Source organism: Sapajus apella, unplaced genomic scaffold, assembly GCF_009761245.1.
Source record: "Sapajus apella isolate SASKATOON/1434 unplaced genomic scaffold, GSC_monkey_1.0 scaffold126, whole genome shotgun sequence".
Lineage (NCBI taxonomy): Eukaryota > Metazoa > Chordata > Mammalia > Primates > Cebidae > Sapajus > Sapajus apella.
Window position 1 is genome coordinate 1,535,741 of NW_022437066.1, and position 65,229 is coordinate 1,600,969.

General features: G+C 63.3%; 1 protein-coding gene across 1 annotated transcript; it reads left to right on the forward strand.

Annotated features, from left to right (window-relative positions):
* The first annotated feature begins 11,761 nt into the window (after positions 1-11,761).
* Positions 11,762-60,741, forward strand: NOTCH1 (notch receptor 1). The gene is given in 35 exon segments (XM_032261734.1): positions 11,762-12,080; positions 13,678-13,756; positions 32,064-32,326; positions 32,900-33,238; positions 36,234-36,356; positions 36,927-37,160; positions 37,463-37,618; positions 37,816-38,001; positions 38,345-38,458; positions 39,353-39,466; positions 39,747-39,980; positions 40,062-40,172; positions 40,758-40,950; positions 41,897-42,042; positions 42,296-42,409; positions 44,111-44,230; positions 44,559-44,711; positions 45,400-45,628; positions 46,228-46,429; positions 47,005-47,158; positions 47,250-47,434; positions 47,914-48,046; positions 48,379-48,636; positions 48,713-48,825; positions 49,457-50,028; positions 50,222-50,653; positions 51,973-52,121; positions 52,834-53,050; positions 53,221-53,308; positions 53,388-53,553; positions 54,451-54,746; positions 55,984-56,131; positions 56,246-56,343; positions 57,673-58,473; positions 58,475-60,741. Coding segments are annotated over 35 exon segments (7,653 nt in total). The 5' UTR covers positions 11,762-12,019; the 3' UTR covers positions 59,147-60,741.
* The last annotated feature ends 4,488 nt before the right edge of the window (positions 60,742-65,229 follow it).

Sequence of the window (65,229 nt, forward strand, 5' to 3'; positions counted from 1 at the left end):
ACCCCAAATCATCTCTCTCAAGTTCAGAGTTCCACAGATCCCTAGAAAGGACACGATGCTGCCTGTCTCTTTGCAAAAGCATAGCAAGAGTGACCTTTACTCCAGTTCTCAACAAGTCCCTCATCCTCATGTCCATCTGAGACCACCTCGATCTGCACTTCACTGTCCATATCACTATCAATGTTTTGGTTACAACCATTCAACAAGTCTCCAGAAAGTTCCAGACTTTTCCTCCTCTTCCTGTCTTCTTCTGAGCCCTCCAAACTGTTCCAACCTCGGTCCATTACTCAGTTGCCACACTGCTTCCACATTTTCAGGTATCTTTATAGCAGGGTCCCTCTCCCAGGACCAGTTTTCTGTATGAGCCCCTTCTCACACAGCTACAAGGAACGACCTGAGGATTGGGTAATTGGTGAAGAAAAGGGATTTAATCAGCTCACAGTCTCACAGGCTGTGCAAGAGGCATGGCTGAGGAGGCCTCAGGAAATCATGGCGAAAGGCAATGGGGAAGCAGGTGTGGTGTTCACCGGCCAGAGCTGCAGAGAGAGAGAGAGAAGGGGGAAGTCACCCACAATCGGAGCGCCTCCCAGCAGGCCCCTCCTTCGTGTGGGGATTACGATTCAGCCTGAGATTTGGGTGGGGACACAGAGCCAAACCAGATCAAGGAGCACAGAGGTGCGGGCTTCATGTAAAGCACGGCCCTCCCTGCTGTGGATTGTAGTCAATGGAATTTCTTCTTATGAATCTGCTTGTTTGCTTTTAGCATCAGGGAAAAAAATAGCTCTTTTCATGTGTATTAAAAACCTGTAACCGAGTGGTACACTTGCAGTCCTAGTGACCCTGGAGGCTGCGGCAGGGGATCGCTTGAGCCCAGGAATTCAAGTCCAGCCTGGGCACCATAGTGAGACCCCTTATCAGCGCCAGTTATTATTACGAGAAGACCCACTGATAAGTAAAGCACGTTCGTTCTTCCTAACCTGGCCTTGAGGTGAAAAAATGATGCTCCCCATGGAGCTGGATGAAAGAGTGGGGCCTATGGAGGCCCAGGTCACCCCTACCTGCTGACCACTGCTGTGGCCCCAGTCCTGGGGCTCTCTGCCTTGGTTTCCCCATGTGGGAGGCTCAGAGGCTGCCGCGGCTCAGCTGTGCTCAGGAGGATGGCGTCCACCATCAGCAGGCTATGCCCCCCCGGTCCTCTCTGTGTCTCTCCCCTCAGCTGCTCTCCAGCCCTGCCCGAGGGCTCCCCTCCCCTTGCCCTGCAGAGCTCTCAGGGTGACCGGCCTTCTTGCCGCTGCCGGGTCCAGGAGAGGCTGCCCACTCGGGAAAGGCCATTCCATGGGAGGGGTCAGTGGTGGAAAGGCCATTTCTTGGACTCTGGGCTCCAAGGAGCCGAGGCTCTTGCTGGGGATGAGGGTGGGTGCCCCCAAAGGCCACGTCGGCCAGCTCGCTCATGGGCCCCGCCTTCTCCAGGGAGCCTCTTGAGGACACAGGCTGAGTCTGCCTCACCCGGGGGTCTGGCTGAGGCTGCCTCGTGTGCAGCAGCATGTGGGGCTGGCCGGTCCCTGCAGGCAGATGGACCTGAGCTCCTCCCCTCTGTCCTGGGACGGAGCTCCACACCTCAGTCCTGTCCTTCAGGCTCTGGGGGGTCCCTCAGGAGGCTGTAGGGCAGGGGAGAAGAAGGGCCCAGAAATGCAATCGCACCACTGCTAAGTCCCGTTGCTGTCCTCCTAGGCCCGCCGCAGACAGGGCCACTCTGCCACCCTCGGATTCCGCTGGCACAGGCCTGCTTGGGTCTTTCTATGGGGATGAAGGGGGGTCTCAGAGGGTGTGGCCACTTGCCAAGGCCCAGGTGAAAGGACCCTGGACCACCCCAGCTTCTTTGAACCGGATGCTCTGGGGCACCTCCCTGTTAGGAGTGAAAATGCCACCCTTTGCATGACAGGATGAGCCAACTGCTTCCGCCAAGGGCTCGGGGGCAGCTTTCAGGGGATGCGCACACGTCTGTGCAGGCCTCACATTCCTCATGGTGGACACCCACCTGCTGGGCTAGAAAACAGTCTGCACAGGACAGGCTCTGCGCTACGATGTCCCGGCCGGGGTCCAGGCGGCTGGCTGCCCACCACCCTCCCCAACCCTCCGTCTGCTCTCCAGAATGTAGCCTTTCCTGGGGGATCCCAGTGACTGCCCAGCCCAGGAGCCTGGAGCCCCCACCCTCTGGCCCTCCCAGGGCAGCTCACACTCTGGCAGGGTCCGAGAGCTTTTGGCGACCTGGCCCCTCGTCCATCCAGGTTTAAGTTAACTTCTGTGACGATTCACTGTCGTTCTAAGTCTCACTTGCAAGCTGAAGATCACGCTCCCGCTTTGCCTCTGGTAATAATGCATTCCAAGCTGGGTGTGGTGGCTCACGCCTGTAATCCCAGCACTTTGGGAGGCTGAGGCAGGCGGATCACTTGAGGTCAGGAGTTCGAGACCAGCCTGGACAACGTGGTGAAACCCCGTCTCTACTAAAAATACAAAAATTAGCCGGGTGTGGTGGCACGTGCCTATAATCCCAGCTACTCGGGAGGCTGAGGCAGGAGAACCACTTGAACCCGGGAGGTGGAGTTTGTAGTGAACTCCATGATCACGAACTCCATGAACTCCAAGATCATGCCACTGCACTCCAGCCTGGGCAACAAGAGAGAAACTAAAAAAACAAAAATGCACTCCCACAGAGAGAACCTGGCGGGTTCTTGCCACCCTGAGTCGCGCTCAGAATGCCAGGGTGTAGATGTCAGCCCCGGGGGTGCCGCCCCTGACACAGGCTGGCTTCCAAGGAGCCTTGCCCATGAGGATTCAAGACAGCAAGCTTCGATCTCATCTTCTACAGAAAAGGCAGTGCAGCCTCCTTGGGAACGCGGCCTTCCAGCCCGCTACGCCTCGCCTGGCCTCCGGGAAGAGGCTGTGGCCCCAGACAGGCCTCGGGTTTCACCTGAATCCCAGGCGCTGGGACCCGCCCTTGCTTAGTTCCCACGCTGAAGCCAATTCAGGACATGTGTGACCCAGACGAACGCTTTCAGTGGTTTTGTCCTTTCCCTGGAGAAGGGGCTGGGACGAGGCAGGCAGGGCTTGCGGGCAGCCCAGGGCGCCAGAGTGCTCACTTTCCTCCGTGTGTTTTCCAGAAAGCCTCCAGCCCTGCCCCAGGCGTGGATTGGCTCCATCGCTATTCCGAGTTTCACTGTGTTCACTTTTGAGCAGAGATTTGCCCCGACCAGGGATGAGGACGTTGTCTGCCAGCCGCCGGCAGGCAGATGCGAAGGGCGGAGTCCTCAGCCAGGGAGAGGGCCAGGCCAGGCCACCTCTGCCGTGTAATTGACGGGTGTCAGGCCGCTCATTATGTGGTTTCACCTGAAGAGAGACCTGCCGTGGCCACCGCCAGCAAGTGTGTGCGCAGGCCGGTGCCCAGGGAGCCTCCGGGAGCCGCCGAGGCCCTCACTTCCCCGAGTCAATCCCGGCAACCTTGCGCAAAGCTTGGTTAATTCAAACACTGTCTTTGTCTGCATTCAAACACCTTTATCCCTGGTATTAATTTCCTGGCCAGAACAAATTACCATAAATTTGGTGGCTCCAAACCGCAGAAATGTGTGCTCTCTCAGTTTTGAAGGCCAGAAATCCAGAATCTGGGTGTCACAGGCCTGGGCCCCGCCCAAGGTTCTAGGGAGCACCCTTCCTGCCTCCTCCAGCTTCTGCTGGGCACGGGCAACCCCTGTGCTCCCGGCTCGGGGCTGCGCGTCTCCAGCCTCTGCCTGTCTTCCCAGCGCCTTCTCCCCACTCCAGCGTGGCCTTGTCTCGACTCGATGACATCTGCAAAGACCCATCTCCAAAGCAAGTCCCGTTTACAAATTCTGGGGGAATCCAGAGTGTCTTTTGGGGAAATGCAAGTCAACCCACTGCTCCCCATGAGTGACGAGTGAGAGGCCTGGAGCCTGCTCCTGGGGGAAGAAGGGGAGGGTGTGGACGGGGCTGGATCTGACCCATTGATGGAGGGACCAGCCCACAGGCCTGGCCCAGGCTGGAGGCACCAGCGAGCGCTGGCCATCGTGTCAATCCTGGGCCCCAGGGTCGGTCCACAGGGCCAGGATGGCCGGGGTGGGGTGTGCTCAGAGCCACTCAGCTGGAACCTTTTTCCCCAGATGGCTGCATGCAGGCCTCGCTGGTCACATCTCTCTCCGTCCTGACCACTGTCACCCAGAGCCTACGCTGCAGGGCAGGGGCTCAGCAAATACGTTCTGCGTCCAGGGAGGCCCACCTACCCCCCCAGGCACGTCCTGCTGCTGTTTGCATCTTCTCAAAACCTAAGTTGGTCAACTGTGCCCAGCATGGGGGTGGCTGGGTCTGCAGTCTAGGCTCAGCCAATGGGAGAGGCTGTCATGGCCCGTCCAGGGCTGCTGTGCTCAGCACACGTCAGTCAGGGGCCTGGGCCCCGCCTGTCCTCCGCAGCGGCTGTGGAAGCTCGGGCCCCACCAAGGCCTCTCCCCGGCCGCTCTCTGGCTCACAGAGCTCCCAGGCTCTGGGGGCTGTAGCCTGTGGGGGTGCTCCATGCAATCAGCATCTGCGTTCCTTCAGTCTTCCTCCCTTGAACGAATTCCAAGCCCCGCTGTTCTAAGGAGGACCAGACGTTACCCCAGTCACACTCAGGACCCCCACAGTGGGGCGAGGACAGATGCCCATGAGTGAGGGCTGCTGGCAGGGCGGGGAGAGAGGTGGCTGGTGTCAGATTCATTACAGCCGCCCATCTCCCCACCCCTGCCCGAGGGACTCTCCAGCCAGCCGCACATCACCAAGGAGTGGTGGCAGAAGGGAGCCCCCAACACGGACCCTCAGCCCTCGCCAGAAGAGTCCTGGGCTCCTCACCCCTTCCCAGCCCTTCCCTCGGTCCACGGGAACCAAAGAATGAGGAAACCAAGACGTTCTCTGAGGCCCCCCCAGAGAGGCTTCAAGGCTGAAAGGCTGGCCGGGCGCGGTGGCTCACGCCTGTCATCCCAGCACTTTGGGAGGCCAAGGAGGGCAGATCACCTGAGGTCGAGAGTTCAAGACCAGCCTGACCAATATAGTGAAACCCCGTCTCTACTAAAAATACGAAAATTAGCCGGGCATGGTGGCGGGCACCTGTAATCCCAGCTGCTCGGGAGGCTGAGGCAAGAGAATTGCTTGAAACTGGGAGAAAGTGGTTGCCGTGAGCGAGATCACGCCACTGCACTCCAGCCTGGCGACAGAACGAGACTCCGACTCAAAAAAAAAAAAAAAAATAGACTGAAAGGCCAGAAGATGCGCCCAGTAGTGGGTGCTCAGTGCCCAGACACGGTCGCCACTCCTGGGGCGGGCCCTGAATTCGGGTCCCTGAATGTGGGTCTGTGTGGCAGCCCCAGCACGGAGGGGAGGTGGCCCCGGGGTCCCCATGCCTGCTCCACCACTGCATGCCACTGGAAACAGGCAGCACAAGCCCCATGCAGCCTCCAGCCTCCCCGCGCTGCAAGTGAGTCTATCTCGTGATAGTTGGTCTGATTTATGTTGTGCAAAGACCCTCCCATGCCTGGAGGATCCCTCGGAGACGCACTCCAGGAGGCGCCGGGAACCCACGCTTCCAGCTGGGGCGGCGCAGACACTGCCACATGAAACGCTCAGACTTTTCTTGCTGATTTTTGAAAATTACTGCACCAAATGTTTACCAGCGAAATGCCAATCGTGATGATAAGAAGGCCGGGAAGGCCGCGAGAAAAGGGAAGAGGGCACAGCTGCACGCCCTTCTCGGGGTCCCAGAGGTGCCACTCTCCTGCTGCACGTTGAACTGGCATTTGCCACCAATAGGCCTGTTTTTATTTAAATGGCCCAGAGCAAGGCTCTGACTAAGCTAACATTCCCACGCTAACACTCAGCAGCGCCTCTGGTTTTTGGCAAATTTTTTCCTTCGCTGTCAAAGCAAAAATCAAGAAGAGCCCTGGTCTCACTTAAGGATTCCTGGGGATTTCTGCCCTTCCCCTGGAGACCCGAAAATAGCTCACAGATGTGCGGTACCTGCTAATGTTTGTGCTCCGTGTTATTTCGCCAACACAATTCCCTGTGCCCCCTGTAACCCAAACCCCGATTTCCAGGCCCATTTTCATTTCCAGAGGAGTCCGGGGGGGAGTGCGGGGGAGGACGGAAGTTCTCAGTTTGTTTAAATGTGTCTGGAGCAAACCAGAGGAAACCCAGGCGGCCTGAGAAACTCTCGCCTTGGGGCGTGGGGCCCTCCATCACCCCAGCGGTGAGGTCCAGGATGGCCCAGGCCCCACGCAGGGGACCGGGCACAGGCAGGGCCGGGCAGGGCGGGGGCTCGTGGCTCTGCTGGTGTAGAGGATTCTGCTTTGGGACATCAACTTCGTCCCTCTAAAATTGAAATGAACTTTTTTTTAAGGGGGTTTCCCAGCTATTCTTACACCCAGAAAGGAGGAAAGGAAAGAGGGAGGAAGGGAAGAAGAGAGGGAGGGAAGACGAGAAGAGAAGAGGAGGGGTCCGAGAAAGGGGGAAGCGGGGGAGGGGCCGCAGGTGCGGCTTTCCCAGTGACTCAGCCCTGGAGGAGGCTCGGATTTGTGCCGGAGCCCAAGGGGCGGAGCCTTGCAGTTTCGTCCCCCGAGGCTCTTAGTTTTTGGAGAAAGTTCTGAGCTGAGGTGGGCAGAGGGCCAGGAAGGTGGAAGTTCCCTCCCCACAGGCTCTGCAGGGGTCCTTGGGACTGGGGGTCCGGGGGTGGTGAGGGGGTATGGGAAGTGCAGATGGACCCGGATGCCAGGCTCTGCCACCCCACTCAGAGCCTCCGTGCCCCCTCCAAGAGCCAGGCACCATGACAGCCTCCCTGTCTGGTCCAGCCCCCGACAGCTCCCCTCGGCCCCTGCCTGGAAGTACCAGCCACGGTGCTAAGCCCCCGGCCACCCCCCGCCCATGTCTCTCCTCCTGGAAGCCCCCTGATTTGGGCAGGCCTGGCCAGCTTCCCAGTGCCCGCACCCCCCAAATGGCATGCCCACGAGGGTCCCCAGCTGGGCACCACCTCACCATCTCCCTGGGGCTCCCTGGAAGCAGCAAAAATGGGCCACTGGCCCCTGAGGGACCCAACTCCAGGCCCGGCTCCACCCAGGCTCTATGGGAGGCTGAGGGGACCTGGGAACCTGGAAAGGTCTGAGGGGGCCCCCTTCTCAGGGCTGGGAGAGCATACGCGTAGGCCCATCAACTGTCTTTCCCATTGAGCTCTGTGCTCTGAGTGGTCTTGGGGCATCCAGGGACAGGCAGATGGGTCTGAACCCTGAGCCACAGGGAAAGGACGGGCAGTGGCCTCCTCCTCCACCTGAGCTCTGCACTGCACCAGTTGCCCATGGCCAGGCTCCAGAACGACTGCACCAGGTCTGCCCGTGGCCAGCCCCGTGGCTTTGAAGCCCACCACAGCCAGGGCCTTCTTAGCTCACCTGCTCAGGAGGCCAGGCGCCGGCACCGGGACTTGCCCGGGCAACACTCTACCCCGGCCTCTGTGCAGAGGGAACCTCACGGGCAGCAAGGGGGCAGCTCCTGCGTGGAGACCGCTGGAGACGAGTGGACAGGGCCTTGGGCAGAGTCCCAGTCACAGCTGGGGGTCAGGGGCCAGGGAGGGCACCGGCGCCTGGCTGGAGGGCTGGTCACGGTGGCAGGCTCCCAGGGGCGGCCAGTTGACTCTGCACCCAGCAAGCCCCTGCCGGGTCTGTGCCCACGTTCCCTCCGCTTCTGCAGTCACAGGTCAGTCAGCAAACCTTCCAGAGCCTCTGGTGTGATCCTGGGCCCTGGCAGGGATGGGCTCTGCCTGACACACAGAGAGTGGGTAAGGAAGGCTTTGTGGGGCTCAGAAGGCCCAGAGCCTCCGGGTTGGCTGAGGAGTCTCTCAGGGACAAGAGGAAGGACATGGCTGCGGCAGAGGACGAGGCCTTGCACAAGTGAGGAGGGGGCTCCACGGCACAGACCGGGGGTGTGGGTCGTGAGGGCCCCGGTGAGGACAAGGGCGAGATGCCCAGCGCCTGCGGGTGCCCCTGGGCCTGGGTGGCCGTGGCTCTCTGTGTGCGGGAGGGGCTGGGAGCAGATTCCAGACCCCACCCTCCGCCTGGCGGCTGCATCTCCATCCTCAGAACAGGGGCCAGCCGGACTCCATTCTGGAGGAAGAACAGCAGGCACATCACAGCCAGACCGCCCAGAACAGGCGACCAGGTAGTGAGCCACATCTGGAAAAATGCCTAACCTTGAGGAAATGTCCCAAGTTCTTTTTAAGTGGAGAAAGGCAGATGGGACCTTAAAAGTCACTTGGTGAAGGGGAACCTGAGGCTTAGCGGCCAGCTAAGGCCCCGGGGTGCACCTGACGGTCAGGGGCTGCATGGAAGCGGAGGTGGAGGCTCAGTGGAGGCCGCCCCGGAGGCCGGACGGTCTCAGGCCTCTGGGCTCAAGCTTTGGAAGCAGGTCGGATGTTTTTAGCATCAGCTTCAAAAGGTGCTTTGGATGGGCCACTCCACCCCAGCCATGCCAAGCCACGGTCCCTGCACCAAGTCCAACCTGCTGCCTTGCACCGTGAACAGACCGTAAGTGGGGAGGGTGTCCCCCAACACCTCCTGGGGGTCCCACCTACCCTACTGGATGACAGCAGCTGAGGACCAAGGCCTGACTGGACCTTGGCATCCTCGTGAAGTCTCTGAGCCTCAACTTCCCTCCTGAAAAATGGGGAGCATCACACTACCCGCTTTCCCAACGCCATAGGGTCATGGGCACAAGAGCCAAAACGAATTCCTGCAGGAAGGAAGGGGGTCAGGGGCTCAGAACTGGGATTCTCAGCCCCGGCTTAGACTCTGCTGCAGAACTTTTGACAGAGACCTTTCAAATACACCCAGCCAGTAACTGCTGACCCCCTTCCACTCAGACCACAACTCTCTGGGGCTGAAGCCAGCCCTGGAGCGTTTTAAGGTCACCTGGATCTCCGTGCTGGATAGCACCTGGGGCGGAGCAGGTGGCAGGAGCTCAGTTGCTGTCCCCGCCTGCTGACCAGCTGTGCTCGCTGCTCCACGCACTTAGGGGCATGCTGTACTCTCAAAAGCACCCAAAGAGGCAGCACAGGAAGGGCCTGGCTGGGTCAATGATAGCAGGGCCTCCTTCACCCACCTGACAATGGCACCCCCATATCTCTGGCAGCAAACGAGGGGAAACTGACCCAGTTCTGTCTCTTGGGGTGCCACGCCTAAGCCACTCTCCCCTCAGCACCTGAAGGGGGGCTCTGAAGAAAGGGCTGCAGGACATGCCTGCCTCTCCCCTCCGCAAACCAGGCTCTGCGGCCCCATCCCATCTGCTTCCAGGCTCCCCGGCCAGCTTGGAAACAGCCCCTTCATTCAGGGGACACCTGCCCCTGGGTGGACTGGGAACCTTATCCCAGCTCCCACCACAAGCTGGGACAGGAAGCCCAACGTGAGTTCCCTGGGAGGCCTGGCTGCACTGCACCCCAATTCAGTTACTTGGGGTCCTAGCCCCCATCCTCCCATTGGGTTTCTGGAGTGGCTGGGGTACCCTGCACACAACCTGCCTTCTCTTGTTTCTCTTTAGCCCCTGAAATGCCTGCTGCCCAGGGCTGACCCGCAGGAGATGGTCTCCAGGACCCAGGCCATCAGAGGCGCTCCTGCTGGGTCAGGACCCCAGCTTTCCCCCACTGCCCGCACCCGCACCCGCTGTCCTGATAAAAGAGGAGTGGAGAGCCCAGACAGCCTGTGAATGAAAAAGCTTCTCATCCACTTGCCAGGGGCCCACCCCCTTCCCAGGCTGGACGGGAGGCGAGGCCCGACCCCTCATTCCTGGCTTCTCCTCGGCCCCAGCTGTCCATGGGGTACTCCTGGCTGTGGGTGCTGTGGCCGTTGGGAGCTGGGAGGCCGAGGCCTGTGCACCCGGCCGAATCATCTGTAATGTGGGCTCATGAGTGTGCCTGGCTGCCAGGTAGCCTGATGGGTGGCCCTTGAGTGGGCCACTCTCTTCCCTGCTGGCAGAGGATGGAGGCCCATGGTGGAGGTGCTGTCGGCACAGCTGGGGAAGACTAGGTGAGGCTCCCCAGCCAGGGCTCCCCTCCTCTCCTCCCCAGGTGAAAACTGGCAGAGATGCCAATGGGATGCCAACAGAGGCACACAGGCAGTCACGCAGATCAGCGCCAGGCCTAAGGCCTTTGGGCCTCCCCATGCCCCCATCCCCCGCCACTCGGAGCATAGGATAGAGTGGTGGGCAGTCCGGAGTCTGAGTCTGGGAGCTGACAGCTCCGCGCTTCCTTCTATGGAAAATCTGCTCCTCCAGGCTGCCGGGCTGCTGTTACATAAACATCTCTGCTGCCTCCAGGCGCCTCCTCTCCTGGGGCGCCGACCCCAAGATGTTACCCCAGGCTTGGAGAAGTGAGGCCAGCTTCTGGGAGGACGCAGGCGAGGGAGGCTCCCAGCAGCAGCTAAGGGGCGGGACAGGCCGCCTGCACCGGCTGTTCCCAGCGTGCTCCACACTTGGCAAGAGGTGTGTCAGGAAAGTCTCGCGGGGGTCAGGTGTGAGATTTGCCCCCCTTCTGTGCCTCCCTCTGCCACCATCCTCTGGGGTTTTTGCAGTCCTTCGCCCAGACCCCCAGAGTCCTCGGTCCCTCTCAACTGTTCGGTGGCCCCCACGGCAGGCATTGCCCTCCTACTCCAGGAGGGCCCCGGGACGCGCGCCTTCCGCCATCGCACTCCCTATCCTTGCTGGGATGGGGAGGGGGCGTTGTGTGTCCCTGGCACGAGGCCGTGAACTTTGAGCAGGGACTATGGCAGGCATTTTGGACTCCTGGCGCTTAACCAGGCTTGGCACCGGGTGCCCATGTCTGCCATCGTGGTGGAGAAATAACTCAGCCGGAAGGAGCACGTGGGAGGGGCCCCGCCGGCGCCAGCGGCAGATCCGCCCGACCGCTTGTGCTTTCTGGGGCCACCTTAGGCAGGAGGAGGACGAGGAGCGTGTAGATTCGGGTCCCCCGGGGCAGCGGGCGCTATCCCATCCGTCTGCCAGGCACCGGCCCCGGGCTGTTCCCTCGGGACGCCCTGAGTCTCTGCCCAGAGGCCGCGGCGACCCCATCCCTCACGGTCAAGTGCTCGGGCAATCGCGGCCCGCGGCGTCCGGCGATCGATCCCTTAGACGCCCAAAGCCGCGGCAGTGGGGCTCCTGGAGGGAGTGAAGTCACCGGGCTGGGGGCGCCCCCACGGCTGGGCGACCCCCCCAGAGCCCCCTGCCCGGACTCGGGGTCCCCCGACGTGGCCTCAGCTGCTCCCCGCCCGGCCCAGCGCAGGGTGGACGCGGCCTCGCCTTCCCCGCCGCGCCCGGGTCTCCGCTGCTTATTCACATGCAAATGATCGCCGCCAATTGTCGCCGAGCGCGGCGACCGCCGGAGCCGGATCCTTCCGCAGCCCGGGCTCAAACTTTTGGCCTCTGAAAACTTTTAGACGAGAAATAGTCCCTCGGCGCCCGCTCCCGACCCACGCCGCGCCGCCGGTGCCGCCACCCCGAGGGGCTCAGCTCTCGGGGGCGCAGAGCCGGACGGGGCACGTGGGTGGGAGGAGGCCGCGGGGGGCGCGCGGGAGGCCGGAGGGGGCGGGGCCGGGGCCGGGGGGCGGGGCCGGGCCGGGGCGGGGCCCGGTGCGGGGGCGGGGCCTGAGGCGGGGGCGGAGCGCACCTCGGTCCTGAGCCTCACTAGTGCCTCGGCCGCGGGAGGGAGCGCAGGGGCGCAGGGGCGCAGGGGCGCGGGGCGCAGGGCGCGGGCGCGAGCGCAGCGAAGGAACGAGGCGGGCGCGGAGCCCGGCCCGGGAGCCCGCGAGAGCACAGCGCCGCCTGCCAGCGTGAGAAAGAGGCCGGGAGCGGCCGCCGCAGCCCGCGGGACCGTCCGCCGCGCGTGTGCGCCCCCGCCCCGCCGGCCAGCGCAGGAGGCCGCCGTCCGGGCACAGTGGGCAGCCGGGGGGCAGGCATGCCGCCGCTCCTGGCACCCCTGCTCTGCCTCGCGCTGCTGCCCGCGCTCGCCGCACGAGGTAGGCACCCGCCCACCCGCGAGCCCCCACTTTCCTCGCGCTTCGGAAACTTCGGTGGCGCTCGGCGCGCGCCTCCCGTAGCTGGGAGCGGGCGGCGGGTAGGCCGGCGTGGGGAGGGAGGAGCGGGCGGCCCGGGCGTGGGGTCCTGGCGTCCTCGTCGTGGGGAGTACCGAGCCTTCCCTCGTCCCCGCGTTGGGGCGGACGCGCGCCGCCGGTGCCTGGAGCCGGGTGGGGAGGCCAGCGTGGGGTGCGGGGGCCCCGGAGTCCCTACCCTGGGCCGCCCTGCACCCGCCGCTCGTGGGGCTTGCCGCCGGGCGGCCGGGCGGGCGCGCTGCCTACTGCTTTTCGATTTGAATCGAGTCGGTTTTGGTTTCCTGTTGCCTCTCCGGGCCATTTATCTTCTTTCTTCCTCGCCTTTGGCCCACGCCGGGCGGATGTTGGGGCGCGGAATGTGGGCTCCGCGGCGCCGCGTTCGACTCTGCTGACCCCCGCGGTCCGCTCGTCCCCGGCTCGCGGCCGCTCCCCCCGCCGGGGCCCCCCAGCGCCCCTCAGCCGGGCCCTAGGTTTGGGGGAGGAGTTGCGCCCGGCGCCGCTGCGCCCGGTGGGACTTCACTTTCCTTCTGCTTTGCGTAGTTGAAGTTTGGAAATCTTGGGGGCGGAGAGCGGGACGTGGGTGGGGGGCGCTCACAACTCTCCCCGCCGCACGTCGAGGGGGGTCTCTGGGGAATCGAGTGATTAATCCGCTCTTTCTCGGAGAGTTGGAGGTGAAAATATTCCGTCCTCTTCCAGAAAGTGCGGCTCTGTCACACCCCTTCCCCGTTTCTCAGCCCCCGTGAGATGGGAGGGGGGCCTGGAGTTATTGACTCTTATCGAGATGGGGTCGGATTCCTTCCGAACGGGACATCTTCATCCCCCTCCCGTGGGCATAGGGGGCGGCCCCTGGAGGTGCGCGCCCGCGGGAGCAGGTATTGGGTGTCGGCGGAGGCGGGGCCGGGTCCTCGGGGTGCAGTCCCCATGCCCCTGGAGGCGGCCCCGACTCCACAATGGGCCGCTCTGATTCCGAGGCCGCGGCCGGCGCTTTGTTGGCGGGCGGGGCGGCGGGCGAGCAGCTGTCGCATTTTCCCACGGGCGGGCGGGAGCTGAGTGTGGCCACCCCCCGCCCCCCCGCCCCGTCCAGCTCTGCCCCTTGCAGAACGGGTTTAAACAGAGGCAATCTTGGCGGCTGGATGGGGGCCCCTGCCCTGCCGGACCCTCCGGGGTGGGGGGCAACGTTTAGGAGAGGACCCCGCCCTGTCTCCGCTTCTCCCCCGCTGCACCTCAGGCCGCCCCACCCCGCTTCAAGCAGGAGGTGTTCTCCGCTGCTCCCCTTCCCCCCAGATCTGACTTACAGAACTCTGGGCAGAATGTTGATGCCCCTTTGGTTTCATGGAGGGTCTTACTGCGGACCCCTGCCCCAGCAACCCATGACACTGAGCAGAGTGCTTCTGGGGTGGAGGGTGGGCGGCGCCCCTTGGCGGGGTGCAGGTGCCACCTCCAGGGTAACAAGGGCCTTCGGTCGGGGTGCGGGCGAGACTGACCTCTCTTCTGCCCTGCCTAGGCCTGCGATGCTCCCAGCCCGGTGAGACCTGCCTGAATGGCGGGAAGTGTGAATCGGCCAATGGCACGGAGGCCTGCGTGTGAGTACCACCCCTGCGGGACCTGTTGCTTTGTGGAGGGCAGAGCCCCTGCTTTCTGCAGCGGCGCAGGGGACAGAACACTAGGCCATTGTCTTCTGGAGATGGCCCAGAGTCTGGGCGCGGTCACGTGCTGACTTTTATTGGACAAAGTCTGGCAATTACTTAATCACCAGCAATTATGCTGCATGTGGAGCTGGTCTGGCTGCTGGGGGCTTGGGCACTCCTCCGTGGGCCACCTCAGGCTCCTGGGGCACTAAGTGGGAGTCCCAGTACCCCAATTCTTCAAGTCCCCCAGAAACAGTTGATCTGCTTGCGGGGGAGCTCTGGACCATTTACAGAGAGGCCCAGCCCCCACCACGCTGCCAACTTGGGGCACCTTCTCTGGCCAGGTGATGCCTCCTGGGCTGGTGGTGATGCCTGCTGTGGACAGGTGGTGATGCCTGGGTGGGTGATGCCTCCTCTGGAAACAGGTGATACCCTCTCTGGGTGGCTGATGCCTCCTCTGGGTGGGTCATGCCCACTCTGGGTGGCTGATGCCCTCTGACTGGGTGATGCCTCTTTGAAGGAAATTGACTCTCCAAAATCCGACCGACCTTTGGGCTCTCTGTTTGCTCCTGCTGTCTCCTCTCGGCCTCAGGCTGGGGCTGGGGAAGAGAAGGTGGAACTCATGTTTTGGCACAGGATGTGGGGAAATTCTTGAGTCTGGTTTCTGCCCTGGCGTCTGCAAACTCTGTCCTCTAAACTCTGTGGCCCTTCTGGTCTTCCAGCCTCAGATGTAAAGTGGGCAGGAGTGGCTGGGAAGTCCTGGGGAAGCGGCTGCCTCCAGCCTGCCTGTGAGTGCCAGTCCCTCCGGCCTGCCTGTGAGTGCCAGCCGGCTGCAGGGAGCTGTGCTGCCGTGGCCGACGCCCTTCAACTTGAGTCCATCCCTGATGAGAATAATGAGGAGGTATTTGCTCGCTGGAAAAAGAGTCCTCCCTGCCCCACCAGGAGCTGCAGATGAAGTGGCTCCCCAGTCAGTCTGCGCGCCCTCATTCCAACTGCAGAAGGGCCCATTCCCTTGACAACCCCAGCCCGGCTCCTGCCTGCGAGAACTGCCCAGCCTGTGGGCAGCGGCCCCTGCCCTCCCCGCACTGAAGCCAATTAAGCAGGCCTGTGAGCAGTTTAATGGACAAAGCCGATTGTGTCTTTGTCAGACACTAATGAATGCGCACTACTTTTTTTTTTGCTTTTTGGGGCCCCCTTCTCCCCCTGCAGAAGCCGCATGGACGCTTGATGCCCTAAATCTTGTTTCCTTTCATTCAGAGCCCGACAGCTGGGATCCAGGGAAGTGCAGCCGCTATTGTTGGGGGCGGCGGATTAATGCCGTGTGATTAATTATGCGTGGCTTCCCAGAATGTATAACCCCCTGCCCTGCCACAGTGCGCCGGGCTCGGACTCTGCCTCTCATCCATGCGGGGCCCTGGGAGAAGGTTCTTGCTCCCGCAGGGGACTTTGGGAGGGTGGGAGGAGTGCCCTGCTGCGGAAACTGGGGGCTTGTTGCTGCTTCTCAGCGGCGCCGGGGAGGAGGCACGGCCTGGCCCACTGGGGTCTGGGACTGAGGTCTCCCCCCCGCCAAAGGGCTGTGCTTTGAGGTACAGATTGCTGCAGTTCCCTAGGGTCTGGGCTGAGACCCTGCCACAGAGCCACAGACACCAGTGTCGTGGGCTCACTCTCCCACTCCCCAAACCTGGGATGCTGGTGAGCTGTTTCCAGCCCAAGCCAGGCCACTGACCAGGGCTTTGGTGCCTGGCCTTGTCCCCGCCGTGGGGGCCTGGCGCCCCCTCCTTCTTGGCGGGAAGCCTGCTTCATTTTGGCCTGACAGGCAGCCGGGCTCAGCCCACAGAGGCCCCATTGTGCACACCCCACTAGTCCAGTGAGAAGACGGGGCGGAAGCGCGTTTTCAGGCTCTTACCTCTGGGCTGCAGCGTTGGAGGCCACGGCCATGGCCACGGCCAGGCCCGGCGTGCGGAGGCTCAGGTCGGGGCCCACACTGCAAGTTGGGGGCATTGCAGCCGCTCCAGGGAAGGCCCTGGGCTCCCTCCCTGGGCTTGAGCCCCACCCAGCACAGTCCCCTCAGGCGCCCTGGCTTCCCGTTAATGCCCGTCCTTCTCAGAAGGCTCCAGGCAGGCGATCTGTCCTGGAGTTGGCCAGGGCACCTGCGGGAGGCTGGCTCTCCCAGCGAGAGGGGAGCCCCACGCTGTTTCTCGAAAGCGTCTGGGGTGCAGGCCCCTGGAGCCCCGCCAGTCTGCGTGCGAAGCCCCATGCCGTCCAGCTGTGACCCCGGAAATGGCTTTGGCTTTTGGTGCCAGTTGCTGCGTCCTCCGTGGAAGGGGCTTGGTGATGGTGGGGTCACGGCACCTGCCACATTAGTACTGAGTGAATCATTTCTTTCCACCCCAAAGAGAGGGACCCTCCATGGGAAGTTGCCAGTCAGGCGGTTACAGGGCTCGGGGTTGGAAAAAGTGTTTTTTTCTGTGCAAAATGCCTTCCCAGGAGGTCGGAGTGTCACTGTGGCCTGGACAGCTGGTGGCCAGGTAGAAAGCACCCAGCGGCACATGCTGGTTGGTGGAGGATGGCCGCTCTCTGGGCAGCTGCTGTGTGCAGTATGGCCATGGTGGCTGTGGTCAGAGATGGTGGCCTTTTGAGCAGGCCCAGGGGTCACTGTGGTTCTTGGCCCTTCCCAGGCCTCCTTGTCAGCTCCATTGGTGTGAGCAGGCGGTACTGAAGAGGGCTCCCCTGTTTTCCCTCTGTTTTGAGGATGGGTGGGAAGGGCTGCAGGGACCCTGTCCGTCTGGGTGAGCATGCACCGTGGTCTGAAAGGCTCTCCCATGGCTGCCTGGGGCTGGGCTGGGCGTCCAGGCAGAGGGTCGCTAAGATGTTGCCTGCTGATGGCAGAGTCAGAATTGCACAGGGCGTCTTCCAGGTGGGGAGAAACTGCAGGGGGAGGGGGAGGCGTCAGACCCAGCACTTCCCGGAGGATGGTGGGCTGTAGCTCTGGACAGCTTTGTGTCTGAGGCCTGGCCAGGTCCCCTGCTAGCTCCAGGACTTGGGTCATCAGGTCATGCAAGCCTCAGTTTCCCCAGGGTATCAGCCAGGCTGAAACACACTGAGTCTCTTGGTGGTGCCCGAGGATGGCATGAGGACCTCGTGGGAGGTCCCTGGTCAGCGCGCCTTCCCTCCCCGCCTTCCACCATCGGCTGATGGTGCTGGTCTCCAGAGCCTCTTCCCCAAGTGTTTCCGTGACTGATGAATGAATTTAGAGAGTCCTAAAGGTGCTGCCTGGTGGGTCGGGCCTGGCACTACCTGGAGAAGGACTGGCAGGCTCAGGGGAAGTCCAGCTCCCAGGATGGCTCCGGTTTGCTGCCTGGTGGGTCGGGCCTGGCACTACCTGGAGAAGGACTGGCAGGCTCGGGGGAAGTCCAGCTCCCAGGATGGCTCCGGTTTGCAGACACGTTTGAGCGCCTGCTGTGTGCTGCCTTCTGCTCCAGGCAAGGCCCCAGCTCCCGTGGGGTTCACTTCTCAGCAAGGGGTGAGAGAGGCACCTGGCTCACGTATGGGACATGTTGGAGGTGGGCTGGCCCCCAGAGGCCGGGTGTAGCTCCTGGCAGCCCCGTAAAGCTGTCTGGACCAGGCACAGGGAAGTAAGAGGAGGAGATTCAGAGCAGTCGCCGTGGGCCCCAGGGTCACGCAGCGGTGACAGAGCCCTGCCCCTCTCCTTCTCCTAAGCGAATGTCCCCAGCCGTGGCCCGTCACTTCCCGACTACTAGTGGGACTGGGGGGCGTGGCTTCCCTTTAATAGAGGAGGAAGGAGGCTGGGGCGGGAAGTGACTGGGCCCTGGGAGGCTGGGGAGGGGCGGGCTGTCTTCTGTCACCCGGTCTGGCTGTTTCCATTGACTCACTTGCCTTGTCTTGGGCGTGGCCAGGAGAGGAACAGGTTAATCCCCCTCCTCACGCTCAGGAGGCATCTGCTTATGCAGCTCCTGGTCTTCAAGGGCACCAGGGTTAGAAACACATGTTTAAAACATGCAGCGGGCCGGGCGCGGTGGCTCACGCCTGTAATCCCAGCACTTTGGGAGGCCGAGGCGGGTGGATCACGAGGTCAAGAGATCGAGACCATCCTGGTCAACATGGTGAAACCCCGTTTCTACTAAAAATACAAAACATTAGCTGGGCATGGTGGTGCGTGCCTGTAATCCCAGCGACTCAGAAGGCTGGGGCAGGAGAATTGCCTGAACCCAGGAGGCGGAGGTTGCGGTGAGCCGAGATGGCGCCATTGCACTCCAGCATGGGTAACATGAGTGAAACTCTGTCTCAAAAAAAAAAAAAAAAAACATGCAAACATGCAGCGTCCCAGGTGGGCAGATCACTTGAGGTCAGGAGTTCAAGACCAGCCTGGCCAACATGGCAAAACCCCGTCTCTACTAAAAGACACAAATACGCCAAGCGCAGTGGCCCATGCCTGTAATCCCAGCCACTTAGGAGGCTGAGGCAGTAGGCTCGTTTGCACCAAGGAGACGGAGGCTGCAGCGAGTCAAGATCACGCCACTGCACTCCAGCCTGGGCGACAGAACGAGACTCTGTCTCAAAAAAACAAAAATCAGAAAATAAAACCACATTGTCAAATAGAAAGTGTCACCTCCTGAGACTGGGGAGACGTCAGGAGCAGGAAGGCCCGGGGCGGAGACCTGGGTGGGAGCCTGGAGTGAGTGCTCTGGAGGAAGCGGCCTCCTTGGGGCAGGGCCTGCCCCTGAACAGCAGCCAGCACGTTTTCCATTGAAGAAAACAATCGTAGAAAAGAGAGAGAGAGACAGAAAGCAGCCTCCCTGGCAGGAAGAGGGCAGGGCAGGGCAGACAGTGGACACCGGGAAGGGCTTCCACAAGGCAGAGGCGGCTGCGGGGACCCCCAGACACGGGCAGACTGGAGACCCCACGGGAGCCGGGACTGGCCTCATTCCCCGTTCCCTGCACCTGTGATGGGCAGCGGTGGACACCAGGGTCCGCTGGGCAGTGCCAGGCCGGGCCAAGGGACTGCACCCTTTGCTGTGGGGAGGGGACCTTTCCTGTTTCATGTCTCGTCTATAAATAGTGCAAGGATGTGGGTTTGCAGAGTCGATGGGGCGTCTAGCTTGCCTTCCTCAGTAATGCAGTGATGACAGCCCCATGCTCAGGACGGCCGCTGTTACCCAGCCTCGTAAACCCCTGGCAGACAGCCGCCCACCCTCAGGTGTGGCCAGCGCCGTTTTCATCCCCAGCACGCAGGTGGGAGAGCTGCAGCTGCAAGGGCGTGGGGATCTGAGGCAGGCTGGCGTCAGCTTTCACCTTCATGTGCAAGTGTATCCAGAACTTTCCAGATGTTTCCCAGGGCTGAGGAGGAAATACCAGTAGCTTTAACTAGCTTGGGGCATCAACCTGTGGGCCGGGATGCATTTGATGACCATGAGTTTCCCAGGCAGTGCTGGGGCTTTCTCCCGTGGGGCCCAGAGCTCCAAGGCGAGGCAGAGTGGGGCTGGCTCTGATGTGCTGTGCTCCCCACACTGTCTCCTCCCTGGGCCTCAGTTTCCCTGTCTGTATGTGAGCCCTCTTCCAACTACAGCCAGCAGGAGCCTGGGTTGGGCTGAAGGCGTGGTGGTGGCTGCAGGCCCTGCGGCGTGGGCTCAGTGGGATAGGAGGGTGGACGGAAGCCCTTTCCCAAAGTTGCCTGATTCAGTTCTCCTTGAGGCCCTGCTCCTCCCCACCCTGCTCCCTGGGAGCAAAGGGAGCTAAGGACTAGATTTGGGGGCTGGTTATGCATATAGGGGTATCCTGGTAGATGAGTTACTCATATTACAAAAAAAAAATTTTTTTTGAGACGGAGTCTCACTCTGTCAGCCAGATTGGAGTGCAGTGGCATGATCTCGGCCCACAGCAGCCTCCACCTCCTGGGTTCAAGGGATTCTCCTGCCTCAGCTTTCTGAGTAGCTGGGACTATAGGCGCATGCCACCATGCCCAACTAATTTTTGTGTTTTTAGTAGGGTTAGGGTTTCACCGTATTGGTCAGGCTGGTCTCGAACTCCTGACCTCAGGTGATCCACCTGCCTCGGTCTCTCAAAGTGCTGGGATTACAAGCGTGAGCCACCGTGCCCGGTCACTTTTTTTTTTTTTTTTTTTTTTTTGAGCTAGGATCTCATTCTGTCACACAAGGCTAGAGTGAAGTGGTGAGATCACAGCTGACTGCAGCCTCAAACTCCTGGGCTCAAGCGATCCTCCTGCCTCAGCCCCCAGAGTAGCTGGGACCACAGGTGTGCACCACCATGCCTAGCTAATTTTTTTTTTTTTTTTTGTGACAAAGTCTTACTCTGTCACCAGGCTGAAGTGCAATGGTGCGATCTCCGCTCACTGCAACCTCCGCCTCCGGGTTCAAGCGATTCTCCAGCCTCAGCCTCCTGACTAGCTGGGATTACAGGCACGCGCCACCACATCCAGCTAATGTTTGTATTTTTAGTAGAGATGGGGTTTCACCATGTTGGCCAGAATGGTCTCGATCTCCTGACCTCATGGTCCGCCCACCTCGGCCTCCCAAAGTGCTGGGATTACAGGCGTGAACCACCACACCCAGCCTGCCTAGCTAACTTTTAAATTTTCTGCAGAGATGGGGTCTTGCTGTGTTGCCCAGGCTGAAGATGTGACTTTGGAACTGAAGTGTGCTATTCAGTGGCGTCTAGTACACCCAGTTCCAGACCTTTTTCACTGCACAAAACAGAAATGGCACCCAAATGCAGTCGCTCTTCCCTGTTGCCCCAGCCCCTGGCACCCACCCGTCCGCTTTCTGTCTCTGTGAATCTGCCTGTTTTCGGACATTGTGTATGAATGGGATTGTACAGCAGGTGGTCTTTGGCTTCTGGCTTCTTTCACTGAGTAGGATATGTTTAAGGTTCATCCGTGTCATGGCATGGACTAGAACTGCTTCTGAGGACTAGATGTCAGCCACTGAGAACCATCGGGGCCTGGCCGGAGTGAGACACAAGCATCCCAGTTCTCACACAGTCCAGAGGAGACAGGTGTTGGGAGGGCATCCCGGGTGGCTTCCTGGAAGAGGTAGTATTCACACTCTGGGCCAGTGTGGCCACCCAACTGCCACAGAGCCCCCTAGAGTGGGTCCTGGCACGTTCCCAGGTGAATCTATAGGGCAGCCTGCCGTGCCCACAGCTTTTGCCCCACTCAGGACTCCAAGACAGGTTCACAACGTGCCCCTGAGCCTCACTCACGCCAGCCGCCAAGCCCTTCAGCGTCCGTCAGCCCACAGGAGGAGCGGTGGGCAGTGAGGCTTTGGATACATCAGGGGCGTGCCAGGCGTCTTGGCCCCACCCACTCGGTCTGCCCGCTCCTTGGCCTTCCCTTTCCTGGACAGAGCTCTGTGTGGTTGGCTCCCTGCTGTCTTCGGGGTCACCTTGGAGTGACTGACACAGGTGAGGGCTAGGAGCCTGGTTTCTCGCTCTGAGACACAGATGGTGTCCTCTCTGAGTTGCCCTCGGGACAGGGAAGCGCCATGTCCCCTGCAGGGCACCAGGCCAGCCTTGACAGCGAGGCCCCATATGCGGGCAGCTGGGCGCCTCCTCCCCGTCAGGCGGATGCGTGAGCGTTAGCATCGGGGTGCCTGATCTCTCCCGGTGGTGGGGTGCATGGTGGTTAGGCGGTCCCAGTGTCTCCGAGGCCTGTGGAATTCTCGGAGGAGAACCTCCGCCCGCGGTGTCTTGAGTTCCCCTCACCACCCTGCACCTGTTGATCCTGGGAGGGGAACTTCTGGAAAGGCCTCGCCTCCGAACCCCCACCCACAGGCTCAGGGGCCCAGGCTTGGGGGGGTCCTGCCGTCTGCATTCTGAATTGAACCAGTGCAGGTAGACAGGGCCCTCTCCACATGCCCTCCCTAATACAAAGAGGTAGCTTTGAGTGGGTCCCCAAGGGGTCTTGTGAACCCCCCCAGGTGGAAGACCCCATCCTCCGAGTCCCCAGCCCCTCAGCCTCAGCTGCATTTCAGAGGCCTGGGCTCTCTGGGATGGGGTTATGGCTGTGGTTCCCTGAGGTCTGGCCTGTGTGGGCGCCCTGCTGTGCTCCCTGCAATTTCCTGGAAGGAGGTCTGGGGTCCTGGGGTCCAGTGGGCCTGTGGGGAGGGGACTGGGGCGGCTCTGATGTGCTGGGGTACACAGGGGAGGCTTTGCCTCCGACACCCACACAGCTGCCAGGCCCCACCGGGGTCTTGGCAATCACAGTCTGCGAGTGGCCAAAACCGAGGCCGTCTGGGGATCAGGCCAGGCCCAAATGCTGCCCGGACCCTCCCCACAGAGCCCACCGCCACAGTGCGGACCAGAGAGCACTCACGGCGGCCTCAGCCAGCTCGCCTGGCCTCACCGGCGCAGGGCTGCTCGGGCCAGCGCGCTGTTCTCACCCGGGGAAGGCCTGACAACTCCTGGGTTGCTGGTTGAGATTTTCCCCCAGGAAAGACTTGTGTTGCTCCTTCTGCTCTGCCTGGCACTGAGGTTGGCGACACACGCCCCGGCCTTGCCCTCACGGGCAGATGGGTGCGTTCGTCATCAGACTGTCATCCCTGTTTACGCAGCTCCCTGGCCTGGTGTCCGTGGTGCGTCTCTGAAGTGCTTGAATTGGTTGTTTAAGGCTCAGGAAGCGCCCCTTGAATTTTGTTGACACTGTTGATTTGCGGAGCACAGGAGGCCAGCCTCGCCCAGCCTGAGCCGGGCCCGGGAGGCAGGTCCTGTGTGTTGGGTCAGCCTCTCTGTGAGGGCAGCGGCCCTGCAGCATGGGCTGGGCTTGAGAAGTGGACGCCCCCACCCCCCGCCACATCCCGAGAGCTCTCGGACACGGACAGGCCTGCGGCTGGAGGGCAGGACGAAGCCGACCGTCGCCCTCGTGCTGAGATACCCGGCCACAGAGGTGGTGGCTCCCGGCCCCCTGCCCCTTCCCTGTCCTTGGGCCACCCAGTCTGACTCATGGCCTGAGCCACCGGCGCCTGCCTGGGAGCCACAGCAGGAGATCTGGCTTTATTAGAGACGCGTTCGTGCCCCATCAAGTCCAGGGGAGGGAACCGGCACATCCTTCACTTTCCCTGAAACAGGTTCCCCCGCAGCCCACACGGTCAGGTTAGGGTGCGTTTGCAGACAGGCGCCTTTGCAGGAGGCTGGAGCTTTTGGCTTGGAACTTTTCCTGCTGGAGGCCCGTGATCAACGAGCCTGCCCAGGGACCGAGGCCCCGAGGAGGTGCCATTGCCTGATCCACGCCTCAGATGGGTGTCCGGTCCTGGACCCTGCCGAGGCAGCAGCTCGGGCCCTGACGCTGGCCTGCCCTCCCTGAGGCCGCTGTGGCCGTGTCAGGGCAGGGGCCGGGCTTGCCAAGCTGTCGAGTGGGCACAGAGGCTGCCTGGGAAGGAGGTGGGCGGTGAGTGCTGACTGCCCGCACCCGCGGGACAGATGAGCCCCAGGCGCACGGCAGGGCCGCGTGGTGGGGCCCAGGTACCTGCCCCCACCAGTTCCGCCCGGTTTCAGCTGTTGACGAGCGGAAACGCACAGTTACTGGAAATGAGAGGTCTGGGGGAGCAGCCGGGGCGAACATGTGTGGTTTCCCTGACGCTTTTCAGTAAGATGCTGAGCTCAGGCCGGGGCTGGCTGGTGGGCGGAGGGGGCTGGGCCAGGCCCCTTGGGCCTCTGTTCTCCATCCTTACACAGAGGGGCCTGTTGGTCCTAGCTCCTCGGTGCGGCCTCCTGCATCCCTCTCAGTGGTCAGAAGGCTGGCTTGATTGCTGTCTGATGGACAGCCAGGTGGAGAGGCCAGGCAGGGCTGAGTGTCCGGGCTCCACGTGGTGGCAGGGTCCGGCCCAGCGCAGGGCTCTGCAGCTCCCCAGTGGCTGGGCCTGGCTGGGCTGTGGGCCGCTCTGGGGCCAGGTGGGCACTGGGAGCAGAGGTGGAGACAGGTGGGTGACTGGGGTGGCTAGAAGGCCTGGCCACCCCAGCAGACCTTTCCCTTCCAGGTTTAGGTGGCACTGGGTCAACAGCCGAGGTCATCGGCTTCTTCCCCCTCGTGGGCTGTGTGACCCTGCACTGCCGCCGCCTCTCTGAGGTCCCTTCCTCCTCAGGAGATGGGAAGTGGCCTTCCCAAGGGGGCTGTGACGTGTCCCCCAGGGCTCCTGACAGCTCCAGGGGCCGTCCTCAAGGCTCAGCTGCTGCACTGAATCGTGTCTTCTTTTGAGATGCTGTAGCGTCGTGGCAGCTGTGGGAAGCGTAGCGGGGTCTCAGGGGCTGCACGCCCGTCTCCCCCGGGGATGTGCCATCCGTGCCATGCACGCTGGAGCCCCTCCTCGTGCTGCAGGGGCCCCTCCAGGAAGGCTTCTCCCAGAGTCCAGCCCCAGCCACGAGCCCTGGGGAGGCTGTGTGGGATTTGCATGAGGTTGTTCGCTATTTCATCCAGGTCCTGCGGGATTGGGTGAGGTCACGTGGCACTGGGCGAGGTCGGGCTTATTCAGTGCCTTGGAGCAGCAGACATTTTAGGACCTGCCAAGTCCACCCCGAAAACCCCCCACTTTCCCCACAGGGAAAGGCACCCCAGACAGTCCCCGTCCTGTGCCAGCTGTCCCGGGACACCCTGGTGTCCCCCAAGTTGTGGCACTGCAGGCCCCTCCTCCAGGCGCCCCTCCTCATGGGCCCCTCCCAGGGCTGTGGGCACCTGCCTGGATCCCGATTCCCAAGTATGTGGTGCCCCAGTGCCCGGCAGCAGCGCTGGGCCTGGGCAGAGTGAGGCTCCAAGGGCCTGTGTGTGAGCCAGGCTGGGTGCTGGGATCCGGCCGGCAGGAGGTGGGGGGGTCCCAAGAGGAGGATTCCTGGGCTCAGAGGCCCCTCTGTGCCTTGCGTCGCCATAGAGCGGGGAGCCAGCAGGTGTAATGGGGATGGGGTGACCTCCAGGGGACCACTGAAGCCACCGTCGCCTGCGGCCGAGTTGGAGGCAGCACAAACGTGTCCTGACCTGTACCACTTCCAGGGTGGTTTCCGGTGGGGGTGAGGATGCAGAGGAGGCAGCATCTGTCCCGGGAGGCCAGGAGCGCTCCTCCAGCAGCGTAAGCGTCGGCTTCATCCCTCGTCCAGCAGTGCCGACACCCCGAGGGTGCTGTGGGTGAAGGGGCGTCTGCTCCCTGGGCTGGGCCTCTCTCGCCCAGAGCCCCGCCCCCACCACCCTAGGGTTTTGTGTTTCACTGGCGGAGCTGTAAGAACGCATTGTCTGCCCCAGACTTCCCGGTGCTGGGAGATCAGGTAGTCAGGAGAAACATCCAGACCGTCCGGTGGTGCTGGGGTGTGGGGGACACGCGCCGCCTGCTCTTTCCCAGGGAGTTTCTGCTGCTCCTGCGCTGCCCTGGGGAGCTGCCCTGCCCTGCCCTGCCCTGCCCTGCCCCGCTCCACTCTGGTCCCCAGCAGCAGGAGTGGCTCAGAGCTGCCTTCAGACCCGGGTGGTGTGCTGGGCATACCTGCCCGTTTTCTCACCTGTGAAGTGGGCCCAGGGCGGTTGTGGGGTCCCATGAGACAGAGCTCGGAAAGCCTCGTGTAGGTCAGGCCAGGAGGGGTGGGCTGTTTCCTCATTCCTGGACCGGTGTGTGCCGGACAGATGTCTAGAGCTCCTTCCCCTCCCTGCGGCGTTCTGAACAAGGACGGCTGGACTGGAGCCCGCACCCCCGGTGTCTGTCCGGCTGGCTGGGGGGCTCACTCCAGAGAACCTGAGCCCCTCCCGGCAGCCCATTCCTGCCATCCCGAGACAGGATTTGCTCAGGAGCAGCGGTGGGAAGTTGCCAGAAGCATGCCTGGCGTGGGCAGGGAGCGCGCCTGTGGTGCTTCCTTCGTTCAAGGAGTCTGGGTTGAGCCCTCCAGCAGCGTCGCCATGGGCCTGTCCACTGCCTTCCCGGCCTCTGAGCCACCGTGGGGTGCAGGGCTGGGCTGGGCCTGCTTGGGAGTGGAGGCCTGGCACGGAAGTGACCATCTGGGCCTCTCCAGCCCAAGACGTTTGTCTACATGGGTCCCCAGGGGCCATTGGGGTGGCCAGCTCCTGGGAGACCCAGGAGAGGACACACATACTTTTGGGGGATCCAGGTGGGAAATTCCCCTAGTGGAACCAGGGGCCATTGAGGTGGCTAGCATCTAGGAAGCCCAGGGAAGGACACACGTGCCTGCTTTTGGGGGATCCAGGTGGGAATTTTCCCCAGTGGAGCAAGGGGTGGGGCTGCAGCCGGCATCTTCACCCTTCACATAGCCTGTAGGGCACTTTGGTGACACCTGGCTCCTGGTGCCCCAGAACCTGCTGGCGTTTGGGGGAGGGTCTGGCCACATGCCGCCGGAGTGGCCGCCCCGCTCTGTGTCTCCACGGGCCTTCCGTCCGTCAGATGCGGGCAGCCCTTCCCACGCTGGGTGAGGGCGCCTCGGTGGGGCATTGTTTTCCTGGCTGTGGGAAAAGTGGCTTCCTGGGAGGACAGTTTCTGTCCCCATCCCACCTCCCACACAAAGGGCTTCCCCGGAGCCAGAGGAAGAAACCCGGCCTTCCTGCACTTCCGCCCTTCAGCACATTCTCAGCCGTCCGAGGATGCAACTGGGGGTACAGATTTGCAGGCAAAAGAGCTGAGGGTGCCGGCAACAGCTGTTTGGGCCGGAAAGCCCTGCCCTGGCTCAGCCCCGGGCGGCACGACCCCCGCCCACCCGACTCGGCCTCCCTGCTACCTGCTGCTGCCCTCTGTGTCAGGAGCCACCGCTGTTTGGGGCTGGCCCCTTTTCTGGGCCCCAGCCTCCCTGAGGCCCCCACTGCTCCTCGCCTCCTTCCCTGGGACCCTGGGAACCGGGGCAGGGCCCCTGTGCGGCTTTGAGCAGCTCCAGGCCAGCGGCTGCAGGGGCAGGGGGAGGCCACAGCTCAGGGGTGACCACAGGTGGTGGCTGGAGGCAGCGGTCCACACGGCAGCCTCCAGAGTCGTGGTTTTGCGCCCCAACGGTGAGCAGGCCTGGTGGTGCCAGGCTTCGCGGGGCCCCTCCGCCCCCTCAGCCCCCTCAGCCCCCTCTGAGCCTGCGTGCCTCTCTCCTGTCCAAGGTGGGAAGGAAGCTGGGGTAGAAAAGGAAGAAGGACCTGGCGGCTGCAGGGCGTCCTTCAAAGCCTCCCAGCCCCACAGAGGTGCCAGCCAGCTGTTCAGACGGGTTTGGACACGGGGTCCTGGCAGGTCGGAGGGAGCTGAGGCCTTCCTTGCCGTGGCTGTTTGTTTTAGGGCCTCTGGGGAGACCGGGGAAGGGGCTGTGAGCGGTGAGGCTCTGGCATCTTCCCGAGGCTCCTTCATCCCCCAGGGCTGCGCTACTCAGCTGTTCCGGCAGGACAGGATCCCGGGGGAGCCCCCAAGGCCCTGCCCAGCTCATGTCTTAGCTGCCCGTGCCTCCTGGAAGGTGGGTGGTGCTCACTGGGATGTGGGGAACTTGGACCAGCCTTTGCCCAAGTGAGGGGCTGAGGTCTCAGGACTCACCCCACCCAGAAGCCTTGGTCCGGGCTAGAGCTGGCCTCATGGGGGCCTGCCTGGGGAAGCATCCACCCCCCTGGGTCTGGCCTTGTCTCCCCCCCTCCAGTACAGGGTTACAGTGTCGCCCCCGGCCAGTCCACACGTGGTCCCATTTGCCCAGGCGGGTGGATGGGAGGGCCTGCCTGTGCGCCGGGGTTGCCGGGTGTGAGGCCCACTGTCCGTGGTGCAGGTAAAAGGCGGCTAGCCTTGCTGGGTCTTAGCAGAGCATGGCAGGATCTGGGTGCCAGCCCAGGAGCAGGTGCCGAGGCCGTAGAGCCCTGCTGGGCAGAGCCCCTTGAGACTGGGGCAGGTCCTGCTGGTGAGGGGAGGGGTCCCAGGGAGAGCTGGGGGTGGGGCACCCCAGGCCGGGCCGCTCAGCATGGGCTCCTGCAGGATGTGGCCATGGGCTCCCTGGGAGCAGCAGCTGTTGGGGGTGACTGGGGAGGAGATCACCCCCCTTTATTGCCCAGTGAGGGGTCACACTGTTACCAAGGAACCCCTGGGCTTCTGTAGCAGGAAGCGGGGCTGAGATTGACGGTCAGGCGGGAGGCCCCCAGGAGGGCAGGTGAAGCTGGGCCTGTGTTCTCCGCTGCACCCAGCGGCTCTGCTGAGGGCAGGTGGGGTGCGTTTGGACACTGATTTCAGCCGGTGGCTCCTCCCCTTCCCTTCCCAGCTAGCCGAGGCGTGCAGGCTGTCCATTCTTCTCTGGGAAATGCCGCTCCCGTGCACCAGAGAGGCCTCCCGCTATCCCTGCCCCTCCCTGCCTTGGCAGGTGCTGTCACCTGGTGGAGCTGTGGGAATCCCCATCCCCAGGGTCTCGGGTTCCTCTTGCTGGGGCAGTGAGGGCCATGTCACCGACTCCCAGCTCACTCAGGCCCAGCTGACCCCACACCCCCACCCTCTGCGCATCCTCCACCTGTCCCGCCATCCCTGGCCCCGCATGACCATAAACTCCTTGAGGGTAGGAGCTGAGTGAGCCCTGCCCCCAAGGAGTCCCTCTGGCCCCTCCTTCTCATTTTGGGGCGGAGGGAACTGTCATCTGTCCCCTGGGGGTGGCAGATGGCCGCTTAGCTTAGAAAGGAAAGCAGCACAATTTAGAATCAGTCCCGGGTGAAAGGTCGAGGCAGCATCTGCCTCCTGCAGCATTTCTATGGAGCGGCCCCGGCGGGGAGGGTGGGAGCGGCACCGTGGAAATACTGAGGTGGGAACAAAGCCGGGCGGTGGTGGTGGAGGCGGTGGTGCTGGCATGGCGGGCACTGGGACACTTGGCACCCTCCCCTCCCACCTTCACCCACCCCCGAAGCCCTCCTGGAGCCCCGCCCACCACTTACCTGCAGGGCCGAGACAGAACAGGTTGCCCCAGGACTGCCAGGACACTGAGAGTAGGGGATGGGACAGGCAGGTGCCAGGTGACCCTAAGAGGGACGCATGGAAGGGGAGCCCATCAGGACATACCTGGCATGGGCTGGGTCCCCACCGTGGGAGCTGGATGACTTGGTGGACAGGGTAGCTCTCGTCCGCTGGGGGAGACTGGTGTTCCCTATCTCAAAGAAGCCCCGCCTTTTAGACCCGGGAGGGTCTCCCCACTGCGCCTGATGGGAGGAGATGTGGGGACAGTGGCAGGTGGGGTGTGAGTCACTTGTGGACGCTGTGGGGCTTCCCGTGGCTGAGAGGGCTGCTGGATACCACCTCGAACAGCCAAGCGCTGGCGCCTGCCTCTCGCTGACACCCACCCGCCCACTGGGACAGTGTTGAAGACAGCATGGCCACAGTACTGGGGGTGTGGCCAGCGCCAGGGCCGAGAAGGGTTTGGTCACAGGCTGGCGTTCCTGGCCCTGGCCAAGCTGCAGGCCTGAGGTCCCTCCCGCCTTCTCAGGGACGTGTGGCTGCTGTGCAGAGGGCAGGTGTCAGGCATCTGTAAAATGCTCCAGCTCTAGCCAGGTGGGAGAGATCCTGGGCCCAGGCTGGAGGCTGCCTGTAGTGACAGTGGGGGACCTGCCCCAAAGCTGCCCCCACACCCAGCTCAGAGTGTCCTCCAGGCTCTGCCCAGCTCCCCATCCCTCAACACCTCCAGGCCGTGGCTGTGGGGCCGGGGCGGGCGCCTTCCCTTCGGAGTCCGATGCCCAGGCTGAGCGTGGGGGCGGACAATGGGCCCTCTCAGCCTGCATTCCCCCACGGGAGCCTCCTCAGGCCTCCTGCCCCGCCCGCTGGGAGCAGCTGCCGCCACGTCCGACACCTGCTCCCAGTGCCCTTTGTCCGAGCGCCGACGCCTGATTTATGGGGCGTGTTTTCCTCCTGCTGGCCCGGCGTGGTCCCGCCTCGTTAACTGGGATGTGTCCGGTGGGGCAGATTCTCCCACAGTCCTCCACGCTGGGTCCGCACTCGGGGTGGGGAGTGGGGCCAGGTGTCCGGGCAGAGCGTCGTGGTCCATTTGGGGACACCCAGTGTCCTGTGACCTCAGGACGCTTGGTGGGAGACTGCTCTAGGGGCTGGGGCCCCCTGGGCAGCTCACGTGGAGTCCCCTATATCTGTGGGGAGGCCCCTCTGCCCCCCACTTGTCTTGCCCAGCCGGTCAGCTTTTCTCTCTTCTCGGGGCCTTGAGAGGACGCCTAGGTTGCACGGCCAGGCCGTCGGAGGCTCCAGCCTGGCCTTGATGGCCGAGCGCCCTCTGTCCTGCACACACCCCTGCCGACCTCGTCAGCGGCTGGGAAAGAAAAAAGGACCTTTTCTCCAAGTGGGAGCTGTGGCCAAATCGCGCCTGACAATGGGGCATTTGTGTGGAGGGAGGGCGCCTCTCCTGTGGCCGTGGCCCGGCCCAGCCCTCGGGCTCCTCGGGTTCCCAGCAGCCTCTCCGCCTCAGGGACCGGCCAGCCTGTAACCAGATCCACGTGCAGCGGGGGCCACGCCTGCCCTCCCCACAGGTGCGCAGAGAGGCCGGTCTGTCACTGGGCCCCTGAGCGGCCGGCCACACGGGGGGAGCCTCATTCCAGGGCTGTGCCCATCACTCATTGGGCTGGCGGGAGCCCTAGCCAGACCTGAGTGAACTCCCAGAGCCCCTTTGGAGGGGCGAGATGTGTTTTCTTTAAACCAGTTGCTTTGGGACTTTTGGCTTGTGGCAACAGATGGTCGGCCAGAGTGGCCATTTTGCTTTCTCTCTACCCAAGCTGTGGCCACAGATAAAGGCCTTTAGGGAAGACAGATGCCTCCCGGCCTTTGGGACAGGGGCGTGGCTGGCTGCTGAGAAACTCACAGACCCCACCCCCAACAGCCTCCACAAGCCCCTGGGGTAAGGCCCCCCCCCCAGGCCACTGTCACTCACATCACAGGCTTGATTCAAGGCACTGGGTGGGAATGGGCGGGAGAGGCATCGAGGACTTGGCCGGCCATTGAGGGTCCCGTGTGAAGCTGTCAGCCACAGCCTCAGGGCTGGGGCAGGCGTAGGCGGCCGCGGCAGCCCCCTACCCAGGTGGGCTCTGGGAGGCAGGACTGTCTGCCTGTATGTCCCATCCAGAGGAGGCCACGTGCACGCAGGGCCTGAGCCGTGGGTCCGCAGCCTTCCCAGGCCGCTGGGGTTGCTGGGGGCCAGGAGCTCGTTCCACTTCAGAGGTTTCACCACTGGGAAGAGCGGCGCCAGGCTGGTCCCAGACCTTCCCTGGGAGCGTAAGGCTAGGAGGTGACGGGGGCGGGTGATTTATGACTGCAGCAGGTGGCCGGGTGGTCGTGGAGCTGGGGGGGCAGGCTCTGTGCCCGTCGCTGCAGGCAACAGGTGAGGCCAGGCCTGGTGGAGAAGCAGGACCCCTTCCCTCTCCCCTTGTTGTGTGTGAGCCTGGACGGTGTGTTCAGGGCTAGGGGCGGCCTTTGGCACACCTGGACAGGTTTGCAGAGACCTGGCAGCGGGCACTCCTCATGGCAGCTCGGTTTCCCCGGCTGTAACATGGTGCTTCTGCTCCCAGCTGACATGCCTGGGTGTGTGTTATGAAGACTTGATGCAGAAAGAGAAATGTGTCCAGGGCCTAGTGTGGGCTGAGAACAGGCTGGCCGGCGTGGCCAGGGTGGTCTTGGCGTGAGATGTCCCATCAGAAAGGCTTCCACATGGGAAGGGGCACGGGAAGCCAGTCCACACTTTCCATGGCTGCCATCATGTTGATACCTGAAGGCTGGGAGAACCACGACCTTCGCTGCTGCCCAAACAATGCCCATTTGCTGTAGCAAAGCTGGCAAGCAAAGCCGACCCGGAGGCTTTACAGAGCCAGTGTGCACAACTCCTCTCCATGGCTCTCCGGGGGAGTAGACTCAGACCCCTGAGTGGGCTGTGGACCCAGCTTGGAATATTCTAGCCTGTAGCTTATTCCCCTGATTAGCAGTCTTTTTTTTTTTTTTTTTGAGATGGAGTCTGGCCGTGTCGCTCAGGCTGGAATGCAGTGGCGCAATCTCTGCTCACTACAACTTCGGCCTCCCGGGTTCAAGCAGTTCTCCTGCCTCGGCCTCCTTCGTTGGCATTTAGTACATTCCCAAAGTTGTGCAGCCATGACATCTATCTAGCTCCAGAGAGATTTGCCAGCCCCGAGGGAGCCCTGCTAAGCAGACATCGCACCCGCGCCCCCTGCGCTTCCTGCTGGGGTGCGGGGAGGCAGCTGTGCCCGCAACAGGTGCCGAGTGGCAGGGGTGCTGGGGGAGCAGGTGGGAACTGACCGCCCTGGCACATCTGCCAACAGCTGCGGCGGCGCCTTTGTGGGCCTGCGATGCCAGGACTCCAACCCGTGCCTCAGCACCCCCTGCAAGAACGCTGGAACATGCCACGTGGTGGACCGTGGAGGCGTGGCGGACTATGTCTGCAGCTGTCCCCTGGGTTTCTCTGGGCCCCTCTGCCTGACACCCCTGGACAACGCCTGCCTCTCCAACCCCTGCCGCAACGGGGGCACCTGCGACCTGCTCACGCTCATGGAGTACAAGTGCCGCTGCCCACCCGGCTGGTCAGGTGAGGAGGACCCACGGCCCGACAGGTGGGCAGGCCCAGGCCCACTGCCAGCTGTCCACGCAGCTCAAGCTGCTTGGCAGGACCCAGGCCTGGGCCTGTGACCTGGAAGTCATTGCAGCCCCTGCCCCAGGGGCCCTGGTCCCCTCCCAGCCCAAGTAGCCTCGTTTTCAGCTGCTGGCACCGGCTCAACCCTTGCTGTCCCCGCTTCTGCAGGACGAGGGGAGCCTCGATGTCTAGGCTCCCCCTGCCCCCTTCCTCCTGCGGTGCGCTGGCCCTCGCCTGTTAGCGTGAAGGGTGTCTGGGGGTGTCAGCTCTGGGAGGAGACAGTGCGGGCCCAGGGCCAAGGCCACCTCTCCCCACCTCCCCGCCGTGTGGCTTTGCAGGTCACTTGGCCTCCTGGGACCTGTGGTCCTTCATCTGCCAGGCGACCAGTCTCATGGCAGGCCCTGAGGATCAAATGAGATGGCGCCTAAGGTGGAACCCAGGCCAGCACCTCCCAGGGCCTGAAGGGAGGGGAGGCGGGCCTCGGGGAGCAGGGAGGCCAGCATGACCCTCTTGTCCCTTTGTCCCCAGGGAAATCGTGCCAGCAGGCTGACCCGTGCGCCTCCAACCCCTGCGCCAACGGCGGCCAGTGCCTGCCCTTCGATGCCTCCTACATCTGCCACTGCCCACCCAGCTTCCACGGCCCCACCTGCCGGCAGGATGTCAACGAGTGCAGCCAGAACCCCGGGCCCTGCCGCCACGGAGGAACCTGCCACAACGAGGTCGGCTCCTACCACTGCGCCTGCCGAGCCACGCACACCGGCCCCAACTGCGAGCGGCCCTACGTGCCCTGCAGCCCCTCGCCCTGCCAGAACGGGGGCACCTGCCGCCCCACCGGCGACACTACCCACGAGTGTGCCTGCCTGCCAGGTAGTGCTGCCCAGCGGCTGGGGTGCACGAGTCCCTCCCCCGCGGCCAGGCCTGAGGGACCGGAACGGGGGTGCCTGGTGCATGGGAGCCCTGGGAGGGCCCATGGTGCAGAACTGGGAAGGTGGAGCTGGTGGGTTCCCCAGACTTCGTGAGGTGTTAGGGGTGTGTCTGGAGCGCGGTGTGCGCTGGGAGGAGGCTTGCACGGGGTCCAGGTGCCACCTCCTGTCTTTCGAGTTCCCTGAAGCTCACATTTGAGTTGTAGGACACCTCCCCCACTGCGGGCACCCTGACTTGCGCAACCCCCGGGCTTCCCCTGGAGTGTGGCTGGGGCGGGAGGGGTGTGGAGCTGGGGGGGCAGGGTGTGGGGCTGTAGGCGGGAGGGGTGTGGGGCTGCGGGCTGCACCTTCCCTTCCCCGAGCCGTGGCCCTTCAGGCTGTCCTGCTGGTCTCCTGCGGGGGGGTGACAGGCAGGCACAGCCCCTGCCCATGTCCCCAGTGGCTCCCCACCCCTGTGTTGTATGTAGCAGCTTGTCTACTGTAGTTCTGGTTTGACTAAATTTTGCAGCAGCTCTAAAAATAAGGGAAGAGGTTTCAAAACCTTTTGCCTCAGTTGCTCAGAATGGTGGATAGGTGGGAACGGGGGGAGGGCATTCAGGCAGGGGTGCGGCTGGGGGTGCACAGGGCCCTGGAGGCCCATGGGTGACCCAAGGGCTCCCCCACTCCCTGCCCAGCCCCAAGCTGGCCTGGCCCCACAAAGGGGAAGCTCCCGGCTGCCCAGTAAGCTGAGCCCAGCCCCCTCTGCGTGCAGACACCAGGCCTGTGCATTTCCTGCAAGTCACTGGGTGAGCGTGGGGTGGGGACAGGCACTAGCTGGCCAGCTTGGATCTGGGATCTCTGCAGAGGGGCGCAGAGCCTTTCTGCTGCTGGGGTTCAGGGGCTTTGTAGCAGCCATGGGACCCTACTTCCAGCCGCCCAGGCTGAGGGGCTGAGCCCTCAAGGGGCTGCAGTTCAGACCAGGGTAGGTCGGGTGTGTGTGGCCTTGTCCGAGGCCACCTGCGTGCAGAGCTGACACCCACTCACCTGGGGCAGGGTGGGTGAGGACCTCCTGGTGAGGCCCAGTGGTGGAGATGCCAGGGGCACAGATGCCAGGGGCACTGGGCCCTCTCAGAGCCGCTGCCTGGGCAGGGGCAGCTCAGGGCCATGAGGGGTGGCCAGGAGGGAAGGGGAGGGCTATTGGGGTTTACTCTCTTGAGAGCAGGCAGATCTCAGAGGCTGGGGTGCTGAGGGCTGGGTCACCCCTCCAGTGAGAGCTGTGCTCACTGCCCTATGTGGGGTCTGGCCATTTCAGGGTGAGATGACCATCCAGGGGGCCTCCCCAAATGACTCGGGCCAGCCAGACCCCAGCTTCAGACTCTGCCAGGCGGCCCCTGCACCCAGGCCCTGAGGGGCCCTCAGCCTCTTCTGGGAGGTCAGGGAGCCCTGGAGACACCAGTGTGTGGAGTCCCTGGGAACCGAGGCAAGGACAGCCCTGAGCCCTGCAGGCCCGGGAGCTGACTGGGACGGGGACTCACACAGCCTGCTGGGCACAGCAGCACGTCTCCTCATGAGCTCCACTTCTGGCCGGGAGGATGCTGCCCAGGCCTCATCGCAGAGAGGCCAGCTGGCTTCCCTTCCCTCTTGCCCACTGTGTTCCTCAGCCAGCGCTGTGCAGGGCAGTCCCGGGTCGCAGGCCTCGCCAGGAGCCCACCCACCTAACAGCTAGGCCCCTCCCCGGGGCGCAGGGTCCTACGCATGGGTAGGGACCAGGACTCAGGCTCCAGGCTCTGATTTTTTTTGTTGTTGTTTTTTTGGTGGGGGGACAGGGTCTCTGTCACCCAGGCTGGAGTGCAGTGGTACGCTGTCAGCTCACTGCAGCCTCAACTTCCCAGGCTAAAGCGGTCCTCCCGCCTCAGCCCCCCAAGTAGCTGGGACCACAGACGCACCCCACTGTGCTTTGCTACTTCTTGTATTTTTTTGTGGAGACAGGTTTTCGCCATGTTGTCCGGGCTGGTCTTGAACTCCTGGGCTCAAGTGATCCGCCCGCTTCAGCCTCCCAAAGTGCTGGGATTCCAAGCGTGAGCCACCGCGCCAGGGCTGGGCTCTGATTTTGGGTCCTCTCCCAGCTGACTTGCAGTTTGGATTGTGGTTGCCCTGGCCGCCTGTTTTTGCTCCGGTCCAGCGGAAGGGGTGGCGGTGGAAGCGATGTCTCAGAGGGTGGGGCCCAGCAGGTGGGTGCTCCGAGGGCAGGGGGTTCAAAGGCGCCTCAGGAGGCGTCAATTAGTAACCGGCTGCAGGTTTGGCTGTTGCCGAACACGCCTGTCTGGGTTGATCATTGAACCAGTGCGAGTCGGATGGATTAATGGCTAACTGGCTGCCTTGGAGGCCTGGGTGGGGCTGCGCCTCAGGGGAGGGGGCACAGCAGCCTTCGGAGGAGGAGGGGCAGGAGGAGGTGGGTACCAGAGCTCGGCCCCAGGGTGGCTGGGCCATCTGAGTCTCAGCAGCTTCCCCGGGGCTACAGGAGCCCAGCCTGCCCCAGCCAGCCGCCTCCCGGCCACGTCCCTGCTGCTCAGAGGCCCTCCCAGGCCCCAGTGTCTGCCCCCTAAGATGGGTGCGTGCCACCTTGGTGGGACATTGTGGGGAGCTCTGAGCATGCAGGCGGCACCCAGGTGCAAGAGCCTCCGGATACTCTGAGAGACCCGAGGGTGGTTGTGACGGAGTCTTCTGGAACCCTGTGTTCTTGAGTCCTTGTCTGGTTAGCCCGCCTTGTACAAAATGATTCTCTAGAGCAGGGCATGTCCCTCTGGGCGCTGGGGTGAGGCAGGGGACAGGCACAGACCCTGGAGCCCCAGGGCAGGGCTGTGGGGGGCAGGCTGTTGTGTCAGAGCCGTGTGGCCGCGGTCCAGGCAGCCCGGGCTTGGACCTCAGGGAAGAGGCTGAGCCGGCTCCTCCTGCCGCAGGCTTCACTGGCCAGAACTGCGAGGAGAATATCGACGACTGTGCAGAAAACAGCTGCAAGAACGGGGGCGCCTGCGTGGACGGCGTGAACACCTACAACTGCCGCTGCCCGCCAGAGTGGACAGGCGCGTACACGGGGCGGGGCCACCCACTTACTCAACCGCACGCACAGGCGTGGTGGGGAGCGGACGAGACCCTGTCCCAGGCCAGGCAGGCCGGGGTTGGCCGAGAAGGACATGATGGGGGGCCCCGCTTCCCGTGGCCAGGGTCTGACGCCACTCGCCTCGGGGTCAGCACGGACAGGGCCCTGGCTGGTCTATGTGGGCCGACTGCGGTCTGGCTGCAGGCAGCCCCTAGGCCCAGCATGCTGTCCTGGCATCGAGGGCCTTCAGCACCCCACTCAGGCCGCGACGCCTGGGCTGGCACAGAGGCCCTGCGCTTGGGATTGCCCTCTGGTGGGGGGATGGGCAAAGCTGCACCCCGATGCAGCTGAGTCCACAGAGCAGGAAGAGGAGGCAGGAACCCCTCATGGTGCTGGGTGTGCAGAGGAAGGAGCGATTTATAGGCTAGCAGTGGGAGAGGAGTCAGCCCAGGAAGGCTTCCTGGAGGGGGTGGCATTGCCACCCTGTGTCTTGGAAGACAAGGAGCTCAGGTAGTGGCAGCTGCCCGGGGCCGACAGCTTGTGTCCCCTGCAGGTCAGTACTGCACTGAGGACGTGGACGAGTGCCAGCTCATGCCAAACGCCTGCCAGAACGGAGGGACCTGCCACAACACCCACGGCGGCTACAACTGTGTGTGCGTCAACGGCTGGACGGGCGAGGACTGCAGCGAGAACATTGACGACTGCGCCAGCGCCGCCTGCTTCCACGGCGCCACCTGCCACGACCGCGTGGCCTCCTTCTACTGCGAGTGTCCCCACGGCCGCACAGGTGGGTGCCCTGAGGCCCAGGTGGGCTCGGGGGGGCTCACGTGGGCCAGGCCTGACCTGTGCGACATCACCCAGGGGCTGTGGCCCCCTGGCGTCCAGGATAACCCAAAAGGGCCTTTCTGGTCCGGGACCATGGCCGGTGGTCGCCATGAGTCTCCCGAAACATCTCGAGGGTCCCGGGATGCTTGATGGGGTCATGGCGGGCAGCTTCTCCCGGGTGTCAGTGAGGACAGACCCCAGCAGTGGGTGGTGCACCGTGCCCGGCCCAGGGTCCGTGCCCACTGACGGCCGCCGCCCGCCCAGGTCTGCTGTGCCACCTCAACGATGCGTGCATTAGCAACCCCTGCAACGAGGGCTCCAACTGCGACACCAACCCCGTCAACGGCAAGGCCATCTGCACCTGCCCCTCGGGGTACACGGGCCCGGCCTGCAGCCAGGACGTGGACGAGTGCTCTCTGGGTAGGTGCCAACACAGGGGGTGTGGCCAGGAGGGGGTGGCAGCATGGACCCAGAACCAGTGGGACGATCCTGGCTTCAGGGGTGACCGGTTGGACAGGGGATGGGACCCTGCCAGTCTGATGGGTGGGGGGGTGTGCAGCGAGGTAGCATACGGGCCAGGGGGCCTGTGCAGCCTCTCACTCATGTGCCCTCACCAGGTGCCAACCCCTGCGAGCATGCGGGTAAATGCATCAACACGCTGGGCTCCTTCGAGTGCCAGTGTCTGCAGGGCTACACGGGCCCCCGCTGTGAGATCGATGTCAACGAATGCGTCTCGAACCCGTGCCAGAACGATGCCACCTGCCTGGACCAGATCGGGGAGTTCCAGTGCATCTGCATGCCCGGTGTGTCTGCCAGGGCCGGGGCGGGAAACCGAGTCAGGCCTGGGCAGCCTTGGAGGGGCAGCCTGGGAGCATCTGTGGGACGCGTTCCCTTGCATGCCTTCTGGGCCCACAGCCTGCACGGGGCATGGGGAAACTGAGACCAGGCCACAGGACTAGCAGAGCACGGGAGCAGAGCTAGGTAGAGGGTGCCGGGCCGGGGGGCCGCAGGGGAGCGGGTGCATGGGGGGCCGGTGGCTGGGTTACTGGGCTGGAGGTGGGCGTGGTTTCCGCCCCTAGTCCCCAGCTGTGCCCAGTGGGGCACTGGGGCCGCTCATGCCCCCCTCACCGTTCCCCCACCCCGCAGGCTATGAGGGCACGCACTGTGAAGTCAACACAGACGAGTGTGCCAGCAGCCCCTGCCTGCACAACGGCCGCTGCCTGGACAAGATCAATGAGTTCCAGTGCGAGTGTCTCATGGGTGAGCGCCGCCCCTGCCTGGCCCTGGCATTGCCCCGGGCCGTCTGCACCCCAGCCTGGGCTGGGCCCGCTCTCCTGAGGGGTGCCTGGCCATGGGGTTGCGTTCTGGCTGCCCGGAGGGTGAGGGGTTTGCCTCATGAGTGGATGGTGTGTTTTCAGGCTTCCCTGAAGGGCAAGGCCTGGCGGGGGGTGAGTGGGAGCTCGCCCCAGGGTCGTGGTGGAGCCCAGGCCTGGAGACCCCCCCTTGATCTGGTGCAGCCCCTCCTGCCTGGAGAGAGGGCTGTAGCAGGGGCTGCGGTGCCCAGACAGGGAGGAGGCTCCAGCCTGGTGCTCTGAGGGCTGGGAGGGAGGCCAGCCTGCCATGTCCCCTGCCCAACCGCACGCCAGCTGCACAGCCAAGGTATGCAGGGAACCAAGTGGGGAAGGCTGGCCTGCAATGGGGACGGTGGCTGTCCAGGGCGGACTCGGAGGAGCTTGTCGGAGGCCTGGGTGAAAGGTGTTTCCATCTGTCCCAGGGCTGGGGGCACAGAGCCCAGAGCCCAGGGAAGTATTGCCGGCCCAAGCCCAGGCCTCCCGAGACGTAGATTAGCTGTCCCAGACATGGGAGCGAGGGGAGCCCCATTCTCAGCCCGGCTCCACCGTAGCCATAGCAACCCAGTCGGTTTGGGAAAAAGGCCCCTTCTGTGGGAGTGAGGGCGTGCGGGGCTGGCGGAGGGGCTTTGATCTGGGGGTCGGGCGGGCAAGCGTGGGAGGCAGGGAGAGCCTGGGGCTGGCTGAGCCCAAGCTGAGTGTGCCCAGGGGAGCCCAGCCAGGCGCTCACTGCTGGGGTCCGGCCAGGGGTCCCTGAAGGGCCACGGTGTTGTAGCGTATGACTCTCTCTTCTCCCTGGCCTCAGGCTTCACTGGGCACCTGTGCCAGTATGATGTGGATGAGTGTGCCAGCACCCCCTGCAAGAATGGCGCCAAGTGTCTGGACGGACCCAACACTTACACCTGCGTGTGCACAGAAGGTGCAGGCCGGCGCCCACCCGCGGGGAGGGACAGGGTACAGGGGAGAGGGCACTCAGGGCTGGGAAGCTGACAAGGTCAAGGACACCTCGCTCTGGGCCACCTGGTTCAGAGACCGGGAGCACAGCTCAGCCCCAATCCTGGGTGGGTGGGAGTGCCCCTCGACAGAAGACATGCCCGGAGGCTTCCTCGGATGGGCACAGGCGACCCCAGGTCCGGTCGCAGGTGTCCTGGGAGCAGCCAGCCCTGAGTCCTCCTGTGCCCACCCCTCTCGCGGTCCAGGGTACACGGGGATGCACTGCGAGGTGGACATTGATGAGTGTGACCCCGACCCCTGTCACTACGGCACCTGCAAGGACGGCGTCGCCACCTTCACCTGCCTCTGCCGCCCGGGCTACACGGGCCACCACTGCGAGACCAACATCAACGAGTGCTCCAGCCAGCCCTGCCGCCACGGGGGCACCTGCCAGGACCGCGACAACGCCTACCTCTGCTTCTGCCTGAAGGGGACCACAGGTGGCCAGCCGGGCGGGGGCAGGCTGGTGGCCAGCGGGCAGGGCGGGCCCAGGAACTGACCGTCACGTGCCACCCCTGCAGGACCCAACTGCGAGGTCAACCTGGACGACTGTGCCAGCAGCCCCTGCGACTCGGGCACCTGTCTGGACAAGATTGACGGCTACGAGTGTGCCTGTGAACCGGGCTACACGGGTGAGTGGCCCTGTGCCTGGGGGCAGGCCGGGCTGTGCCCCCGGGGCTGCCAAGGGGTTGGGTTGGGGGCTTTGGAGATGGCCAGGGCCCGGTGCAGAGCCGCCCACTGGGCGGACTGTGGTCTGCGGCAGAGACAGCACCAGGGGAGGGACTACAGCCGGCACCACACCAGGCCCCCACATACCTCTTGTCCCTGGTCAGGGCGGGCCTGAGCTGTGTTGGCACGGTGGCCCCGCAGGCCAAGAGGGAGCGCCAGCCCTGAGGCCAGGCTTGGGGACCTGCCTCTGTGGCTCACCAGTGCCTCTGAGCAGGTCCCTCTGCCTCCCTGGGCCTCAGGTTCTCATCAGTCAGGGCCACAGCAGCCCTTGTCCCTGGGGCCCCTGGAGGATGACCTGAGTGGGTGGACCCTGGTGCCCGAGGAGGCTGGCACAGGGCACGCTGTGACCTGAGATGGTTTCTGACACCTGGAAGGACAAGGCCAGAAGGGTGATCGTCCTGGCTTAGCAGCCTGGGAGACCAAGGCCCACGTGGGTGGGAGTCCTGGGCGCCGGGCCTCGAAGTCTGACACACCCCTGCCGGCCGCAGGGAGTATGTGCAACATCGATATCGACGAGTGTGCGGGCAGCCCCTGCCACAACGGCGGCACGTGCGAGGACCGCGTCAACGGCTTCACCTGCCGCTGCCCCGAGGGCTACCATGACCCCACCTGCCTGTCCGAGGTCAACGAGTGTAACAGCAACCCCTGCGTCCACGGGGCCTGCCGGGATGGCCTCAACGGGTATGCCCAGGGGCCGGTCGTGGGGACACGCCAGTCCCGAACCCGGGGAGCTCTGCCACCGGGAGGGTGGCACCTCTTGGGGTCGGGATGGGCCGGAAACGGGCTTTGGACGGGTCGGACGGCAGGGAGCACCCCTCGGGGATGTGCACGCCTAGGGGCCCTCAGTCGGCCAGCAGCCCACACCCAGCACCTCTGCACCTAGCGTCCCCATGGGCTACGTGGTAGGCTCAGGACACAGGCCCAAAGTGACCCCGGAAACACGTTTGCATGGTGACAGCGGCGAGTGATTCTGACGCCATGATGTGCCCGCACCACTCTGCCTGGATGGGGCCATTTAATTCAGCAGGGACCCCATTGCCCTCATGTGACACAGAGAAGGCACGTGCTTTGCTCGGGGCCGCAGAGCAGGCAAGTGGTGGGGGCCTGTCACAGCCACTGCCTTGCACTCGGCCTTGTCCCCTCACTAATGAGCCACACCCCTGCCACAGCCTTGGGTGTGGGAAGCACTGTGGTCCCCACTGTATTTATTCTGAGACAGAGCTTCTGTTGTCAGGGGTGAAGTACAGGGCTCACTGCAGCCTCCACCTCCCAGGTTCAGGTGATTCTCCTGCCTCAGCCTCCCAGGTAGCTGAGACCACAGGCATGTGCCACCACACTGGGTGAATTTTTGTATTTTTACTAGAGACTGGGGTGGGGGGTGTTTCACCACGTTGGCCAGGGTGGTCTCTTAACACCTGGCCTCAAGTGGCTCGCCCACCATGGCCTCCCGAAGTGCTGGGATCACAGGCCTGAGCCACTGCACTCGGCCCGCCCCCACGGAAGGACCCTGCGGGTCTGAGAGGACGAGCACCTCCGCCAGCCCCTGGTCATTGCGGAGCCAGGAGTGCCCAGACCCCGGCCGTACTGCCCGGGCCCCCCTCAGCCTGCGGTGTGGTCCCCCGTCCAGGTACAAGTGCGACTGTGACCCTGGGTGGAGCGGGACCAACTGTGACATCAACAACAACGAGTGTGAGTCCAACCCCTGCGTCAACGGCGGCACCTGCAGAGACATGACCGGCGGCTACGTGTGCACGTGCCGGGAGGGCTTCAGCGGTGAGCGGGCTGGGCACTCCTGTGCGGAGGGAGGCCCGCGAGCCAGGGGAGCTGCAGGCCCAGGATCGGCCCGGGTCCAGCTAGCGCCTTGCATGGTGTCTCCCTCCACTGCCAAAGCCTTAGCTCCAGGCTGCCGGCTCTCGGGGACTCGGGGCGTGGCGGGGGGACGGGAGCAGGCCCAAGGCTGCTGTTTCGGGGCCCTGCCAAGGTGCCTGGGCTGCCCGACATGCCGAGCGCTGTCCCTTCCCTCCAGGCCCCAACTGCCAGACCAACATCAACGAGTGTGCGTCCAACCCGTGTCTGAACCAGGGCACGTGCATTGATGACGTTGCCGGGTACAAGTGCAACTGCCCGCTGCCCTACACAGGTGAGGGGCGGGGCCTACGCTGGAGAGGGCGGGGCCTGTGCTAGAAGGGGCGGGGCCTGTGCTGGAGCTGGTGGGGCCAGGGGTGGGGACAGCCTGGCCTGGGAAGCCGTGACTGCACGGTAAAGTGGTGCTTTCTTGGGGCTGGGCCTTCTGGAAGGCTCTGCTCCTTACTGAGTGCCTTAGGCCCCTGCAGCATGTGGGCCTTGCCCTGGAGGTGGTCTTGGCAAGTTAGCAAAAATACAGGATGCCTGGGAGAAACTTTTCGTGTAAGCGTGTGTTTTGCCTGGCAGGCCTGCCCCAGGACACAGGTGAACAGTTAGAGGGGCTGGGCCTGGGCCCTTGGCCTTCACGCTCCCAGCGCCCACCCTGCTGGGGGCCTCTGGGGGCCGGCTTCCCCACCCCCGCCAGCCGGGCCTGAGGGATTCCTTTGACGGCGGGCCCTCTTTGTGTACCGGGAACAAGGAGCCCTCTGTTTGGGCTGAGCAAGGAGGGGGAAGTTTCCCCAACTGTCCGGCCCCTGCCGTTAACCCAGCCAAGGGGACCACAGGAAATGATTCCTCTAGAAAAGACAAAGAACAGTCCACAAGCACCAGGGTCCTGGGGCTCCGTGGGCACCGGCAGAGGGTGCTGCCATGGGGCATGGTCAGGGTGAGCCTGCCTGGGCCGGGCGGCCGGGCTGGAGCTCCCACGCCTGCGGTTCCCGTGACATCCAGCAGCCTGTGGTGGCCAGAACACTGTTTTCTTTGACTGAAGTTAGGGACCTGGATTTTCTCTCCCATGTCGGTCAGTGAGGACCCTCCCTCCGCGGCCGGGCGCCCCTGTCCCTTTTGGACACATCGATCGGGCCGGCAGGAGGCGCGGCAGTGCTGACCCGCTTCCTATCTGCCTGCTTCCTGCTTCCTTTTGCACAATTGTCGGAAACTCTGGCGCAGTTCCTGCCTGCCCAGGTCGCCGTGGAAACCAATAGGAAGAGAGGCCCTGGAAAGTCGCCCCAGCAGGCCGGGGAGATAATGGGGGGCGGAGAAGATAACGCGGTCCCCACGGCTGTAAACAGGAAGCTCGGCCATGGGGCTGTGCAGAAAAAGGCACTCGGGGGCGCACGTGGTTCCCACACGGTCTTTGCCAGACACGCTGCGTGGTCCCAGAGCTCCCCAGGTTGTGCCCGAGGCCTTTGACATGCACGATGTGCTGGGGGCCTGCCCCCTCCATCACAGCCCTCGTTCGTCAGGCTCCTGTGACAGGTGTTTGCCACCTGTGACACCCAGTCCCAGGACTGGTTTCAGGCCAGGGCCTTTCCTTGCCACCGGGAGATGAGGAGGGGTCTGGCGTCAGGGGCGGGCCCAGGTCCCTGGAGTGTGGTGGAGCCCACGAGGGTGAGGCCGCCTCTCCTGGTGCAGTCCTTGTTCCTGGGCGCTCGTGGCGGGGTGAGGCCCGCTGCTGACCAGGAACGAGGGGTGGCTTCTGAGCGTGGCATTTGTGCAGTTTGTCTTCAGCATCCCCCATCTGTGCTCCGCTTCTCCCCTGGTTAGGGTTCAGGCACAGTGGGGAGTGCACGGGGGTCCTGGCGTGCACTTGCCTCCCCGCAGAAACAACCAGTAGCGCTCTGATGGTGGAAAGGCCAGCAGGCAGCGGCCGGATGGCCTTCGTTTGGGAGATCCCTCTGGGTGAGGCCCTGAGGTCACGCGTGTCTCTTTCCCGCAGGCACCACGTGTGAGGTGGTGCTGGCCCCATGCGCCCCCAGCCCCTGCAGAAACGGCGGGGAGTGCAGGGAATCTGAGGACTACGAGAGCTTCTCCTGCGTCTGCCCCACAGGCTGGCAAGGTGAGGCTGGCCAGGACCCGGCGGGGCTGGGACGGGAGGTCAGGACGTCTGCGGGACACAGGCAGCTCCCAGGCAGGCTGGACGAGTCTTTGGAGAGGGGCCCTGGTCGGAGAAGCTCTGGAGTCAGGAATCCACCCCGGAGTGCCCTTCCCAACTCGAGTTCCTGTGACCTTAGGTCAAAATCGGGAGAAAGGATGGTCCTGGGGCCACAGAGGCCAACTTCTGGGGGTTGGGAGAGGCCCGAGGACCCAGGCGGGCCCGCCTGCGAAGGGCCTGGAGGGCTGGGGAGCTGCTGGTGAGCGACCGACCGGCCCCTCCCGCCCTGCAGGACAGACCTGTGAGGTGGACATCAACGAGTGTGTGAAGAGCCCGTGTCGGCACGGGGCGTCCTGCCAGAACACCCAGGGCGGTTACCGCTGCCAGTGCCAGGCCGGCTACAGCGGGCGCAACTGCGAGACGGACATTGACGACTGCCGGCCCAGTGAGTGCCGCAGCTCAGGCGCCTCTGGGGACCTCTCGGGCCTCAGTTTGCCTGGGCAGGGTTGCTGCTCATGGCACTGGCTGTAAGCGCCCAGGGAGGCCTGAGTGTGGCTGGGAGGGCCAGGCCAGGTGTGGGGATGTGCTGAGGGGTGGCCTGGTTGGTTCAGGAGGACCCCAGGGCCGGCTGCCCAGCTTCTAGCCCCTCGCCCCTCCCCGCGCTTCCCAGCCGGGTGGCACAGGAGTCACGATGATTCCTCCCATGGCTCTTCCCTGAGCTGAGGCTGGCACAGGGCCCGGCCTGCACCCACACCTGGGCCTTATGAGGCCTCCCAGCTCTGCTTTACAGAGGCTGAGGTTCGCAGAAGCCGGGGGTCTTGCTGGCGTCCCCCGAATGCAGGGGCAAGAACTGTCACCCTCCCCTGCTCAGTGTGTGAGGCCTTCGAAGCCGTCCCCTGTCCTGGGGCGTGAGGACAGGAGCAGGTGGGGAGAGGAGACCCCAAGCACAGGACACCGGATGACTCAGCCTGCGGGCGCCGGGACTCCCCACCAGACATCTCTGTCCTGGGGCGGCTGGCCGCAGCCTCCGCCCCAAAGAGCTGGGCCGTCCCCAGCCTCGCAGCCTTCCCAGCCTCTCCCACAGGTGCGGGTTTGTGCCTGCCCCTCACACGGCCCCTTCCATCGCCTCCCAGATCCATGTCACAATGGCGGCTCCTGCACAGACGGTGTCAACACGGCCTTCTGCGACTGCCTGCCCGGCTTCCAGGGCACTTTCTGTGAGGAGGACATCAACGAGTGTGCCAGCGACCCCTGCCGCAACGGGGCCAACTGCACGGACTGCGTGGACAGCTACACGTGCACCTGCCCCGCGGGCTTCAGTGGGATCCACTGTGAGAACAACACTCCCGACTGCACGGAGAGGTGCGCGGGGCTTGCGGGAGGCTGGGGAGGAGACGGCGCTGTGGGGCGTGCAGCCGCTGCCAGCCTGGCACCCCGAGCAGGCATCCGCCCAGGCCCAGTGGCCACTTAGCGCCATGGCACTGAGTCCAGACACTTTGTTGTACCGACACGTCCCTCCCAAGAGGGCTGTTGTGATCTCCACGTGTGTCCTGCGCCAGGAACCCCAGTAGTCGTGACCAACGGCGAGAACTGTCACTCTTGTCTTCTTTTTGCTGTGGTTGCCAGGAAGCTCAGTGGTAAAATCATTGTCGCTCCTGGTGTCTGACGTAGTCACCTCCCGTGTTGCTGGGACAGGTTCTGGTTTCTCCCTCATTCTGACTTTAACCGCTCTACTGTTGTGTGCTTAGCAAAGCTCCTCCTGACGTGACATAAAGGCAGGCAGGGAGGCATGACCTGGTGTGAGAGCCGGGCCCCAGGCTCCCGCTGGCCTCCCTGGGTCAGCCAGGCTGCTCTGGGTCTGTCCTGGCTATTAGGCCCCTCAGAGCTGAGCGGAGGCGAGGTAGGGTCTGCTCCAGCGAGGACCCACCAGTGCCTCCCGCTCAGCCCCCGCCTGCCTGCAGCTCCTGCTTCAATGGTGGCACCTGCGTGGACGGCATCAACTCCTTCACTTGCCTGTGCCCACCCGGCTTCACGGGCAGCTACTGCCAGCACGACGTCAACGAGTGCGACTCACAGCCCTGCCTGCACGGCGGCACCTGCCAGGACAGCTGCGGTTCCTACAGGTGCACCTGCCCCCAAGGCTACACTGGCCCCAACTGCCAGGTGAGCGCGCGGCCACAGGTGCCCGAGAAGGGCCCGGGGTGGGGGGTGCCTGCCTGCGGGGAACGGTCACGGTCACCCCCAGGCCCCGCTGTGTTGGCTCGGGACCCCCGCACCCCTGGGAGGAGGGCTCCTGGGGATCTGAGTGGCCAGGGAGGGAATCTGATGTGGGAGCAGCAGGCGTCTTGGTTTCAATCCCGGGTTTCGGCAGCCAGGGCGGGAGCTCGGGAATTAGGGAATTGAGGAAACACGCTCCTCTGAGCAGAGGCCGAGGGTGGTCTGGACCTGCTGAGGGCCCTGAGGGAGACCCAGCCCAGCTGGTCCTGGTGTGGGGGTGGTGGGGAATCCAGGAGCCGCAGTTTCCGCTTCTGTAGAATGGGCTGTGGGACGGGTTGGAATGGGGCTCCTTGGCGGATATGCATTCTGAACTGGGAAGTGGGTGGCCTGGGGGCATGGCCTGGGGGTGCCCAGGGGGATGGCCTGGGGGGTGGCCTGGAAGGCTGGGGGTTGGCCTAGGGGGTGGCCTGGAGGGATGGCCCGGGAGGGCAGGCACGTGGCTGACCTCAGCCTGTCCCCAGAACCTCGTGCATTGGTGTGACTCCTCACCCTGCAAGAACGGGGGCAAATGCTGGCAGACCCACACCCAGTACCGCTGCGAGTGCCCCAGTGGCTGGACCGGCCTATACTGCGACGTGCCCAGCGTCTCATGTGAGGTGGCTGCCCAGCGGCAAGGTAACCTCCTGTGCCCAACCAACCGGGTCCTGGCCCACCGAGGTCCTGCGTAGGCCTGGGCCTCACCTGCCCCCCACCCCATCCCCTGCAGGTGTTGACATTGCCCGCCTGTGCCAGCACGGGGGGCTGTGTGTGGACGCCGGCAACACACACCACTGCCGCTGCCAGGCGGGCTACACGGGTAGCTACTGTGAGGACCTGGTGGACGAGTGCTCACCCAGCCCCTGCCAGAATGGGGCCACCTGCACTGACTATCTGGGCGGCTACTCCTGCAAGGTGGGGACCCCATTGTAGAGTGGGGGTTGTGACCAGCACCGGTGCTGCCACACACCAGATCCTGACTGGGAGCTGGCACAGGGGAGAAAAGCTGATAGGCCCACACACTGTCCAGGATCGTTAAGGGAGAGCTGGGGTAATCAGGGTAGACTTCCTGGAAGAGGTGGCCTGTGGAGAGCCCGAAGGAGGGTGAATATGCTGAGAAGTGGGAGGGGGTTCTTCCCCGAGATTTTATCTGGGCTTGGCCAGCACTTACCCAGAGGCCCTCACCTCTATCCTTCAGGACGGGGTCCACCTAGCCCCATCAGACAGTGCTGTAGGGTCTGCTGAGGGTGAGGGGCGGGGGCGTTCTCCCTCCAGGTCTGACAGGAGCAAGGGGGACTGAGGGTAGCTCATGTGGCCCTGCCAGCCCTCACAGTGGAGTGCGGGAGTGCCGCATCCTGGCGCGGGCTGAGCCCCCGGTTCTCTCACCTACACAGTGTGTGGCCGGCTACCACGGGGTGAACTGCTCCGAGGAGATCAATGAGTGCCTGTCCCATCCCTGCCAGAACGGGGGCACCTGCCTCGACCTCCCCAATACCTACAAGTGCTCCTGCCCACGGGGCACGCAGGGTAAGGGCCACTGCATGGAGGGCTGGCATCTGGGCGGCCAGGGCCAGGGCGGGGGCAGGGCAGGCACCTCGAGATCAGCCAGGGGTATCCAGGAACCGCCCAGAAACTCCCATCTTCCTGTGAGGCCAAGGCCAGTGCAGAGCTGCCCGGGGAAGGGGCCCAGAGCCGGGGGATCCCAGCGGCAAAGACGTCTCCCCTGCACCCTCGGCACCTGCCTCTGCCGAGCGTCCATGCAGCCCCAGACCACAGCACTTGTCATCTGGGAGGGACACGGGGCTCGGCAGGGCTGGGGTGTGGTGAGCACGGGCCCCTGATGGCGCCTGGCCCCGCAGGTGTGCACTGCGAGATCAACGTGGACGACTGCAACCCGCCCGTCGACCCCGTGTCCCGGAGCCCTAAGTGCTTTAACAACGGCACCTGCGTGGACCAGGTGGGCGGCTACAGCTGCACCTGCCCGCCGGGCTTCGTGGGTGAGCGTTGTGAGGGGGACGTCAACGAGTGCCTCTCCAATCCCTGCGACGCCCGCGGCACCCAGAACTGCGTGCAGCGCATCAACGACTTCCACTGCGAGTGCCGTGCGGGTCACACCGGTGGGTGCCGTGCCCGGGCGGGTGGGGCCCACAGGGCAGCAGGGTGAGCGTCTCACTGCCCCGCTCTCCCCCACAGGGCGCCGCTGTGAGTCAGTCATCAATGGCTGCAAGGGCAAACCCTGCAAGAACGGGGGGACCTGCGCCGTGGCCTCCAACACCGCCCGCGGGTTCATCTGCAAGTGCCCTTCGGTAGGTGCCAGGGTGCATGGGGGTGGGGGCCCTCCCGGGAGGCACCTGGAGAGGTCCAGATGTGGGCCTCAGGGCGCAGGTGGAGCAGCCATGTCACCCCGGTGTCATTTTTTAGTTTCAATAAATGAGTTTTAGAGGCATTTTAGGTTTGTAGAAACATGGAGCAGAGGGTGGAGTCCCTGGGGCGCCCCCCCTGCACGCGGCCCCCCGGCATGCGCCCCCCTAGTTAGCAGCTTGCACCAGCTTCACGTCAGTTTCACTTGGGAGCCACAGCACTTACATGCTGTTACCAGCGCCAGCCCTTTCTTTACCTGGGGCTTGCCCTTGGCTTTGTGGTTGTGGGTTTGAGGTATGACATGCGTTCCCATCCTCGCAGGATGGGGGCAGAGAGTCCCCACCCTAAAGTCCCCAGCGTTCCACCAATTTACTTTTTCCTCCATCTCCTGACCCCTGGAGCCCCCTAATCTTTCTCCATCTACAGAATGTTTTGTAAAGGGTTTTGCTGCTGGGGGCGAGGCTGCAGGCTGCCTCCCAGGTCAGGGGAGAGCGGTGGCACTGCTGGCCGGGGGCTGGGCTCGAGGTGGCGAGGGGTGGTCCACCCTGACACTGTCCCGTCTTCCCTCTTGGGCAGGGCTTCGAGGGCGCCACGTGTGAGAACGACGCACGTGCGTGTGGCAGCCTGCGCTGCCTCAATGGCGGCACCTGCATCTCCGGCCCGCGCAGCGCCACCTGCCTGTGCCTGGGCCCCTTCACGGGCCCCGAGTGCCAGTTTCCCACCAGCAGCCCCTGCCTGGGTGGCAACCCCTGCTACAACCAGGGCACCTGTGAGCCCACGTCCGAGAGCCCCTTCTACCGCTGCCTGTGCCCCGCCAAATTCAACGGGCTCCTGTGCCACATCCTGGACTACAGCTTCGGGGGCGGGGCCGGGCGCGACATCCCCCCGCCGCAGATCGAGGAGGCGTGCGAGCTGCCGGAGTGCCGGGAGGACGCGGGCAATAAGGCCTGCAGCGTGCAGTGCAACAGCCACGCGTGCGGCTGGGACGGCGGCGACTGCTCCCTCAACTTCAACGACCCCTGGAAGAACTGCACGCAGTCTCTGCAGTGCTGGAAGTACTTCAGCGACGGCCGCTGTGACAGCCAGTGCAACTCGGCTGGCTGCCTCTTCGACGGCTTCGACTGCCAGCGCGCGGAAGGCCAGTGCAAGTACGGCTGCGGGGCGGGCCGTCCCGGGGGCGAGGGAGGACCCGGAGCCCGGAGGCCAGCATGCGGCCCCCAAAGCTCTGTCCGGCGGGGGCAGGGACGTCCCTCGAGGCGTGTGCTGGAGGCGCTGGGACGGTGGGGGTCGGGTGCGAGGCCCCCCGGGGAAGGCGGCCTGAGCGTGTCCCACCCCCCGCAGCCCCCTGTACGACCAGTACTGCAAGGACCACTTCAGCGACGGGCACTGTGACCAGGGCTGCAACAGCGCAGAGTGCGAGTGGGACGGGCTGGACTGCGCGGAGCACGTGCCCGAGAGGCTGGCGGCCGGCACGCTGGTGGTGGTCGTGCTCATGCCGCCGGAGCAGCTGCGCAACAGCTCCTTCCACTTCCTGCGCGAGCTCAGCCGCGTGCTGCACACCAACGTGGTCTTCAAGCGCGACGCAAACGGCCAGCAGATGATCTTCCCCTACTACGGCCGCGAGGAGGAGCTGCGCAAGCACCCCATCAAGCGCGCCGCCGAGGGCTGGGCCACGCCCGGCTCCCTGCTGGGCCAGGTGAAGGCCTCGCTGCTCTCTGGTGGCGGCGGGGGCGGGCGGCGGCGGAGGGAGCTGGACCCCATGGACATCCGTGGGTGAGTGAGGCCCCGCACCCGCCATCAGTCCCCACATTTCACCTGGGCTCTCCCCCATGGCCCCCCTGCCCCTTGTGGCCGGTGCCAGCGCCAGCAGTACTCTTTCCACTTACGGTAAAAGAGACGGAGGTTCCGAGAGGACCTGGGACTTCAGGGCCCACATGGGCAAGGAGCAGAGGCAGCATTCCAGCTCAGGACCCTGACCCCACGGCCACACCCCTTCCCAGGCCATTGCCTTCCCCAGGCTGTGCAGGTGGCACTCCTGTGCCCAGTAGGTGATTTCGAGATTGAGCTGTGCCCCAGACACTGGGAACCACACTGATTAAAACACAGTTTTCTGCCAGGTGAGGAGGGTCATGCCTGTAATCCCAGCACTTCTGGAGGCTGAGGCAGGAGGAGCCCTTGAGCCCAGGAATTCAAGACCAGCCTGGGCAACACAGGGAGACCCTGTCTCTGCTTTCTTTAAAAAGTATTAAAAGAAATTAAAAACAAAAAGCTCAGCCCTCCGGGGGCTCCCACAGGGCTGAACAGACCCGCCCCAGACGAGAATGCCACTCGGCATGGTGTCTGCCTGGCTTGGGCTGGAGAAGAGGCAGGTAGAGGTCCTGGAGGGGCCTTATAGACAGAGGAGGAGCTGGTGGGGAAGGGGGCCCACAGCAGGAGAACACAGGCGGGGCAGCTTGAGTGCAGGGGGCACCCACAAAGCTCCTGCCCCCACCTACTCCATCTGGGGCAGATGGACCCGGGGCCAGGTCAGTTGTGCCCCTGGTGTGCCTGACCCTGGCGGGTTTGCCCATTAGTTCTGCTGCCTTGGGGCAGCCCTGGAGGCCAGAAGCATCATCTCAGAGGCTGGTTGGGATCCTGCTCATAGGAACCCAGCCTTGGGCTGCAGGAGCCCCGCCGGGGAGCAGGGATCACCCCCAGCTCCCTTCACCGCACAGCCCACCACCGCTGCGCCCACCCCCACTGCACAGCTGCGCTTCCTGCAGGGCCTGGGGATGGCTCCTGGGGGAGAACTGGGCTCCTGGCACATTCTCTGTCCCGAGATGAGAAATGTGTTTACGGCACCAACGGGAGCCAGAGAGGGTGGCAGGGTGGGGCCGGGAGAGAGTGTTGGCAGTTATCAGGGATGAGCTGCGATCGGCACTGGTCTCCTCCGGAGTAGCCGCTGTCAGACCTGGCTTCCCACTGCCCCGGCTGCCCCGCCATGTCCTGACTGTTGCATCATGGGCCTCGGTGTCCTGGGGGCATCATCCTGGGCCGGCGGGCTGGGGAGGAGGAAGCCTCGGGTCCCAGCCCCTGCCCGGTTGTCCCCCCAGCTCCATCGTCTACCTGGAGATTGACAACCGGCAGTGTGTGCAGGCCTCCTCGCAGTGCTTCCAGAGCGCCACCGACGTGGCCGCGTTCCTGGGGGCGCTTGCCTCCCTGGGCAGCCTCAACATCCCCTACAAGATCGAGGCCGTGCAGAGTGAGTATGGCCCCCGCCCTTGCCCCCAGCCCTGCACCGCAGGGAACAGGCTCCGCCTGCAGGGGATGCGACCCCCCCCATGGCCCAAACATGCTGGCTCTTTGTGCCAGTTGCCACCCATGGGTGTGCGCGTCACCATCCAAGATGGTAGCGCTTTTCTGGAATTTTCTGAATGGCACTACGCCCCGACCTGTGGCGGTGACAGCTGCCGGTGAAGCCACTCGGGAAGGAGCCCATCCACGGGAAAGCGGGTGCCTGCTTCTCTCCCCACCCCTTCCCCCGATTATTCTTTGTTGGGTATTATTTCAAAATCATTACGGCTCTTTTTAAAGAAAAAAAAGAGAGAGAGAGAAGAATTGATCGGTGTCATGTGAAGTGTTGAAGTTTGTATCTTGAAAATCCCCCTAAATCCTTTGTCTTAACAGCTCAATGCGAGTGCTGCGATTTGAAGTTGACTAATCCTCCTTCCTTAAAGGAGAAAAAAGTAAAAGCCGTCTCCAGATAGAGTCGGCTGCTGCAGGAGAGAATTTAGCGATAGTTTGCAATTCTGATTAATCGCGTAGAAAATGACCTTATTTTGGGGGGCGGGATGGAGGAGAGTGGGTGAGGAGGCGCCTGGCCGCGGAGCCAGTGCGCTGCCCCTCGGCCGCCAGCCTGCTGCGTAGCCGCCACCTGATGTCCGGGCGCCTGCCCGCGTCCCCTGTGTCCGCAGGTGAGACCGTGGAGCCGCCCCCGCCGGCGCAGCTGCACTTCATGTACGTGGCGGCAGCCGCCTTTGTGCTCCTCTTCTTCGTGGGCTGCGGGGTGCTGCTGTCCCGCAAGCGCCGGAGGCAACATGGCCAGCTCTGGTTCCCCGAGGGCTTCAAGGTGTCCGAGGCCAGCAAGAAGAAGCGGCGGGAGCCCCTTGGCGAGGACTCCGTGGGCCTCAAGTGAGCGGACGCTTCTGGGGGTCGGGGAGGCGGGACCTGGCCGGGCATCCTCACTGGAGGTCTGCCCCTCCCGACCCAGGGCCCACCTCCCATGCCAGGCCTGGTCCAGGGGCCTCTGGGGGCTTCCTAGGGAGCTGGCTCAGTCTCACTTCCTGACCCTTCACCCCCAGGCCCCTGAAGAACGCCTCAGACGGTGCCCTCATGGATGACAACCAGAATGAGTGGGGGGACGAGGACCTGGAGACCAAGAAGTTCCGGGTGAGTCGCTGGGCTCCTGGGCCCCCAGGCTCCTGCCACCGGCTGCCCTGACATGGCTCTGCTCACTCCCCCAACTTAGTTCGAGGAACCCGTGGTTCTGCCTGACCTGGACGACCAGACAGACCACCGGCAGTGGACCCAGCAGCACCTGGATGCCGCTGACCTGCGCATGTCGGCCATGGCCCCCACGCCGCCCCAGGGCGAGGTCGATGTCGACTGCATGGATGTCAACGTCCGAGGGCCTGGTAGGGATGCCAGTGGCCAGGACTTCCCCAGCCCCACGGCCCACCTCCCTCTCCCCTAAGCCCCAAGGCTGTGGTACAGCTGATACTCTGCAAATTTAGAGGTGGGGGCAAGAGCTTTCATCCTTGGGGCGTTTCCCGTTCAGAGTGGATGGGGGGTCCCGGAGTCGTCCTGTTCTCCCAGCAGTGCCCTCCTGGGTGTTGCCGCAGGCTCACTCTGCACCTGTAAATTAATCTCTTCTGAAACCTTCTTCTGGAGACATGGAAAACATTGATTTTCTTTCTTTGTTTTTTGTTTTGTTTTGTTTTGAGACAGAATCTTGCTCTTGTCACCCCGGCTGGAGTGCAGTGGTACAATCTTGGCTCACTGCAACCTCTACCTCCCGGGTTTAAGCGATTCTTCTGCCTCAGCCTCCCAAGTAGCTGGGACTACAGGCACCCACCACCACGCCCGGCTAATTTGTGTATTTTTAGTAGAGATGCGGTTTTACCATACTGGTCAGGCTGGTCTCGAGCTCCCGCCCACCTGGGCCTCCCACAGTGCTAGGATTACAGTGTGAGCCGCCGCACCTGGCCAAAGTGTTGATTTTCTAACTGCATGTTTCTGGCGTTGTTTTTTCCTGGGTGGGTTTTGGGTGCCGGGTCTTGGGCAGGTCAGGAAGCGAAGCTGCCAGGGTGTCGTTGCCTGCCTGGAGCTGACTGCTGGCTTCGGCTCTGTCCACCGAGCAGCCGAGGCGGACTTCAGCTGCCCCCCAGTGGCTGTGTGCGCAGGGTCCCTGAGCGCTGGGCGGTGGGTCCACGCTGTGGCCCCTCCGGCTCGGGGCTGCTGTCCCCCTGCCCCCGGGCTGCAGCTGGGCACCGGCCCTCCAGACTGAACTCCCGTCTCCTCTGCCCCTGCAGACGGCTTCACCCCGCTCATGATCGCCTCCTGCAGCGGCGGCGGCCTGGAGACGGGCAACAGTGAGGAGGAGGAGGACGCGCCAGCTGTCATCTCCGACTTCATCTACCAGGGCGCCAGCCTGCACAACCAGACGGACCGCACGGGCGAGACTGCCCTGCACCTGGCCGCCCGCTACTCACGCTCTGACGCCGCCAAGCGCCTACTGGAGGCCAGCGCGGACGCTAACATCCAGGACAACATGGGCCGCACTCCGCTGCACGCGGCCGTGTCTGCCGACGCCCAAGGCGTCTTCCAGGTAAGCAGTGGCTGTCTAGGTGCCCACCTGCCCTCCTCGGGCCAACGGCTGGGCCCGGGCAGTGGCCAGGCTTGCATGGCCCTGGGAGCCTGACCTCGAGCACAGCTGAGGCTGGAACAGCTAGTGCCTCCACCCGGGACCTTTGCAGTCAGCGACGTTCAAGGGGGAGGGCGTCAGGCCCATCTGCATCCCCCAGGGAAGCCAGGTAGAGGTGGGTCCCGAAGGTGGCCGGGGGGACCTGCTGAGTGAGGCAGGGCCTCCCCACCCCCAGCAAGGCAGGCTCCGGCAGAGTTGTGGGCCTTGCTCAAGGTCCAGGTCCCCCCCACAGCCTCTCGCGACCCCGCCCCCGCCTCAGCCCTGGCTGCCGGGAAGCCTGCGGCAGTGAGAAGGGCTTAGAGGCTGCCTCTCGGTGCCTGCAGACCTGGGGCTCAGCTTGCCGGCGAGCTCGTGGCAAAAACGGAGTTAGGGATTTGGAAGCCTGGGTCTCCAGGGAACCTCCCTGGCAGGGACTGCTTTTGCAGTCACCCCTGCTGCAGGCCCGCAGGCTCTAGGCAGCCCTGGCGCAGGTTCGGATGGGCACAGCCCACGGCGGTCACCACACACCCTGTGGTTTTATGATTTCTTAGCTCGGGACACATTGTCGTCCCGCAGAAATGAACATAGGTGAGCGGAAGGGGTGTCGAGGGGAGCCCCGTGCAGGCCTGGTCTGTGCGTCTCCCGGCACCTTTGCACAGATGTAGAAGTTCCCAGGTGCTTTGCAGGAATCAGGCCCGTGCTGCATGGCGAGTGGCCCTGCCTTTTCTACCCACCAGTGACCAGGGCCCGTCCTTCCCGCTGGAGGCCCAGGCCAGGCTGCACTGAAGGGCTGCCCACCCCTCTAAGTCGGCTGTAGGGCCGTGTGCCAGGCTTCATGAGTGCTCCCTCTTGGAGGCAGGGACTTGACCTCTCTATTTTGGAGATGGTCATGGCAGCTAGGACCACGGTGAGGATTAGATGAGGCCACACGAGGTCACGATGGGCCCCACTGTCACCAGAGGGAGCAGCACAGCCCCTACCCCCGCCTGGCCCCTCTTCAGGGGCAGCCCATGGCATCCCGTCTTGCCCGGCCATGCAGATCTCAGGAGGGTCTTGTCTGTGTCCGGAGGGCAGTGGGGCCTCCCGTCCAGGCGTATGTTCTGGGCAGGAGGCATCGTTGCTGTCTGCCCGGCACCCACCTGAGCCTCTCCCTATGGCCCAGATCCTGATCCGGAACCGAGCCACAGACCTGGACGCCCGTATGCACGATGGCACGACCCCGCTGATCCTGGCTGCCCGCTTGGCCGTGGAGGGCATGCTGGAGGACCTCATCAACTCGCATGCCGACGTCAACGCCGTGGATGACCTGGGTAAGCCCTCGGGGGCAGGCCTGTGCTGCTGCGGGGCAGGGCTGCCACAGGGAGGGTCGGACCGGGCTGCCGCTCGCTGGTCTCCAACCTACCCCATCTGCTTCCTTCACGCAGGCAAGTCTGCCCTGCACTGGGCCGCCGCCGTGAACAATGTGGACGCCGCAGTGGTGCTCCTGAAGAACGGGGCGAACAAGGACATGCAGAACAACAAGGTGAGCGCGAGACCAGGACATGACGGGGGACAAGAGGTCTGAACCCACAGAACTCAGGGAAGTGAGCGCCAAACCCATGGGGCACAGGGAGGCAAGGGCCTGAGCAACTCGGGGAAGTGAGCGCCAAACCCACGGGGCACAGGGAGGCAAGGGCCTGAGCCACGGGGTCTCAAGGACTCCTGGGCCCGAGAACAGGCCCCGCCCACATGGTGCCAGCACCTCCTTAGCGCCCATCCCCTCCTTCAGCCCCTGTTTACGGAGCCCTCCCAAGTGCAGGTCCACTGTCAGGACACGGCCGTCACCCGGTCGACCCAGCCCTGTCCTCCTGGGCTGCAGTCACGGTGGGTCACACAGCCTGGCATAGGGAATGGAGCCCCTGTCATTGTTCTGTCACCGTCACCTGGACCTCACCTTCTGTCCCCAGCTGTTACCAGGTGGGGGTGAGGATGGGAACGGGTGACCCAGGTAGTGTCACCACTCGTGGCAGCAGCTCCCCGCAGGGCGGGGCCTCTTGGGGTGAATGTGAGCAGCCCTTCCTCTGAGTGGAGCCACCCCCAGCCCTCATCCTGGCCCTGCAGTTCCTGGGCGAGTATCTGACCCGAGCAGCTACTGTTGGGTGCCAGGGGCGTTCAGGGCACAGGTGCAGATGCCCCCATCTCCCTGCCGCCCGAAGCCCCACCTCCACCCCCAACTCCAGCTGCCCCCTCAGCATGTCAGGCTAAGCTGTCTCTCCCTCCTGGGCGAGGGCACACGGCGGGCCTGGGCATCCAGGCATGTTGGCCCAGGCAATCCCCGGTGCTGCCACGGAGACCGGGCCCCACGGGGCACCAAGGGCTGGGAAGCCCTTTCCCACCCCCTTGAAGCAGCTTCACCCACACCTGTGGCGTGTCCACCACACAGAGGGGACCCTAGGAAGGGGCTTGGTGGCCGTCCAGATGACGAGCTCCCTCCCTGGTACCCTCGCTGGTGCAGGTATTTCTTTCTGTGCCTTGTTGGGAGCAGGGAAGAGGGGCTGCAGTTGGTTAGATTTTCAGTGGGGTCTGTGGCCCCCACATAAAGGTGGGGCCCTGCTGATATGGTAGAGGACTGCACAGACCCCCTCTGGGTGGGTTTCAGAAGTCGTATTGAAGCCTTCACGTTTAACAAGAGTCAGGCCAGCTGATTGCTGGATGCGGGGCCGGGGTCCCGAGGGACGTCCTGCACCACCCCTCCTCCCCCGCTTGTCCCCGAGGAGGAGGGTGTGCTGCTGCTCCCTCTGGTGATGGAGCCTCGGGGAGGGTCCACATGCCAGGCCCGGCTCCCCTCACCGGCCCCACCCTCGCCCCCCAGGAGGAGACGCCCCTGTTCCTGGCCGCCCGGGAGGGCAGCTATGAGACCGCCAAGGTGCTGCTGGGCCACTTTGCCAACCGGGACATCACGGACCACATGGACCGCCTGCCGCGGGACATCGCGCAGGAGCGTATGCACCACGACATCGTGAGACTGCTGGACGAGTACAACCTGGTGCGCAGCCCGCAGCTGCACGGGGCCCCGCTGGGGGGCACGCCCACCCTGTCGCCCACGCTGTGCTCGCCCAACGGCTACCTGGGCAGCCTCAAGCCTGGTGTGCAGGGCAAGAAGGTCCGAAAGCCCAGCAGCAAAGGCCTGGCCTGCGGCGGCAAGGAGACCAAGGACCTCAAGGCGCGGAGGAAGAAGTCCCAGGACGGCAAGGGCTGCCTGCTGGACAGCTCCGGCATGCTTTCACCCGTGGACTCCCTGGAGTCCCCCCACGGCTACCTGTCGGACGTGGCCTCGCCGCCGCTGCTGCCCTCCCCATTCCAGCAGCCTCCATCCGTGCCCCTCACCCACCTCCCCGGCATGCCTGACACCCACCTGGGCATCGGGCACCTGAACGTGGCAGCCAAGCCCGAGATAGCGGCGCTGGGTGGGGGCGGCCGGCTGGCCTTTGAAGCCGGCCCCCCACGTCTCTCCCATCTGCCCGTGGCGTCCGGCACCAGCACCGTCCTGGGCTCCAGCAGCGGAGGGGCTGTGAATTTCACTGTGGGCGGGTCCACCAGTTTGAATGGTCAGTGTGAGTGGCTGTCCCGGCTGCAGAGCGGCTTGGTGCCGAACCAGTACAACCCCCTGCGGGGGGGGCGTGGCCCCGGGCCCCCTGGGCTCGCAGGCCCCCTCCCTGCAGCACAGCATGGTGGGCCCTCTGCATGGCGGCCTTGCTGCCAGCGCTCTGCCCCAGATGATGAGCTACCAGGGCCTGCCCGGCACCCGGCTGGCCACCCAGCCTCACCTGGTGCAGCCCCAGAACTTACAGATGCAGCCACAGAACCTGCAGCCACCAAACATCCAGCAGCAGCAAAGCCTGCAGCCACCGCTGCCACCACAGCCGCACCTCAGCGTGAGCTCCTCAGCCAGCGGCCACCTGGGGCGGAGCTTCCTGAGCGGAGAGCCCAGCCAGGCGGACGTGCAGCCACTGGGCCCCAGTGGCCTGGCAGCGCACACCATCCTGCCCCAGGAGAGCCCCGCCCTGCCCACGTCGCTGCCGTCCTCGCTGGTCCCACCCGTGACCGCGGCCCAGTTCCTGACGCCCCCCTCGCAGCACAGCTACTCCTCCTCCCCCGTGGACAACACCCCCAGCCACCAGCTGCAGGTGCCCGAGCACCCCTTCCTCACCCCGTCTCCCGAGTCCCCCGACCCGTGGTCCAGCTCGTCCCCACATTCCAACGTCTCTGACTGGTCCGAGGGCGTCTCCAGCCCGCCCACCAGCATGCAGTCCCAGATTGCCCGCATTCCGGAGGCCTTCAAGTAAACCGCGGGCCCCACGGGACCCGGCTTCCGTTCCCAAGCCCGGCTGGCGTCGGTGCGCGCTCTGTGGACGCTGGGGCCGACCAGAGGAGCGTTTTTTAAAACACATGTTTTTATACAAAATAAGAAAAAGGATTTTAATTTTTTTTTGGTATTTATTTATGTACTTTTATTTTACACAGGAACACTGCCTTTTTATTTATATGTACTGTTTTATCTGGCTCCAGGTAGAAACTTTTATCTGTTCTAAGAAAACAAGCAAGTCCTGAGAGCCAGGATTTTCCTACGCAGGATAAAAAGATTCTTCTGTGTTTATAAAATATAAACAAAGATTCATGATTTATAAATGCCATTTATTTATTGATTCATTTTTTCAAAATCCAAAAAGAAGTGATGTTGGAGAAGGGAAGTTGCACGAGGTGGTCCAGAAAGCTCCTGGGTGTCCGGGCTGTGCCCTCTCCCCGATGCCCACCAACCCCGAGCCCAGGCCGCTGCGACAGCATCTTCTGTGTTTGTGAGGAGCTGCTCCCAGAGCTGAACTGAGGCAGAACCTACACCTTCGGCATGTGGATCAGCTTGCATCTGAAATAGGAAACGAGGAAAAGGATATGGTTTAGCTGTTTCAGTGTTGTTTTTAAAGGAGGTTTTGCAAGCGTGATTTCGAAAATGTGTTCTTGGAATCCGTATGGCGGGAGCACAGCCACGGTACCGGTCGTGAGTCTTCGTTTCGGGCTCAGTCTGACGTCGTAGTTCGTTGTTCTGGCAGGTTCTTGGTCTCTCCAGAACCACCCTGGCCCCTGGCCCATTCTTGAAATTTGGGCATCGTCCATGTGAGACATGAGGTGTGTGGACCGTGGCACTCGCCTGGGTCACACACGGAGGAATCCTGCCCCTTTCTGGGGAAAGACACTGCCTGGGCTGACCCCGGCGGCGGCCCCAGCATCTCAGCCCGAACAGCGTCCCCCAGGCCCTGAGGCCGACGCGCCGGCTCAGCCTGGGTCCCGGCTTGTGGGACCCGACTCCGCGTGGGCTCTCGTGTTTCGTAGGAGACCTGCCAGAGCCAGCCGCATCGAGCTGTGGAATGCCATGGGCTGTGTCCCTCAGTCCTCTCCCCACGGCCCTGGCAGCTGTGGGGGCGCGTGGTCGGGCGGGGGCTGGAGGGAGGCGGGGGGCTGCCCTCAGGCCACCCCTCCTAGTTTGGGAGGAGCAGATTCTTGCGATACCAAGTATAGCCTATGGCAGAAGAAACGTCTGTAAATATGTTTTTAAAGGTGGATTTTGTTTAAAAAATCTCAATGAATGAGTCTGTCGTGTGTCATGCTGATGAGGGACGTCAGGTCCGGCTTGCTGGGGGAGCCTCCGCTGCCTGCGCTCCTCAGGGCAGTTTCCCTGGCTCTGTGGGTGCCAAGCTGTGCCATCCCCGGGGGGCATGACCAGACAGGTCCCAAGATGTTGATTCTCACTGTGTTTTGTAAGATAGAGTGTAGTTTACAGAAAAAGACAACTTTTTAAAAAGTGATCTACATGCAAAACTGTAGATGACATATTTTTTTCATCTTTTTTGTTAACTGATTTGCAATAAAAATGATACTGATGGTGGTCCGCTTCCACTGCCCTCTGCGTGGCCTCTGGGAGGGAGGGCAGGTGGGCGAGAGGGCGGGCTGCCATGCTCGAGGGAGCCAGGAGTTGTGGGCCGTCTCTGCATGGAGAGTGACCACAAGGCCACCCAGTCCCCGCCCAGAGGGGTGCGGGGGCCAGGCCATCTCTGGGGCTCCATGGTGCCTGCAGCCTGCCTGGGCCAGGCTCTTGTAGGGAGATGGAGACACAGCGGTGAGTAGCCCTGTGGGAGGGGGGCTCCTGTCTGGGGTGACCGGGCTCCCAGGACACCCATGCGTGGTTCTGGCCCTCCTGGCAGCTCGGGGCTCTTCTGCTCCTCTTGGCCTCAGAGGGGTGAAGGCCCCACCCAGCCATCCTGGGGACAGACCCTCAGGGAGCCCTGCAGCGGTAGGGCATGCAGGGAGGGCCTTGAGGCAGTGGAAGCCCCTCTGCAGGCCGCAGACCACGGGGCGGACTCAGCCCTCCGAGCAGGGCAGCATGGGCATGGTGGAGTCCAGAGAGATCTGTGATCCCAGGGCCTGGCTGAGTGCTGCAGAGGCAGCACCATCCTGGAGCCCCACCCTGAGTCGAGCTGTTCGCCCTGCACAGTGTGGGCCCCTTTTCTCCCTGCTGCCTGGGCCTCCGCCCGGCCCCACACCTTCAGGGCAGGCCAGCGGCTTCAGACCAGAACCGTGGGAAGTCTGAGACCCTGTCTGGATTGCAAAGCACTGCCCGCCCTGGGCCCAGCCTCTTCAAGGAAGCATGTGAGCCCAAGGCCTCCGCTATGGCTGGGGCTGCGTCGGCGAGGCAGTGCTGGGCACCAGGACTGGGGTGGCACTGTGGATCTGCAGTGAGCGGCCTGACGCTCGTCTTCCAAGGGGTTGGACCCAGCCTGAGTCCTCACAGAACACTCCCCGCGCTCTGAAATTCCACTCCTGGAGGGCTGCCCAAAAGAACTGAAAACGGACTCAAAACAAACGCGCGTGGCCACCTGCTCTCCCAGCACCACTCGGGATAGCCGTGGATGGCCCGAGCGTCCACTGCCAACGACGGGTCCGCACAACATGGCGTCCGCTGTGACGGTGACCTCAGGTCAGCTTGGCCGGGTCATCTGGCCAGAGTGTGGCTCCCAGGTGTTCTGGATGAGGTTTGCATTTGCATCCACGGCCTGTGGAAGGCAGATTGTCCTCCCCAATGTAGGTGGGCGCCATGTGGTCCACTGCGGCCTGGGCAGAACAACAGGCCAAGTGCGAGTGGTCCCCCCACCCGGCCACTCGCGCTGGACGTGGGTCTCCTCCTGCCTTCGGACTTGGACTGAAACGTGCGCTCTCCTTGGGCCTGGAGCCCGGCAGCCTTCGGCTCCAATGCCGTCAAACTTCCTACCTGCCGCCGCAGATGCCGGGACCGTGGGCCTCACTGTCGCGTGGCGAGTGCCTGCAGTAACATCTGCTCGCCAGCCGCATGTCCGATGGGCTCCACTTCCCCGGGGAGCCCTGTGAGCGCGCAGTGGTTATTACTCGGCCGCGGAGAAGAAGGAGGCGCCGACGCCCACGGGCAGAAAAGCCGTGGAAGCCCCGCGCTCGGGGAAAGACGCCAGCCGCAGATGGCCTGACTCCATTTCTGTGAAGTGCCCTTGGTACTTGAGCCCATGGAGACGGAAAGCAGACTGGTGGCTCCCAGAGCCAGGAGGGGGAGGCAGGAGGAGTGGCTGCCAAAGGTCTGTTTTACTGTGGGGTTTACCTTGGGGTGACAAGGATGTTCTGGACCCAGGGAGAGGCGGCGAGTGCACACTGCTCCGAACGCACTAAATGCCAATAATGTGGACACTTTTTTTTTGAGACAATCTCACTCTGTCATTCAGGCTGGAGTGCGGTGGTGTGATCTCAGCTCACTGCAACCTCCGCCTCCATGCTCAAGTAATTCTCCGGCCTCAGCCTCCCGAGTAACTGTGATTACAGGCACCCACCACCACGCCTGGCTAATTTTTTTGTAATTTTAGTAGAGATGGGATTTCACCACGTTGGCCAGGCTGGTTTCAAATTCCTGACCTCAAGTGATCTGCCCGCCCCGGCCTCCCAGCGTGCTGAGATGAGCAGCACTGAGCCACTGTGCCCGGGCCTAACGTGCGCTTTAAAGTGGTTAATTTTAGGTTCTGTGATCCTCACCTCAATATGTTATTTTTTTTTAATTAAAAAAATTTATTTTGAGACAGAGTCTCGCTGTGTCACCCAGGCTGGAGTGCAGTGGTACAATCAGAGCTCACTGCAGCCTCGATTTCCCAGGCTCAGGTGATCCTCCTGCCTTAGACTCCCCACCAGCTGGGACTACAGGTGCACACCACCTCACCCGGTTAATGTTGTTCTTATTTTTGTAGAGACACGGTCCCAGTTTGCTGCGCACGTTGTTCTCAAACTCCTGGGCTCATCCAATCCTCTCACCTTGGCCTCCCAAAGTGCTGGGATTCCAGGTGTGAGCCACTACGCCCGGCCACATAGGCAACTTTATTTCAGTAGCCACATGAAAAAGTTGAACAGAAACAGGCAAAGCGTATGTTAATACTATAGCTTAGTTAATCCAATATATCACAATATTACTATTTCAACACGTAAAAAGTGAGAGGCATTGTACTTCCTTTTCCGGTTTTGGTACTACGTCTTACCCAGGGTGCACGGTATACTCACAGCCCCTGGGTTGGGCCTGGCCACATTTTCGGTGTTCATTAGCTCCACGTGGCTCATGGCTGCCTTGTGGCCACGTGCAGATTCAGACTTCAGCCGGATGCCACGGGGCTCCAGGCAGCTCCATCCAGTGCAGGAGATCAGACAGTGTATCTTCAGCCTGGAGACTCGCTCCACGGCGCTGCCAGCTTGAACCTTGAGTGTGGCACTGCGTCCCTCTGGCCAGAGCAAAGGAGAGTCCTGAGAGCCAGGAGACACGGCGTTGTCAGGGCTCACAGATCAGGCCCCCTGGCAGGCAGGGGTCCCCCCAGTTCAAGAGGGAAGCGCAGTGCCGTAGCCCCAGGCTGCTCTGGGGACTGACAAGCCCTGTGTCGCCTTCGTCCCCAAAGTCTTACTTGCAGAGGGTGTCAGGGGGCTGGACTGCCTGCTCAGCGGCGGAGCTGATTTCCCTCTGTGTGGCTCCTTCTCTCATCATGGGCCCAATCCACGAACCACACCTGAGGAGCTCTGCTGGAGGGACAGCGCTGGGCACAGGCAGACAAAGGGGAGCGCCACGCGGCTGCTTCCTGCGGTGAGCGTCTGCCAGTAGAAATTCCCGGTGGGGCGCCAGCGTACTCTTCTGTAAAAGTGTTTCAAAATGAAACCTAAACGTCATGGTTCAGGTCGGTCCCAGCGCATTGAAAGTGCTGGCGTGAGTGGAGGTCTCTCAGAGGGACATTGCAGGGCCTCCCACATCACCCAGGCTCTGCAGATGAAGACACGGGGTCTGTGAGTGAGCGCGCTTTGGGAAAGGCTGTTCTCCGCCTGTGTTTTGAAGGTGCCGAGCGGCGCCTCACGGGCCTGCCCCCAGGAGACTCCCGATCTGGTCACTTTGTGTCTTTGGTCACTTTCCACCTGGCAGCTAGTGTCCTGGCTGTTGCTGCATCTCAGTGTCCTCCTGGGTCAAGCGGGGATCTGGGTGCTGGCCCTGGGCCTGCTGTGGTGGGCGACTGGTGCGCGCCGGGTGCAGGGTGATGGCGCAGAAAGGGAACGGCTCTTGTCATCATTACAAGGTTTTCGAGCGCATTCTCCACCTGCATGCCGCGTTGGCACAGTTAAGCCTGGCGGCCTCTTCAGCAGGCATCCTAACCGTCCACATTGTAAGGTGGACAAGTCCAGGCTCATGGAGGTTGTGGGACTGACCTGTAAAGTTTTATTTAAGCCCAACCTGACAGGTGCTGGGTGACCAGGGCCTCATAGGTGGGTTTCCGGTGTTCCTCACACAGCCTTGAACTTGCGGCCCATTCCCGGACTTCACAGCACAGGCCACGCTCTCAGTGTTTGTTGGGAATCCATCATTTCCTACAGAGTCACGCGCGATGTTTGCTGCGACTTTCGGCATATCTTCCACTCTGTTGCGTGGCATTTTCTGGCGAAAGTGTCCTCTGGTGCACACAAACACGCACGCTCTACCATAGCTTCGATCGTTCTGTTTGGCATTTCTTCATTTAACAAAATGAACCTTAGAAAAGTGTATAACTTCTGGCCAGGCACAGTGGCTCACGCCTGTAATCCCAGCACTTTGGGAGGCCAGGGTGGGAGGATCACTTGAGGTCAGGAGTTCGAGACCAGCCTGGCCAACACGGTGAAACCCCCCTCTCCACTAAAAATACAAAAATTAGCTGGGTACCATGGTGGGCACCTATAATCTCACCGACTCGGGAGGCTGAGGCAGGAGAACCGCTTGAACCTGGAAGGAGGAGGTTGCGGTGAGCTGAGATTACACCACTGCACTCCAGCCTGGGTGACAGAGTGAGACTTGGTCTCAAAACAA